This window comes from Cryptomeria japonica, chromosome 9 (assembly GCF_030272615.1).
Source record: "Cryptomeria japonica chromosome 9, Sugi_1.0, whole genome shotgun sequence".
NCBI classification, from domain to species: domain Eukaryota; kingdom Viridiplantae; phylum Streptophyta; class Pinopsida; order Cupressales; family Cupressaceae; genus Cryptomeria; species Cryptomeria japonica.
Window position 1 is genome coordinate 551,475,067 of NC_081413.1, and position 72,089 is coordinate 551,547,155.

Here is a 72,089-nt window from a genome sequence, read left to right on the forward strand (position 1 = left end):
GGAGGAGACATCTCGATTATGGGGAAGCAAGGTCAGTAATTTTGGAGAGACAGTTCAACAGAATGGAGTAAACAAGTGGAGATGGTGGTCTCTTGACAATTTAGATGTGGATCAACAACAAAAAGATACATTAAATAACATTCTAAACAATAGTATGATCATCCCATCTGGGAAGGAAGACATCATTTGATGGTGTGGATCAAAAGATGGAAATTACAAGGTCAGCTTGGGCTATAAGATCAAAGAAGCGGCTAGAATTAACCAATAATAACCGTCAAAACTATTGTGTAACAAGCATTGTTTGCCTAAAGTTGGGGTCTTTGTTGGATGGCATTGCAGAAGAAGATTCTAACTAGCGATAGGCTCATGAAATTTGGAGTTCAAGGTCCCAGTAGATCTATTTTGTGTGGGAAGAATTCAGAACTAACGGATCATTTGTTGATGCTATGTGAATTTTCGAACAAGTGTTGTTGGTATTTCATGAAAAAACTAAATTTTTACTGCCCATTCTCAGCAGGGATCGATGAATGGTTTAGAATGTGGCCACAAAGGACCTTGAAGACAGTGTTTGGGGATATATGACTGATTCTCCCATCCCTCCTGATTTGGGAAATATGGAAGGAGCATAACCAAAGAAGTTTTTAGGATAAACCCATGGATTCGGGAGTCCTTTGTCAAAAGATTGAATCCCAATTAACTGAACTAACAAATGAAGCAGCCAAACGAAAAACTTTGAAAAAAAATACATATACAGGATGAGACTGTAGATTAAAACTCACCTTTCCAAGCCTCTCAGTACCCACTCTCTTTGGAAGTAATTTCAGAAACCTACCACCCAATTCTAGACCCCCAATTCAATGGAATACTCCAGATCCTGGCTGGGTCAAGGTAAATTTTGATGGGGCTTCATTGGGCAACTCGAGCCCTAGTGGCATTGGGTGTGTTATCAGGGATGAATTTTGAAATTCTTTGGAGGAAGTTTCAGAGCATATTGGGCATACCACAAACAATATCGTAGTGTTTTGGGTTGCATTACGTGGCCTCCAGGTGGGGGTTATTAGGGGGACCTAGAAAATATACTTGGAAGGTGATTCCTTAAACGTGGTAAATGAAATTAGAAAGAATGAAACTCCAAAATGGATCCTCAATCAATGGCTTTGACTAGTCAAATTCCTGTTGGATGGATTGGATGATTTTCACATTAGCCACATGTATTGGGAAGGCAATGTGATGGTGGATAACTTAGCAAAAGTGGTGACGCTGTTTATAGATACATAATTCAATGGTACTTTGATCACATCATAATTTCAATTGGGTGTCCGGTCATATTCCCTCATGCCATATCTGTCTTGTTTCTCTCAGACAATGGGATCATTGAACTTCATTACTACCCATCCAAATAGATTTGATTTGACATGTTTTGTATGAAACAAATGCCCAATATCACCACCACTACATTTGGGATGACTTATGAGTTGGTTGACACGAGATATCATTAATGACAGAAGTGCTTGGACATCCCACTACTTTTCAATGATCATGAGATTGTATGGATGGGTCTATTTATAGACCTTCCATTTCTATTTTTACACACTTTTGGTGTAGTTAAGCTAGCTCAGAGTAGTTGGGTTTTGTGTGATAGGAGAGCTAGGGATGGATACGCCTATCATGTTGGAGTCTACCAAGCAACAAATGGCCTTTTTGGGAGAAATCTCTAACAAGCGGCTGTTAGTTGTTATGGCCATGAAGCAACCCCTCATTCTACATGTTGTGAAAAGGATTTTGGGTGGGGATTTCCTCAAAGCTTATCACCACTACTGGGTAAATGCAGACATCCCGGCCATGTTCGTCGCCATGCTAGTTTATATGGGGGTGAGCAAGCAGCGAGTCAAGAAAATGACTCAAATGATATTCAGGCATTGTTTCCTTGATGAGATTGATACAATCTTGGTTAATGTAGATGCCAATTTGTGAACCTTGTTGTTGCAAAACTACTACATGTATCTAGGAATGAGAGTAGAGGTCAAGAAGTCTGTGGTGGTACAAGCCCTAGATTAGGAGAGCCTGATTGTTGAATGGGACAGAAAGGACTGTAATGTTTCCTTCTTGTTGAAGGCTATTGACATTCTGCCTGGCTTTAGCAAGGCATGGATGAGGCATTATGTGTTGGTGAAGGATTTGAGGGAAAGACATGACATAGGAATTCAAGAAAATGGTAAGGAAGACCCTGAAATGACTAGGGGTTCGGTCGCGATGAAAAGTGGATCCCGGATGATGAACGACTTCCAGAAGAAATGGTAGATTCTGAAGCCCATGCAGACTGTGGAATGGAATGCCCAGTGGTGTTGAGAGAGGTCTTGATTCAAAAATCTAAAGAGCTTGAGAATAGCTTGCAAGAGGAGGAGGACAGTGATCCAGAGGCCATCGGTCCTGAGGAGGCAGATATTGGCTCTGCTTGAGCCTTAGGTTCTGGTTTTTTCTCCTGCTTTAATTTCTGGTATAACTATCAGGCATTAGCCCTGAATTTTGTAATTATGTTTGATACAATATAGGGTGGTAGGACTTTCGTTAGATAGCAGGACTTCTCTCCAAGGCAGTTTTGGGGTTTCTTCGGCTGTAATACATGGGCACTTGGCCCATTTTGGTGATAATAGGCATACACAGCAGTAGGAAAGCTAGGCTTATTTAAAAAAACATATATATGTGAAAATATTTTATATTAATACAATGGGTGTTGCCCCTCTGTAGCTATTTACTTATCTAAAAAAAAAATATTAGCTTTTATTATGTCAAAAGAAAAATTAAAAATTAATTATATTTAATAATATATATTATAAAGATCATAATACAGAATACTAAATATAATTAGATATTAATTCTTTTCAATTAGTAATATTTTAAAAAATATAATATATATTAATTATATTTATATTTAATAATATATATTATAGAGATCATAACTTATGATAAAACATTAATTCTATATAAAAATAGATAAATATGAAAAATAAAATATATATTCTATATAAAAAATAAAAATATTGAGTAAAAAGTAAATTATATAAACGATGGACTAATTTCCGTGTTTGAGTACAACCCAGTAAATTATGATTGGTCTATAAAAAATAAATTTGCAAACCTTATCCTTATGCTGATAGTTTTTTTTTTTTTTTTTAATAAATTTATTGAGATGAAAATGTCTAAAATTTAGAATTCATGTTAGATAATGTGTTGTTGAAAGTTTAAAGTTGAGCAAATTTATTTCTTTATTTGGGTTTTACTGCCATCATAACATAGCAGTACTCGAACGATAGACATAAATACACGTGTGGAATAAGTTCAATGAGAGTGGTGGAAATATTTGTCATGTATTAAAAATATTGATGACAATAAAGAATGGTCAAGATAACCTTGATCGTCTTGCATCGCTTTTCTAGAATTTTATGTCATTGATTTGTAAAGTTAGCCTGTCCTCTTTAAATAAGTAACGCTTGCAACGTAAATATCCACCTCATCAAACTAAAAATGGTAAGACCGTAGGGACAAAGCCAGATCCACATCATGAAATATGCAACCCAAAAGAGCAAATGATAGAGGCATTTCATAGTGAGAACATTTTTTTATGATCAAAGATAAAATAAAGGGTTTAAATTTAATTTGTTTAAGATGAATGCCTGAGATTGCATTTACTAAATATTGTCATTTATTGCAACCATACAAGTTAAATTGAAACCTTGGGAGGGAAATGCATCTTGAAATGGTAGAGAAAACACAAAAAAAACTAGATTAAACTATTATTGAAGAGTAATACTTGAAACATAAAATATTTTTTGATCGAAATCATCTTTTCGAATTAATTACATTTCAATACATTTGGCTTTATAAAGCTTTTCATTTCCCCATCCTAACTCCCTTAACTTATTTATGAGAATGAAAATTCCTAACAGTTGACCTAAAAAATATTCATTTATAAACTAACTACCAACATTAAATTTATTACCATCATTTATCTAACCTATATATAGTAATTATGTCTTTTAAAACCAACATCCCTCTTATTACATCATTCTTAACAAAGGATGAAACATTGCAAGGACTAAATACAACAACACTTCTAGAAACTTTGATTAAGCATCTCCATCAATTCTCCTCACTCACTCGAGAAACACCAAATTGAACCCATTAGTGAATCTCCAAACTATCAAACATATAAAATACATGTGAATCAAGACATACTCAATTATTTAGAAGCACATTGTTCTTGTGAATTGAGACAAACTTCATTATCTACAAGAAAAACACCATCCAACTATGAATAGATACTTAGTTATCCATAGTAACATAACTTTTGCTGTGGATCAAAACTAAATTATCCATGAATACCTACAAAACTATGGATTGAGACATACTCAATTATCCATAGGGCTCTATTCACCAAGTCTATGGTTTGAGACACTCAATTATTTGCAAACTAAACAACAACAACTATCATAATCCCCTTGCTCCAGAAAGAGACTCAAGATGAAAAATGGTATTTCTCATGAAAGGTATTATCTTTGAGTGACAAGCTAACTTAAGATGATAATATACCTCCAACCTCTAATGTGTCTAGCCTCTAGTTAAAAGTAGTACCATCTCAATCTTATTTCCTAATTATCCCAATCCATTGGATGCCTAGAGCAGTTGTTATCTCCCAAATAACATTGACGAAAAATGAATGTAGAGAGAACCTATGAATGTACATTATCCAAGTAGCAACCATTGAACATCAACAACAAGAATTTTGTCTAAAAGCTTTGTTGAAAGTGCATTTACAATCACAAGAGGAAGAAAAAACCAAGACATGCAAATACCAATCTTTAACTCCTTTGGTTCATCACAATTATGTGCCAAAACCATCCTCCCCACCATATATCCAAAGGCAAAGATAGTTCCCATTAACAAAAAAATGAGGTTGACTAGCCAACGCATTAGATGGAGATAACATTTCCCTTATAAAAAATTATCCTAAAAGTGTGATTAATGAAAAATCATAGCTTTGTAGCAAGCATTGTTCTCTTTCTTGATTGAATTACTTTGTAGACATCATAGATATTCTATGCAACTGTAGGGGCCAAAGCAATGATCATGAAATACAAAACTAGGTTGTATATTGAAATGTATGGAATAAAAGCTACTCGGTCTAGAATCCCAATCACTTATTTAAAATCCCAAGATCATCATTTTGCACCTATGAAAGAAGTTACATAATGTAGCACATGGATTAGCATCAAATCTTCCACAGGCCCATTCAATTCCAAAAGTATAATGGCGTTGGTAAAAAAGACTTTCCCATTTTGGATAATAAAAAGGGGCGACCTAATAGAATTTCAAACAATATCCCTTGCCTTACACTCATAATTGAATTTCCAAAGGCCATGGATTCAAACTCGCATTAGAATCAACAACACTAACAACAATATTTGTTGGGAAATAGGTGTTGTACACCTTGCACAAATAATGTTATAATTGTAATATTTATTTATTATGTTTCCCATGTTATGTGATGTTGCACATGGATGTGTAACATGTAGAGATTCCTTGGGAATATTCTCGAGACCACTTGATTAGTTGTATTGTAACATTGGAATAATTATAAATATATTTTTTAATATTGGGGAAAGATATTTAAAAAAGAGAAAACTTATTACCCAATATTAAATGTGGGGCCAAGGGGTAGTTAGCACATGGTTTTACTTTACCACTAGTTGTTTTTGTACGAGCTTTTCTCTATATAAGCAAGCACAAGTTTAGTGGTTAAGGTCGGTTGGTGGTTTTGGGCTTTCATTGTATTGATTCCTTTGGAGGTTTGCACTTGTGAAGCATGGCATGGGATGTGTGGATTCATGCTTGGACACATGAGAATGTATTGGAGGGCTTGATGATTCAGAAGAATTCATTATAACTCTATGTTGTTTTATGGTTGATTAATACAAAAGAGCATGGATGCTTTTGGAGGCTGGGTTTTTCCCTCATGAGGGTTTTCCCAGGACATATATTGTGTTATCTTATTGCTTGTCTATTTGATCTTTGCATTATGGTGATTTCGTAGGCTTGCATACATGCTTTTCTCTCATGGGTTATGTAGGAAATGGATTATTAGAATGTGGGTTTAAAGAAATATTTCCTAACAATTTTTTATTGCATTCACTATATCCAAAAGATATTTAACCCACCCAATTTGGAACAGGTGAACATGATAATAAGAACAACAAATGAAATAGGTATCAAAGTGATGGATTGGAGACATTAGCAAAGATAATAAAGCCTTCCTCTTGCACTCAATCTTCATTTTAGCCTTCTTGATCTCTTGGTATACAAATGCACAATCAACTTCACATAGGATACATGAAGAGTAAATTGAAACTTAGATCTATTTTCTCTGAAACAATTTCTCACCTTATACATTGATAACTATACTAAGCCCAATCTGATCTTTGAATCAAAGACTTTATCTCCATAATGTGGGCTCATTCAACCAAGTTTTTGAAGCCAAAATCTCTACTAGAACCTAATTTCCAATCTTAGCTCAATTGCAAGCTTGGAGAAGAATTTTCAACCACTTGATGAAACCCCAATGCCTCAATTTTGATCCTCAAACCCTACACAACATGATGAAACCCCACTAGAACTTGATACCCAACCTCCACACAATCCCAAACTTGGATAAGATTTTGTAACCAAGATAAAGCCCCAATGCCTCAACTTCATTTTCACTAGAACTTGATCACCAATGTCTACGCAATCCTAAGCCCAAAGAAGAATTTTCAACCACGATGATGATGAATAATGATGAACAGATAGTACCAAATCGGTACTGAGAGGGGGGGGGGTGAATCAGTACAGGCAAAAACTTTTCCCTAAACCGGTTTGACTGCACAGACTGCACTTTAACTAGTAAACAGTATCATCGGTCTAAATCAGGACACTACTGGTAAAACACAGTGAGACTGTGAAAGATATAAACTAGTTAATACTTAGATCTTTACCTCGCCTAACATCTCCTTTTCACTTCACTCACATGCATAGACAGGTAATACATCATCAGACATATAAAAATCACTGGACCAACATGCATTACCGCTTAACAAAAAACACTGATCATCACATGAAAAGGCATCACACATGACACACATATTTTTCACGTGGAAACCCAACTGGGAAAAACCACGGTGGGGGTGAATACCCACAAGCCATTCTTTGAACTCTTATGAAGTTCGCTTTGTTAGGAGCCTAGTCCGGTTAAAGACTTTTACAATAGGTTCTGCTAGGACCGATCCTTCTAGGGATCACCCAGTTAAGCGATGACTAAAATACCTGGTTAAAGGTTAGAACCCTGTTAAAGGTTACCTCACAAGAGGATTTCAAGAACTCATTGAATTGAGTCACCCTGTTAAAGGATTTACACAAAAGCCTGTTAAAGCTACCCGGTTAAAGGATTTTCCAACTACTGAAATGGTTAGAAGTCAATAAGTAAATCACTGATCTGATAACAACACACAATGCCAAGACAGATCCTTTTTTTTGCTCCTTTGCTTCTGCAATCACACTCTGTAGGTATATGCACACTTCTTCGGTCTGGCAAGAATCATGTATCTCTTCACTTGGATACACACATATCATTTGCCAACAACTTCGAAATGAAAAACATCATTGACCTCATAGAAAATAGATAGGTCGGTAGCATAAACCCTAAACCCTAAACATTTAGGTTTATCAATTCAGTCGGTTCAATCCTGACCGTTAATCACACTACATTGAGTACAACAGTATTGAACAGATCTCAAGGCATTCTCCAACGTTCATTCTTTGTCGCTTCAGGAAGCTGATGACCCATCGCACGCTCTCCACCGTTTGTAAAGACTTCGCACATTCCCGAGGTAGATAGGATCAATCCTCTCCATGCAAGATCCTTCATGCGCACAAGGTTGATGTGGCAACACGATATGATCTTCATAACAATGCTAACTCATCACAAGATGTTATTGATTGAATCACACAGGCTTGGAATGTATCAACCGGAAACCCCGAAACTGAGACTACCAACCGGTTGTCATGCCAAATGAAACCCTGATACAAAAATTTCCATATACGGGTTCTCATTTCAACATACCACTTCACTTTTTCACATATACCGGTTCACATATCATATCGATTCACTCTTTCACATATATACTGGTTCACTTGCCCTTTTGCTTACATCAATATACCAGTTCATACTTTAGCATATTGACATCAATGACAACATACAATATCATCATGTCATCAAACTCTGCTCATATGCCAACAATCTCCCCCTTTGGCATTGATGGCAATATACAAAGATATCTCTCTACTTCACATCTTCTCCACTTCACATCTTCTCCCCCTTTGACAACAATGCCAAAGTGGAGGCACAAACAACTATGTTCCACTATGTTGCTCCCCCTAAGGAGTAGCATCCTTCAACACACCAATCTTGAAAAATATTTATCAATGCAATACCTGACTGATGTGGAACATACACCTTTAGTTTACCTCTTGAAGGGGTAGCACCCCTAATTCACTGCTTAAATAGGTAAATGTAGCCTTCGGTAAAGGCTTGGTGAATATGTCTGCTAACTACTCCTTATTGGAAACATGTTCCAATACAACATCTTTGTTCTGAACCTTCTCCCTCAAGAAATGATGCTTGAGCTCGAAGTGCTTGGTTCTAGCATGCAAAACCGGATTCTTGGAAATATTAATTGCACCTGTGTTGTCACAGAAGATACTCACCGGTTCAGATACAGGAACTTTGAAACCACTTAATACATGCTTCATCCATATTGTCTGAGTGCAGTTCATAAATGCTGCAACATATTCCGCTTCTGTTGTAGACTGAGAGATACAACTCAACTTCTTACTCATCCATGAGACTAGTCTACCACCAAGAAAGAAAGCACCACTAGTTGTGCTCTTCTGGTCATCCACATTACCAGCCCAATCAGCATCTGTAAACACTTTAAGGTTGAAATAATTACTGTATGGATACCACAATCCATAGTCAATAGTTCCCTTCAGATATCTGAGAATCCGCTTGACTGTTACCAAGTGGGATTCTCTTGGGCTTTTCTGGAACCGTGCAGTAATGCCCACTGCATGTGCAATGTCTGGTCTGTTATGTACTACATAGTGCAACTTACCAATCATTGATCAGTATTCCTTCTCATTCACCAACGCTGAGTCATCCTCTTTTGACAATTTATAATTGGTCACCATCGGTGTACCAACTGGTTCGCTGTCTTCCATGCCAAAGGTCTTCAACACCTCTTTGACATACTTGGACTGAGTGATAAAGATACCATCTTTCATTTGTTGAATCTGTAGTCCAATGAAGAACTTAATCTCCCCTATAAATGACTGTAGTGTCGTAAATTGTACGCACTTGCTAGGGTGGTACAATTTCACACCTAGTTTAGCACCCGCCTTGGCCCATTTTGCATTTTGCATTGCATTTCCCCTTTAGCACTTAATTAATTAAATTAATTAGGTCTAGGGTCTTATTTTATCATCTCCCATATCATAAAGTTGGGTCGTTTTCATTAAAGTGTGCCCCTTTCATTTTATTCTTCCAATACATCATTTAATCAAAAACCCTGATTAGGTCCTATTTTGAACTTGGGGGCTTGATTTCGGGGGTCAAAACATCTCGAAATCAGCTGTAACTTCGAGATTCGCTCTAAAATCATCATATCCGACGGCCCTGAAAATTTGGTAAAAAGTTGTCGGGACCATGGCGCCCGGCGTGCACATGGTCCCGGACATTTTTCCCGAAATTTTAGGAGCACGATCCAATCATAAAATAAAGCTCAACCCCAAGAAATTGGCGGGAGATTCAATCTCTAAGTTGGCCTAAAGTTGAAATTAAGACCTAGGGTTTCATATATAAGAGCTCTCTTTCTTCATTTGAAAGGAGAAGAATTTTGGCTTTCAAGGGCCTTCTATGCAGCGAAAGAGCAGATCTTTGAAGACTTCAACAACATTCAACATCCATCCATCAAGCATCTATCAATTTCATTCATTCATTTAGGGCTTTGAAGACATTGAAAAGCAATAGGGGATTACCGATTGAAGATTGGCTTGTACCCCTCCCTTGGGGTTGGGTATGATTTCATGTTGTTTTCATGTCTTTGCATAAGCTTCATCACATCATTTGTATTCATGCTTTAGATCACTTTGCATCTTGATTGAGAGCATTTACATTATCATTTACAAGCAATTAGGGTTTACTTTCTAGGTTGCTCTAGTTTGCTTACTTGCATTTTAGGATCTTGCACACACACAAGGTCTGCACACACACTGCTTTTACAATACAACTTGGCTATTCGTGGAGGTGGAAATCACCAAAGCGGGGGTTTGACTAAGGCAAAACCCTATATAGCCGCCCAAAACACCTTTTCAGATATAAGTGCAGGTTTCGGGATTCAGACGACGCCGCAAGTTGCAGATCCGGGAGAAGCAGGCCGAGACAGCACTCCACACCAAATTGCAAAGAAAAAGACCAGGACAGGGGTGTGGGGCGCCCTGGTCCCTGGGACAGGGGCGCTGGGCGCCCTGGTCCTTCTGTCAGACAACAACTTTCAGCAACTTTCTGACAGCTTTTCAGGTTGCAAAACAGCAGTTTCAGGTGCAGAATCAGGACAGTGGCGCCCGCGCCCCCGTCCCGAACATTTTCACTCAGATTTTGACTCCGGGTACGCATTTTCATTCTCCTTTTATCCTTGTGTTTATAGCTTTCCATTGTTTAAGTTCAATTCTGCAATCTTGTTATTAGTTCGTACTTGCACTTTGGGGTTAGGAATTGAACTTGCATCATTTTATCTTTCAATTACAACAAAGGAATAGAAATCCTAATAGGTAGCCCGTGGCTCTCTCTTCCACAAAAATAAGTAGCCAATTGTGTGATACCTCTAGGCTCTTTCGTATTCCACAAATATGTGATTGAAAGTGAGATTAGGGCATGTTTGCTTAGTGTCACTTTTTCCCCCACACAATGACATCTCAAATTCCTTCTTCATCTCATCTGCAAGATCATGACTCATCTTGTCATCTCCACCAAAAATTATGTCATCAACAAATACTTCACAGATCAGAATCTGATCTCCTTCTAACTTCAAATAGATATTGATATCTTCACTTGTTCTTTCAAATCCAATCTTCACAAGATGGGAGTGCAAGCGATCATACCATGCTCTAGGTGCCTGCTTCAATCCATACAAGGCTTTATGTAGCCTACACACCATGTCATTGTTCTCTGATAGGGAAAACCCATCTAGTTGCTCTATATACACCTCCTCTTCAAGTATTCCATTCAGGAATGCAGATTTTACATCCATTTGATATACTTTGAATCCCTTGAAGGCTGCATATGCAAGAAGCATACAAACTCCTTCCAATCTAGCTACTGGAGCAAAGGTTTCTCCATAGTCTTCTCCTTCTTCTTGAGCATATCCCTTACACACCAGTCTGGCTTTGTTTCTTATCATTGTGCCATCTTCATTCAACTTATTTCTGAAAACCCATTTGGTGCCAATGACATTTTTATGCTCTGGTCTAGGTACCAAGGACCACGTGCCATTCTTTTCTATTTGGTCAAGTTCCTCTTCCATTGCCTTGATCCAATCTTCATCTTTATGTGCCTCTTTAAATGTTTTAGGCTCAAATTCAGAGATCATGCAAGAGTTTTCTCTGACCTTCCTTCTTGTAAGAATTCCCGCATCCTTGTCTCATATGATCTGGTTTGGATCATGATTTAGCTTTACATATCTAGGTATGATCTTAATAGATTCCTCTTGCTTTTCTTCTTCATCCTCATCTTCATCAGCATCAACATCTACTGGTGTAGAAGCACTGTTACTGGTACTCGCCTGTTTTGCAATCGGTTCATCTACCACTTGATCACTGTCGGTTTCCTCAGGTTTCTCAGAAGTTTCATCAACTCTAACATTGATGCTTTCAACAATTTTCTGAGTCCTATTGTTGAAACACTTGAGAGCTTTGCTCTTAGTGGAATACCCTAGGAATATTCGCTCATCACATTTTGCATCAAACTTGCTTTGGTGTTCACTCCTCTTGATATAACACTTGCTACCAAACACTCTAAAGTAGCTTACTATAGGAGTCTTACCGGTCCAATACTCATAAGGTGTTTTATCCTTACCTTTCTTGATGAGTACCCGGTTCATTGTGTAGACTGCAGTGCTCATCGCTTCTCTCCAAAAAGTGTGAGCAACATTTCCTTGTATCAACATGGTTCTGGCTGCTTCAACTACAGTCCGGTTGTTCCTTTCTGCTAGGCCATTTTGCTGTGGAGTCCGGGGGGCAGACAGTTGCCTCTTGATGCCATTTTCTTCACAGTACTTGTTGAACTCACTAGAAGTGAACTCACCTCCTTGGTCAGTTCTAAGACATTTGATTCTCTTACCACTTTCTTTTTTAACCAGGGCTCTGAAGACTTTGAACTTTCCAAAAGCTTCATACTTGTCTTTTAGGAATGTGACCCACATCATTCTTGAGCAGTCATTAGTGAAAATCATAAAGTACCTATCTCCCTGCACACTCCTAGTTTTCATTGGACCACACATATCAGTATGCACAAGATGAAGTAAATTGTCTGCAGTGAAAGATTTACCTTTGAAGGTTGAGGAAGACATTTTCCCCAGTTGACACTCTCTGCACAAAGGATTCTCCGGTTTGCTCAGCACAGGCAATCCTCTAACTGCCTTGATCTTACTGGCCTTCACAATATTATCAAAGTTTACATGGAAAAGTCTCCTATGCCATATCCAACTATCATCAAACTTAGCCATTAGACATGTACTGATATTTGCATTCAGCTGAAATAAGTTACCTCTGGTCTGCATACCGGTGGCCATCAGTTCACCACTCTTTCCTTTTATTTTGCACACTCCATTTTTGAATTCCAGAGTGAGTCCATTATCATTCAGCTAGGCAACACTCAAAAGGTTGTGCCTAAGACCTTCTACCCAATACACATTATCAACACTGCTTTTTCCATTTAGAGAGATGGATCTTCTGCCTTTTACCATACATGGTGCATCATTACCAAATCAGACCACACCACCATCATACTCTTATAGAGACAGAAACTTACTTCGGTCACCAGTCATGTGGTGAGAACAACAACTGTCAATAATCCACTCATTGGAATTATCAAAGCGGGAGACAAGAGCCTTCTTGTCTGACACATCTTCCTTCACTGATACGAACACAATGTCTTCACTTTCTTCATCTTCTGATTCCTCATTAGTGACACCTTCATCAACTGATACAAAATAGTTTCTCTTGTTTCCTCCTTTGAACTTCTTGAACTTCTTCGGTTTGTCCTTATTATCACCATTAGGACAGTTTACGACAATGTGTCCTATCCTATTGCAAGAGAAGCATTTCAAAGGGAGCTTACCTCTGTATTTACCAATTCCCTTAGGAAGTCTCTTGGCAAGAAGAGCTTCAAATTCCATCAGGATCTCCTCGTCATCCATTTCTCTACTTTGTCTTGGTTCACAACTGGTACTAGCTTCTTTTCCCTTTCTAGATGGTGCAACAGATGCTCTAAAGGCTGATTCGGTCTTCTGAATACTGCCATCATAGTTATTTAGCTCATATGCGGTCAACTTAGCAATGATGGAGTCTAGAGATACCTTTGTCTTGTCTATAGACCTCAGCTCCTGAATAGAAGCAACCCTTATTGCATAGATTGGTAACAAGGATCTCAAGACTTTGCTAACAATGGTGGCATCAACTATTTTACCTCCTACACTCTTGATGTCTCTGACAACGGTCTTTATTCTTATTCCATATTGTTGAATGGTCTCCCCTTCAACCATCCGCATGTCTTCAAACTTTCCCCTAAGGCTCTCTTCCTTAGCTTGTTTCACATGCTCATCACCGCCAGAGATATTCTCCAGAGTATCCCATACTTCTTTGGGATTGTCTTTATCCTAAACATCAATAAACTCAATATCAGATAGACTGCTGATTAGGGCTTCCATGACTTGCCCATTCTCCTGAATTTCTCTTCTTTGATCATCGGTGAGAGTACCGGTCGGGATAACATAAGCATTCTCAACATAGCTCCAGTGTTGAGCACCCATGCTTCTAATGTAGATCTTCATTCTGTCCTTCCATATCTTAAAGTTACCCCCGTTAAACTTTGGACCTTCCCTCTTCATCATTAGAGTAGGATCTTTTCCTCAAGCGATTAAGCTTACAACACAGAGGACCTGGGGGACGCTCTGATAGCAATTGATGAATAATAGTGAACAGATAGTACCAAACCAGTACTGAGAGGGGGGGTGAATCAGTACAGGCAAAAACTTTTCCCTGAACCGGTTTGACTACACAGACTGCACTTTAACTAGTAAACAATATCACTGGTCTAAATCAAGACACTATCGGTAAAACACAGTGAGACTGTGAAAGATATAAACTAGTTAATACTTAGATCTTTACCTCACCTAACATCTCCTTTTCACTTCACTCACATGCATAGACAGGTAATACATCATCAGACATATAAAAATCACCGGACCAACATGCATTACCACTTAACAGAAAACACTAATCATCACATGAAAAGGCATCACACATGACACACATATTTTTCACATGGAAACCCAACTGGGAAAAACCACGGTGGGGATGAATACCCACAAGCTGTTCTTTGAACTCTTCTGAAGTCCGCTCTGTTAGGAGCCTAGTCCGGTTAAAGACTTTTACAATAGGTTCTGCTAGGAACCGATCCTGCTAGGGATCACCCGGTTAAGGGATGACTAAAATACTCGGTTAAAGGTTAGAACCCTGTTAAAGGTTACCTCGCAAGAGGATTTCAAGAACTCATTGAATTGAGTCACCCTATTAAAGGATTTACACAAAAGCCTGTTAAAGCTACCCGGTTAAGGGATTTTCCAACTACTAAAATGGTTAGAAATCAACAGGTAAATCAATGATCTAATAACAGCACACAATGCCAAGACAGATCCTTTTTTTTGCCCCTTTGCTTCTGCAATCACACTCTACAGGTATACACACACTTCTCTGGTCTAGCAAGAATCAGGTATCTCTTTGCTTGGATACACACATAGAATTTGCCAACAACTTCGAAATGAAAAACACCATCGACCTTATAGAAAACAGATAGGTCAGTAGCATAAACCCTAAACCCTAAACATTTAGGTTTATCAATTCAGTCGGTTCAATCCTGACTATTAATCACATTGCATTGAATACAACAGTCTTGAACAGATCTCAAGACGTTCTCCAACGTTCATTCTTTGTTGCTTTAGGAAGCTGATGACCCATCGCGCGCTCTCCACCGTTTACAGAGACTTCGCACATTCCTGAGGTAGATAGGATCAATCCTCTCCATGCAAGATCCTTCATGCGCACAAGGTTGACATGGTAACACGATCTGATCTTCATAACAATGCCAACTCATCACAAGATGTTATTGATTGAATCACACAGGCTTCGAATGTATCAATCGGAAACCCTGAAACTGAGACTACCAACAGATTGTAATGCCAAATGAAACCTTGATACAAAACTTTCCATATACCGGTTCTCATTTCAACATACCGCTTCACTTTTTCACATATACCGGTTCACATATCATATCAGTTCACTCTTTCACATATATACCGGTTCACTTGCCCGTTTGCTTACATCAATATACCAACTCATACTTCAGCATATTGACGTCAATGACAACATACAATATCATCATGTCATCAAACTCCGCTCATATGCCAACAGACGATACCCCAATGCCGTGACTTTGATTCTCAAACCCTACACAACATGAAAGTGCTTCTTCTCACTCTCTTAATTCACATACACACTATTAATTTTCTCTGATACCATATTGAAATGGTAGAGAAAACACAAAGGACACTAGATCAAACCATTTTTTTTGGTTGCCATAGGGTATCTCCATGAGCTAGCTCGACGCCATTTGGGGCAAGCTGAGGCAAGACTAGCCCTTGGGGACATACCAAGCCACTCACAAGCCAATTGCATTAGGTTAATCCATGCCTCAAAGTTGAACCCGAGACTAATGAAGAGCAAACCCATGACCCAATCCAACTCCACTACTAGTGTGGGCTAGATCAAACCATTATTGCACAATAATACCAAAACATAAAATATTATTTGATCGAATTCTAAGTTTTGAATGATTTACATTTACATTTGGCTTTGTAAAGCCTTTCATTTTCCCATCCCGACTCCTAACTTATATATAAGAATGCAACTTTGAAAGAACCAACTAACCTACCAAATATTTATTTATAAACATTAGTGGATGACTTTTTTATCACATACCATCATCCTTATCAATTGTGCTCAACCAATTGAACTATAACCCTTTAGCTTGTCCTTTAATTTCATTTCTAAATACAACAAATACACCTATAAAAATATCCAATTCCACTTATTTATCTTTAACCTAAATTAATTGTTATTATGATTATTCATGTATATGCATCTTATTAAATTTTTAAATTATAGACAAAACCCTAGGAATTGTTTATTTTCTCGTCAAAAATATGAAAACCTTAATAAAACGGATTTATGCGCCAGTGAAAATAAGAATTCAAGATTATGGTGTTCAGACCTATTTAAACCTGGCTTTCTTCTGTGGTTTTGTCTTTTTGAAGGCGGATTGACATTTTTACGGCTCCTTCTTTGAGTATTTGCTGATTTTTGAGGAGTGGAGAACTTTCAATCTTTCAGACGGTACATATTTTTTTCGCCTTCGATAAATTTTATGGTGCAAGGATTTTTTTTTTTTCATTTGTTTTTGGGTTTTACTCAGAACTGAAGATACATTCATTTTCCATTTTGGTTTATTGATCTAGGTTTTATATACTGGCTTAGGTTTTTACTGATTAGGTTTTCCTCATAGCTGAAGACCAATTGATTTTGTCATTTTTGTTTTGAATACTGGCTTAGGATTTGCTAAGGTGAAATAGATTAGATTAGCTTTTTATTTCAACCGCTCCAGATATGGTTGGAACAGTACAGCCACAGTTAAAAGTACCGATTGTTGTGGACAATCCAGATGGCTGGGGGCCTCCGGAAGGTCCTGCATTTCTAGAAAATCAGCTGCAGAATGTGCCCTATGCACCTTTCTCCAAGGGCGAAAAGCTTGGGAGGGTGGCCGATTGGACAAGGAATTATAATGCTAGGCCTAATACAAGGGGTGGGCAGGAGTATTCAGTATTTGATTTTGCATTTGACGAGGCAGACGAAGAGTCATTTCGTCTGGTTGATGGAAAACCCCCTCCAAAGCCCAAGTTTGGCCCCAGGTGGAGGTTTCAGCAGCAGAGGCAACTCCCTCAGAGGAAAGATGAAGAAGTTGAGGCCAAAAAGAGGGAGGCAGAGAAGGAGCGGCAGCGACGAGATCGGTTTTACAACCAGAACAGGAATAACATGCAGCGCAGGGAAGCGGCGGTGTTCAAGAGCTCTGTGGATATCCAGCCTGAATGGACCATGCTTGATCAGATCCCCTTCACTAGTTTCTCCAAATTGACCTACAGTGTTGGCGAGCCAGAGGATCTGGTGCTTTGCGGTGCTCTTGAAAACTATGATAAGATGTATGATCGAGTCACACCAAAGAGTGAGAAGCGCCTGGAGCGTTTCAAAAACAGAAACTTCTTCAAGGTAACTACTACTGATGATCCTGTGATAAGGCGCCTTGCAAGTGAAGACAAGGCTGTTGTTTTTGCCACTGACACAATCCTGGCCACACTGATGTGTGCTCCTCGGTCAGTGTATTCATGGGATATTGTAGTCCAGAGGGTGGGCAACAAGCTTTTCTTTGACAAGAGGGATGGGTCTCAGTTGGATTTGCTCTCTGTAAATGAAACTTCCCAGGAACCTTTGCCAGAAGCAAAGGATGACATAAATTCTGCTCATTCCCTTAGTGTTGAGGCAGCATATATTAACCAGAACTTTTCACAGCAAGTTTTAGTTAGAGATGGCAATAAGGTGGAGTTTGAAGAACCCAATCCATTTGCCTCAGAGGGTGAGGAGGTTGCATCTGTTGCATATCGTTATAGGCGCTGGAAATTGGATGAAGATATATCATTGGTTGCAAGGTGCGAGGTTCACAGTGTTATGGATTTAAGGGGCCAGACACAGTTTCTCACTTTGAATGCTCTGAATGAATTTGATCCTAAGTTTTCTGGAGTTGATTGGCGTCAGAAATTGGAAACCCAACGAGGTGCTGTTTTGGCAACTGAACTCAAGAACAATGGAAATAAGCTCGCAAAATGGACCGCTCAAGCCCTTCTTGGAAGTGCAGATGTTATGAAGCTGGGTTATGTGTCTAGGGTTCACCCTAGGGATCACTTCAACCATGTTATTTTAAGCATTCAGGGGTATAAGCCCAGAGAATTTGCTATGCAAATCAATTTGAACACTTCTAATATGTGGGGTATTGTTAAATCGATTGTTGATCTCTGCCTTAAGCTGAATGAAGGAAAATATGTGTTCGTCAAAGATCCTTCAAAGCCTCAGTTGCGTATATATGAGGTTCCTAATGATGCATTCGAGAATGATTATGTGGAAGAACCTCTTCCTGAGGAAGAACAAGTACCTCCTCCAGCAGAGGAAGAAACTGCAGCTAAACTGAATGAAGAGAAGGATGCTGATGTAGATGTGTAGGAGTGGAAACAGGCATTGGAGATATTTCTCTTTAGACTTTATCGCAGATTTAGTTTTGTAATACTTGCTTTCATTTGGATGAGCACAAGGTAGAGTTTAACTGCTTAATTGTATCATCTTTTTGCGAGTGATTATTCTAAATGCATTGAAATGAAAATGCAAGCCTAAACAGTTAGCCTTATAAACCTTTAATTTGCTGTGAAACTTATGCGATCAATTTATTGGATGCTTTCTAGATGAAAAGGATTGGATTGCTATAATATCGTTATTGCAAATGTTCTTTTCTGTTATGAAAACTTTATTATATGGGTAACTGTTTCGGCTTGTATGCATAACTGCTGTCCAAATTTCTGTGTTACACAATTAAATTTTCTAGGATAGAGTGCATGATTCCTCTTGGGTCATGAAGAAGTTTTAAAGAAAGTCTGTGTTTCCCTGGAGCTTTTATACTTGCTAGTCATTTCAATGCATCGTGAAGAAGTTGAAACTTGATTGCAAATGATTTCCACCTCCTTGTCTTACAAAAAAGCATAGAAGCAGTGAATATTTTAGGCTTGTGATAATATTGATATTTACACCAAAGGCTTTCCTTTGGTAAGAAAGGGCTTCTGAAGTTACAGCTACAGTATCAAATCTATGGATTATTAGACTCGTTAGATGTTGCAAGACTATGACTTTAATTCTGGCCATTGCTATGTTCATGCCAACCAGCATTGTCATACAAAAAGGTGAATATGATTTATGACAACTTTTGAGTATTCCTGCAAATTATGAATGTATGAGATACTTTTTCTCAGAGGCAGTGCTTCCACACAGTTTTCTTGCCTGCCATTAAATCTGTGTGGCCCTTATTACACAGCAGAGTATATTGTGTCTGGATTGTAGGGTGATTATGCCTTTAAAGAAGGGTAGAGATTTTGCGAAGGCCAAATCCACAAAATATGCTAGGATAGCTTCAAGGGTGAGTTTCAGTTTAACCAAAATGCAAAATACATCTGTGCCTAAGTTGCCGATTTGGGTACAGATATGGGATACGGGTTTGGGTACGGCAATTTTTTTTTTCCTTGGATATGGATACAATTTTATCTTTTACTTGGGCGTGGCAGGCGAGTAATAATCCCATTGACTTGCTGCCAAAACTTGCTGAGTTTTCGGCGATTACTCAGCAAGTCTGTTTAATAGAGGCCTAAACACATCAAAAAACTATCAATTTTGTTTTTCAAGTCAGTCTCATTCTCTTCATCAGAATATATATATATATATATATATATATATGAAATATAACATTTAAGTTTCCTTTCTTATACTTTAAGATACTTTAAGTTATATTTCATGTACATATTGGCAGGATGTTTGAGAGTGGTTTCGGATCTCTAGGAGTTATAATGCAAATTCTAGGTTTTAGAAGATCTTTTAGATTTTCAGATTTAGTCAAATTTCAGTAATCGGTAGACTCCTATCAACACACTCTCTCTCTCTCTCTCTCTCTCTCTCTCACACACACACACACACTTTATCTGCCCCAAATTTTAGACCTATCTATCTCCCTATTGTTAATTTTAACACTTTCAGATTAATGTAAACTCAGAAAATCAGAATTTAGTTGCTAACTAAATTGATTAGATGAAAGATTTATAGTTTTCCAGATTTAGAAATAACAAAGAAATGAACAAAATAAGAACAAGACACAGTTACCCTGGGAAAACCTCCTAGGAGGAAAAACCCAGCCAGAAAAGATCCTCAGATTTGATTATGGATTGTATTCATATGAAGATTACAACACTTATCTCAAGTACTTGAAGATGATTGCACTTAGGGCTGATAATGTCTTCTACAAGACTGCACTTTCACAAGCATCAAGTTGTCAAGTCTGCCCACTTTAACACTTCCAACAGCAATCAGGTCCAAACCCTAGGTCTGCATTATATTGCATTTGAAGTCTTCACTTTGCTGGACTGCAACCTTAGCACCTCAGTTCGCTCTCCTTATGAATGGATTTTGCACCTTTAATGACAGATGTACTTCGCTGTAATGGCAGATGTAATTCGCTGTAATATTGCTTCTTCAAATTCGCGTTAGGCAGATATATGTATTTCGCATGGAATAAAAATGATTGAGTGAATGATAATGTGAAGTTGATATTTATTTATATGGGGAGCAATATCTTTAGTCATGTCGGCTTGCTTTATAAATTAATGACCTTTAATTTCTTTAACCGAAATGCCTTATAAGATAGGGTTGGCCCTATACATGTTAGCGTGTTAACTTGCATGTGGCGTGGAGTTGTAGCGTGGGGTGTTTATGAGATGCCGTGAGGTATAGGGCCCAACCCTTCACGTTGGAGAAGGGGCTGGCCCCTTGGGCGGATTCCAATGTTGCCCAAGGCAATTGGAATCCGCCATCCCTAATTACAATCAACACCTATCACTCTTCCTCTATCCCCTCTCTCTACCACTCTCTATCTCACTCTCTCTTCTCTCCCTCAAGATCTAGACCTATCTCTCCACCCCTCACTCTCTCACCCTCAGACCCCTGAGAGGGGTGCTACCCTCAACCTCATTTTGGGGAGGTGGAGGAGCCACATCGGACTCCTAGGACTAGACCCTCTAGTTCTATCTCTTCCCTGGTTTTCACTAAGCTGGGAAGAGGAAGATGTAAAATGTTTTGATATAATATTTACTTTTAGTTTTACAAAAACAATTTGCTATTTCATTTTGTTTTAGTTTGTCAACCATCAACATTCCAAAAGAGGATGCCATTTTTTACCAATTTGCATTTAAATCAATCAAATATATCTAGACTCAGCTTGTTTATTTTGTGTACTCATTTATTGACTCATTGGATGCATCTCCTCATTGATTTTTTTAAAAAAAATGCATTTTTAATCAAATTTGAGCAATTTTTTAAGTTGCTGAGTTTTTTGCCAAGTTTTTTTCGGGCCTTGGCGAGTTTTTGTTTTTGGCGAGTAGTTCAACTATGTGCGCGTGTGTATAACATCAAAATCTATAAGAAGAGTGATACTCGTTAACCCATAATTGCCAATAAATAATTTTTTTAAATATTTCATAATATCATATTCATAATTTGCAAAAATGATTATATTCAAGTCTCCAAATGTCATTACACAATGAAACTGCAAATTACAATCCATATTTATCTTGATTAGAATCATGAAGGTCAACATTTGATTCAACTTCTTTTGAACCACAATCCATTAGATTGCCACTCCCTCTAGCTATGTCTATGTCAAGTGCAAGAGTTGCCTCATCCATAGAGACTTGGGCAAGTTGTGCAACTGTAGCATCTAAATCAACAACCTTCAAAACCAGCTAGGAGAAGAAAAATGGTGAGAATGCAAGTTTTGTGTTGAAAAATGAGGTGAAATGACAAAAAGAAGGAAAGGTAGGGCAAAATTAGGTTTTGTGGGCATTTTTAATTTTTAAATGTTTTTTTTTGACTTGTGGTGCCCTTTTTTGGATGCCCAAAGCACCAGAAACGCCCAGGTTTGCCCAAGGTTCAGCTTGGGTGCTGGGTTCGAACCCAGGGCCAAACCTGGATTGAACCCAAACCCACAATTCCGGTAACTATTAGATCATCTGTGGTGTGGAATTCAAGGTACTACCCCAAGCCAAGTGGGGGTAGTACCATTCTTTTGCTGATGTATGCTCTATTTTTAGTTCCTAGCCTGTTGATGTCTGTAAGTTTAATGTAATCTGTGCCAGAGAATGTAGGGCCATCCGGTCACCGTTATTATAATCGGAAATGACCTTATTGGCAAGGTCCAAGCTACTAAATCCCTCATACTGGACTATAAGATCCATTCTGAAAACAAGTCGCTATATAATACTTCTCCCTGCTTTACATATTGCCCGTGTGGTTTGGTGTTTGAGGATCTGCTTGCGTGGGGGGACTGAATGAAATTGTAAAAACAAATGCCCGTAAGGCCAATTGACGAGAGTAATGGATTCAATGGACACCCTGTGGAGAAGTCTATAAGGTCCATGGTGAATATTGTGTTTACACTTGGGAAGAGTGAACTTGAGAGTGAGTTTATTAAACATTCAATCAGAAAGAACATGGTGCAGCCCAAGGGACACAGATCTGTGGCTGGAGTCGGGGCTTCAATCTGCAATGCATGCCATTGGCAAGAGTAGAGAAACTAAGGCCGTCCAAGCAAAGCATTAATTTATTCCAATGAAGTCTGTTGATCTCTCTTGATGCTTTTGAGAAGTCTAATAAATTTTATTTCTTGACTAGCTACAAGGCTAGATATTGATCTGCTCTTATATAGATTTTCTATGGTGAGTTTTCATTCGAGTAAATTGCAGTTCTTTTTTTATGATCCATGCCATTGAAATTGGTTATAGCTATAATTATAATTCTTGTCACCTTTTGAATGATTTTCATCAGAAAATACTTGTTGATCAGCGTGATTTGGACAGTTTCGAATGAGAATTATTAAAAAGAGTATAATCGAAGTATCTTCATTGAGTTTTTTTGTAATGTGTTATGTGGATTTTCAACAGATGCATCTGAGAATTGTAGTAGAGTTTGCAAATCAAGTCTTTTGAAAATTATTTTGATTCATCAGTCATTTTTATGAATCAAATGTGTTCTTAGCCTGTCTTCTCCTTTTACTTATTTTCTTATTTTGATGTTATAATATTTTTCATTTTTGCCATTTGATCAATTGGGAACACTGAACATGATAAGTCATAGGGTATCACTTTCGCTTCAGGTGACAATTGGTAGGTTATGCCCTGCATTTCCAGATACAGTTTGAGTTCCTCCCCTTATGTACTTCTTGAAGGGATTCATATCACTTGTGCATCAGGTGAAAATTGGTAGGTTATGTGCTGCATTTCTAGATACAGTTTAATCTCTTCCCCTTTTGTATTTCTATAAGGGATTCATATCAGAGATTCACTTATCTATTTCTACTACATGGCCAAAAGCTATGGAAAATGGAAGATATCTAAGGGTGGATGCTGACCATGAGAGAAAACTAACCTTAGTTGATTCCATTTTATGGATTTAAAATATTGTTTCAGCTTAATTATGAATGGCACGTTGAATATAGAGTGCAAAAGCACCTGATGCCAGCCGCTGTTAGCATTTTATGCAACTGATAATTAAGCTTTCTTCTTTTGAATGAAAAGTGTTTTGTAAGACACTAGGATCTGACTAGAACAATCATTCTTTTCCACATCATGATTCTTTATCAACATAAATACTGAAGATAAATGAGGTGAATTATGCTTGCTTACAAGGAAGAAACATATAAAGCATAATCTTTTTCTTTCAACTTACCTTACATTGTCGTTGCCCGAACAGTGTTTTTCAACTTATTTTCATTACGATTTTGAACTAGGGTAAGGACTAGAGCTGTATGTTAGTTGGGTAGGCAACTGGATGAAGACAATCACTAGACTAAACATCAGGTCAAGCAGCCAAAATAGGTATCAATGCTGTGTGAATATCTGGTCATCAACTAATTAGGGAATGGTCTCAAGTATGATGAGAAAGTGCATTGTCACGTTATATATATATATATATGAAATAGAATAGGTCCACAGGAGTCAGGACTATGTTAAATCTCCATACCATATTAGATTTTCAATTTGAAATCTCTGTATTTTCAATCCAGTTTGATCTTTTCGTGTGGATTCAGATCGCAAATTATATCAATTTTAAGTCTTTCAACTGACATTGACCTGCTTGTTATGTATAGCTTATACGATAGAATCGTGTCAAAGCTGACAAACAAAAGTCTCAATGTGAGATGCCAAGTATACATTCAGAAGATAAACTTGGACAGTCTCAAAATACAATTTACGTTGGTAAGCAAGCCAGAACATTTTTTTGCGTTAGAGTTTATTACTTATCTTATGGTCTGCAAGGTTGTAACTGAAGGTTTGAGGACTTCAAAGGAGTCGTAAATTAGGCAAGTCATAAGATCCACGCATAAAAGAGAAACATTTACTCAAGTCTACACGTAGAATTCAAATGTATATGTAACTGTTAAGATTCCATGCTAGGGCTTGAAAAGTATTTCATTGATTTTGGCTGTCCTAAACTTTTTCACAGAACGGAACAAATTTTTGCTCGCATCAAATTAATGTCCACTCTACCATGCTTGTTCCCATGTTCTTATCTGCAACAATTGTCGGACTGGTATCTATCTGCATTAAAATAGCTGTATGAGATTGATGGCTGAAAAAAGTACTTTCTTTTAGGTTGCTAGGCTGTTTGCAGGTGATAGAGAATTTTCATGATGGTAATTTTTTATTTGGGAATCTTGCGTTGACATTGCTTATTAGTAATTCTCGTCAATTGACTGGAATTTGAGTGGAACCCTTTTCTGACAGGGATTTGTGTGTTTGTTGACAGAGATTTGAGTTTTCTTGATTAATGCAATATCTTCCATCTTCAAATGCAATTGGAAAAATTAAGAGGATTTATTTTTATTTTTTATTTTTTAATCTTAAATGAAATTTAATGACATTATTGGGTTCTCATGAATTAAATGTAAGGTTTCCATTTTATAAAAATCTTAAAATAATTCAATTCATTTGATCAAGATTGTTTCACTTAAGGTAAATAAGTCTTTGTTTGAATAAAATTTATTCTTTTTTACCTTAACTCGTCTTTAAACTAGAGAAAACAAAAAAGTGTACATGTGGCAAAAGAAAGTAGGACTCAACATGTCCCCCCCAAGTATTGCTTTGGTCACATAAGTATGATCAAGATCCAATCCATAGGAGAGGAAAAAAGAGATGAATCCCCCCAACAAGAAAGTAGCTCCTGTAGAATATCAAAGATGATCCAAATTTGGCAAACAATGTTCCTCTCCTCAAAAAGAAATAAATCCTATGGAGATGTAGAGAAACTCCCTCAAAAGATATCAGAGAAAATGTCTCATGATGCATGCCTTAAAAAACTGCTCAAATGTCCACATTTATTAATCAAAAGATGTCATGTATTAGAGATGTAGAGAAACTCCCTCAAAAGATATCAGAGAAAAGGTCTCATGATGCATGCCTTAAAAAACTGCTCAAATGTCCACATTTATTAATTAGAAGATGTCATGTATTAGATGAAGCAAATCCAAATGACTACAAAGATCCATGTAGAATAACCTTCAAAGGCAATGATAATGTGATAACAAGTGTGTTATAGCTATCATCAAAGAGGTAGTGAATGTATTCAATCATGTCCCCAATATTTGCAAAGCATGACTCAACAAATAACTTTGCATTATCTAGCAAGAAGTCACCCACAAAGTTGAAAGTGAAAGACAAGTAACATCTTGCTAAATTGTTGATCTTTGAAGATGTAGGAGGTTTAGCCAAAGTCCATGAACCAAGGTGAATGGAAGTATACGTAGGTTCAAGTGACCAAACTTCTCCTTAGTTATCTTATCCACTGTAGATGTATAAGTGTAAATCAGTCAATGGTACTACAAGATCATCTAGAGAAAAATATGAGAAAAATATATATAATCGAGATGCATGATCAACTATCCCAATTGCAATAATCTTATTATGATCAACTATCCAATTGCAATAATCTCTCCTCTCCAAATCTCTATAAACACTAAATTAGGTGTGAACTCAATTGTCTTCACTACCCCAGTATGTGTCATCTAGTAGATGGAAAGGATATTGGTAGATAGTGAAGGAACACAAAGTATATCATGGAATGCGTCATCATCAATATCAATAGATCCTTTCCCACAAACACTCATATAAGTGGTGTTCCCCATCTTTTTGTGTGGTGAAGTGCAAGGCTCAAATGTTGAAAACATTCCTTGAGAGGAAGCCATTGAATGTGAGGCTCCTAAATCAAGTAGCCATTGTCTTGATTGAAAGCTGGTGGATGTAAAGAGTGTATGACCTTTCATCTTGTCTACTCTACTTTCTATGCCACTTTACCATGATTGTGTAGGTGACGTAAAAGAAAAGGATGCATCAACTAACATAGATGAAGACAACTCAATATTATTATACTATAAAGGGTGTTTCAGCTCATCAATCTATTTTGCATAATAGTAATGCTCATCATGTCCAGAGTTTTTATAGTATGCAGATTTCAACCTCTCCTTCTTACTTGATTCACCCTTACAAGAGGGAAATGACTCAGAGATATCCTATGAATTTGATTTATTTGCTTGTTCATTATTATTGGAATCCTTGTGTTTTTCTATTTGAAGCCTTTTGATCTTTGGTGTCTTGTGATGCAATAAGATCTTGTGGTTTGGAAGACTTCAATGTACCCATCTGTACCAACTTTGCTTGTTCCACGGTGAGTGATGTAGCAAAATCATCAAGTGAAGGCATATGAAATGTGGTACCCAGTGCATCTCTAGTAGCATAGCAGGTAGAAACAAACATTGAATGATTATGACCAAGCTTGATAAGGACGAAAAGAATCAACTGAGAGTCTTGTTTCTTAATACAACACCATAAAAAGAAGTCTTGGATGCTTTCAAAATCTATAGTATTCAAACCAATAAGTTCATTTTCCAATTGAAAGCCTCTCAATGTATCTGCTTCCCAAACAAAACTCCATACCATATTGGAATTGATTATTGAGCTCCACAAATTAGAGAAATAACTTGCAACCAAAACTCCTATCATGATAGAGTGGACATATCATAGATTTCTATATGCAACCCAAGAATTATATTGATGTAGTAATCCTATGAAGAATGATTAAAATTACATTGACGAATCTTTGTGAAAAGGAAAAAGCAAAAAACAACTCTAGATGAAACCGTAGGAAAGGATTAATTAAGATTATGACAAATGTCCTCTTCCTACGCTATGAGATAAAAAATTACATAAACTAATAAGCAAAAAAAACTCTTAAGTTTAGTTTAAATGTAATGAAATAAAAGGGGACTTAATAATAAATGATGATTAATCAATTATTATATGATTACCTATTTACTCTAACAAAAATATGCATATGCAAACATCAAGTACACATTTGGAAATGAGAAGTAGAGAGGAACTTGTGGCTGAAATTTGGGACAAATATGTTTGGTGACCTTGTCCCAAAATTGTCGGATGTAGACAATGGAAATAGTTTTGGAATGATGATGTTGCTCTCTGTATCCCCCTAAAATATTGTAAAAAAAGTCAGACAAAGATGCTAGGTGACCTTGTCCTAGTGTTTGTCTCTTCAAAATTTGGTTTTATGCATCTCTACCTCCTCTTTTAAGATCTAGAATCGTTGTCTTCAGATCCTGTCACTTGCAAACATGAGGGAAAAATGTTGTTGGGTTGATAGGGCTTCACTTAGGTCAAACCCTAGGTTTGGAAATAACACTACGATGAATTGAAATGAAATGGAAAGCGTGCCTTGCAAGGGTAGAGGCTAGGTCTGAAATTGAGATGCTAAATTGAAATGTTATACATTTATGATTTTTCTTTCCCTTGAAGTCTTCATGAAAAGGTTGATATAGTCATGTAGAAATTCATGGATGTCTTTACAAGAACTTGATCATGGATATCATCTTGAATGCTTGAAATTAGAATACTTGACCTCTCCTTCATTTAATGATGCTTGATTACTTGTTTTTTACCCCTCTCATGATACACTCATTACTTACCTTTCTTGCATTATATATTTGGTGGTGAAATGAATGCTTAAACATGTGAATACACCAGTTAGATGTTTAGATGGAATTTGCATTGGAATGAATGAATATTCTCTCAAATGATCAAAAGAGTAATTGATTCTTTGATATTTATTTTTTGATATGGTTTTAAGATATGGTCTAACTATAGCGTGTTTTTAAGATGGATGCAGGCATGCACTCCACCCTCAAGAAAAGATGGAGAACATCATTAGAGAGAGGGTCATAGACACGAGAATAGGAAGTTTGCCACTTGATCTTATTTCTCTTAGGTCAAGTTGACTTGGAATGGGTAAGGTTGTATTGATTTTTACTACCTTGTTAAGCCATGGGAACCTAAGTCAGTTTCAGTATTAAAACCTAAGTCTAGGAGTTGGCCAATTTGCACCTCTCCTAGATTGTCAACTTCCTTTTGATTAAGTCAATTATATCGACCTTGATGGTATCCTTTGTTCAATGATTTATTAAAACAATAATGCATTAATACGTGTATATATAAAAGTGTGAAGTTACATACGTTATATGTATGTATGTATAGATACAATATACATATGTATATATAAATACATACATACATGCATGCATACATACATACATATATACACACACATGTGCATGTGTATGGGAAATATATACACATAAGCACATGCATATATATACATATTCATATGTAAGTACATATTAATATGTATACACATATTAGTGAGAATAATAATATCTTGGTGTTGCTTAGAATACACTTGAAATCAAATTAAAGGCAATGAAGCCAAACCATTATTGACTATGAAATTATAGGCTCATAATATCTCGTGTAATATTTCTAATGGATTCAAGTCATTCTGAGTTGATGCAAATTATTTGTAAGATTGTTTCAACCTTGTGCTTAAGCATGTCTAGCATCCTATCTCTATCTTGACAATTAAATTATTCTTATAAAGAAGCTAAGGCTACTTCTTTTAAGTGGATTATTTATCTATAATGAAATCAATGCAAAGGGTATTATTCAATTGACTCTTAATAAACTTGTTATTGAGAGAAGGCTCAACAAATTTGATCAGATCCAAAGCATCTAAAAATAACTGTTTGGACACTTAAAGTATTTAGATACAAATTTGACATTTGTATGTAAAAAAAGAGTCTTTCATTGGCTCGGAAAAAAAATGGTTATAGTTCTTGAAACTACACTAGGAAGTACCTCTTGCTTGCATATCATGGGCTCGAAGCAAAGAAAAGTCTTTTGGGGGGATAGAAGTTAGGTAGAATCTTTTGAATTGAGCTCCTTGTGTAATGCTTGCCAAAGTACCCTAGAGAAATACACTAACTAACATGCAAATAGAGATATTTAAAAAAAAAAACATCTAGCAACGCTACATAAATAACTATCTTCTCATATGAATTAATCATCCAATAACAAAAATTACATCTAATCATCATAACATAATCTCAAGAACACATAATGCAAGCAGAAATAAACACAATGAATCTAAGCATTCCCTAGGGTACTCCAACGTCATTAATTAGTATCAACACACGTAACACATCCACATCAAGAAGCCATTAAAATCTATTACAACAATTACTTTTTCCCAATTAGTTACCATCTTCCTTATCATGAGAATCATTAGCTTTCAATGCATAATCTAACATAACCCATTATCCTTTTGGTTCATTTTAGGGCACCAAACCAAATGTTCCTAATTCCCATTTACTTATTCATTTCTAACATCATAATCCAATTTCAAGATGATCTACCACATTTCCAATATTACATGAAACCAAATGCATAACAATATACCCAATGCCTTTATTGCCATTAATGAATCAATATCTAATATACTCACGATACTTCACTATGTTTACTTATACATCATCTACCATATACATGAATACAATATCCTTTTACAACAAGGAAAATAACTCTCATTCACATTACAATTACACTATGTTTCCAATACATACATATGTCATATGAATCATATACATCAATTTGCTACAAATATCTATCCATAGTTGAGAAGACAAGAGATCCACATCCACGCAAGAGAATCCAACAAAGAAAATCCCAATGGAAGAAGACATCAAACCACCCGACCATGTGGAACCAAAGGAACCACCCTCTGTGCTAGGAGATGACACAAGATCCCACTCACACTCTAGATCTATGCTGACACCTAACAACCAAAGGAAGACCAATACAAAAAAAGTGCAAGAATGCAAATCATAAAATCTCCAACCATAATTCCTCCAGAGGCAACACATCAAATCGAGACTCAAGGCACCAGGACCTACATGTAGGGAAAAGAGTGTCATCACATGTGACAAATGGGAACCTGGGCACCTGTCCTGACCATCCTAGATGCACATGTAGAGCCATCTCAACCTCTATGGAGTAAGAGAGATTAGCTTACATGGGTTAAAAGGCCTTCCCAATCCTATCCCGGATCTCTACCACTGGGCACGACAAAGGGGCCACCAACCATTTCTTATCTTATTAAGATGAACTATTCTACCCAAATTCCAAGAATTATTAATTAGATTATCACTTGATTACAAAGCATAAACTCCCAATGAGATATTTCGGTGATCTAGACTCTGGGTAACCTGGCCGTCTACTCCACGGAATCCCAGTGACTCACTTGGAAGCCCACTCCCCCCTAGCATGCTCCCAGACCTTTAGGGTAACATCACAACAATGCAAAAATGACCATGGGCTTACAACCCAACAAGACCTGGTAAATCAAGGTACAAAACAACCAATAACATCAAAACCACAACAAGAAGGCTCACAAGAGACATACAAAGCAAGAACCTTCACCAAGCATGGAAATCACTAAAGAATAGTGATGAAATCAAGATCAATCCAAGAGAAAATCCAATCCTCAACAGTGAGGAAATAACATCCCACTGGAGTTCTCATAAACATTCCTCAACAACAAGGCATCCTTCCTCTCGTTGGAGCAATCAAACACATAAGCACAATCCTCAACGGTAAGGCACAAAACCTCTTACCGGAGCTCAAAAAACATTATGCAAGATGAAATGACATCATAAACAACTCAGAGAAATTCAATGCAATCCAAAAATGCCTCTGGGAAATGCACAAAATTTGGAAACCAATCATACAAGTCAAATTGGCAATTCTGGCACCCCTGGAGCAGATTAGCGTTCTTGGTTTTTAGATTAGCACCCTTGGTACACAGAATGATGTTTTGGGCAGTTAGAATGGCATTTTGGGTCAATTGGGCAGCGTTTTGGGTTGATAAAATAAGGTGAAACCGGCAAATGAAGAAGGGGCACTTGCTCTGCACAGGAGCTCACAAATGACCCAAGAACACTCCCAGAAGGTTCGAGAGATCAAAAAATCATAAGGGAAACACAAGTATAAGGAATTACATACTCACAACAAGAGTAGTCATCCTTTAACAATCACATACACTCTCCAAAAGTGTTAGGATTGACACCCCATTTGCACATCAATAAGGGAAGACACAGTAACACCATAATAGCTACAAAGAAACATTACTAAGGCTATTCCAAGCCCATACACATCTCTAGACCTTCACAAATGGTTTATGGCCAAAAAGCAAGTCACAGGGAGAAACAAACAACTCCTGACAAGCTACAGGAGACCCCAAAAATCACAAATTCAACACTGTAACAAAGGAGATGCAGAAAGAACAATAAAAGAGAAATCAAAACTTCATTCCAAGGCTTTTAACCCAGACAATTCACAAAGATTTGGAGGTATGAATCGCACAGAGAAAAGACACAAAAAAACCATTCCTGACAAAGCTTCATTTCTAAAATTTGCAATTAATCCAATTCTGATTCCAACTTCCCCAAATCTTTCCCAAATACAAATTTGATCCTTAAATATCAATCCTAATTCCCAAACAATCTTTACCAAAAATGAAATTTGCAGAGATAAAACCATGAACTCCGATTTGGAAACACATCCCAACCAAAAGAAGATTCGATGAAAAGAAATCTATTCCAACAAGCCAAACAATCCCACCTTCAATCCAATCTCCCAAACAAATTCGAAATGCAAATCCAAAATTCTTCCGGATGGTAACCTAACAACATTCCGGAAAGCTCAAATAAATAGAAAATCAAACCTCAAACTATAGATAAATTTCAACCAATCAGAAAATTTGATGAAACAAGATATTATACCTGCCATACCATATACCAATGCAAAAATAATATAAAATAATATTTACCAAACTTACCAAGCTCATAGCCAATGGTAAAATAGGGTAGGAAGAATAAACAATTAATTAAATAACCAAGTGGGTAAAAAGGAATTAAATTGATATAATCAATCAATATAAATAAAACCGTGGGCACAACTAATTATAAAATCCCATTAATTAAATAATCAAAGAAATATAAATAAATACCCACATAATATTAAAACCACAACAAATAATTAAATAAGTAATAATTAATCCTCAATCATAATAATGATATTAAATCATTAATTGAAATATAAAACTGAGAATAATTAATAATAATAATCACCCATTACTTTAAAAATATTTATATTAGCTATTTATTTAATTTATTATTATAAACTATATTAATCCATTAATTTAATTTAACATTATTAAACTATATAAATCAATCTAATTAATTAATTAAATAATTAATAATTAAATCAAACAATAATCACAACACTTCACAACAAGAATAACCCAAGGAATCACTAGATGCTAAACAACAACTCACACCAAGACACTATATCAACATGGGTAATCAACTTAAACCTAGAGTATAGAGTGGGTTTTCATGTCATCTCCTATCAACTTACCATTGGGATAAGACACACTCAAACCTATGAAGCCAGGTGGAGTCGATGTTTGGTACCTGCAAACCTGTCATCACCAACTCAAGTACAACAACATATATAATAACATATATCATAAATAAGCAAGCAAGTGATGAGAATTACAACATCATATCATATTCACAATAAGTGATATGACACCGTCTCTATCATGAATACACTTAGAAGACAGTCACGAAAGTCAAGCACTATCATAATTATCATCATGAAATGGGCTTAGTACATAGTATGATACTATCATATCATCTTAAATTAGACCAAGCTATATCAATATGATCTATTGTTGTACAAAGGAGCAAGATGACTCAGGGAGGGGGCACTACACCTTGGAATTGGATATCTTAGAGTTGAAACTCACTAGAAAAAGTGACAACAATTTCAATTGCCTTACCAACTATCATACATGCATGTGCCTTATTCTATAATAATAATATTATGCATTTTTGCATGAACCAAGAACCTTACTCTTAAAAATGTATGCCTTTCATTTGAGTAAAAGATTTATATGAATCACCAGATGCATTTTGTTCTTTCTAGAAACAAAACAACTTCAGTCTTCCATCTTAAATATTGCTTAGACTTTTAATGAGTTGCACTTGATAGCTATATACATGTGCATTTTGAAGTAAAATGTAGCACAAGTGCCACATTTCTTTAATTATTGTAGTTGCACTTAATCAATGATAAATCTTACTTTGAATTATATAAGATCTTGAGTAAAGTTTTGTTTTTCCCAAAATCATTCTTCAACTTAAGAAGATAAAGGATTTTTTAAAGAGAAGTTCTTGTAATAGAATTCGGTTACATTAAAACTCTAGAAGCTTGGTTAATGAAAAGGTTCACTTGTAGCCTTGAATAAATTCTTTTAACATAAAACAATGATTTTACTATTTGTTGTTCCAAATGAGTCAAAAGTCTTTGAGCTAACAACTGACTTGTATAAAGTTTTTTCTAGAGGAAAGAGTCCATATTAATAAGAGCTATGTATGTTGAATGATCTTTCAGATGTATATATAAATTACAGAACGAAGTACTTTCTTTCTAAAGAAAGAACCTAGTAAGGATCATTCCAATAAGATTCAAACTTAAAAAACAAACTGTTGCTTCTTTAAATGCTCAAAAAATAGGGGAATACAATTTGTAACAAACAATTTACCCCATTAGACTTTATTAAGTCTTGGGCATACTTCAATAAAATACACATGAGGATGTTCCATCTAAGTTGAGTGGCATGAAAAAGGCTTTTTAGAATACTTGTTTTGGCTAAACCTTGTGAAGAATGTAACTCTAATGATTGAGTCCCAACTAGTAGTGGCTATATGGCACACAAATGTAGTCGATGGATTATTTTTTAAAATTTGTAACGACAAGTCAATACACTCAAACACAGGGGAATAAGAGTGATGGTCATGCAATTACAACCAAGGAGCAATAATTCTAATATAAATAAAACCATGGCAATCTTATGAAACATGTTAGGTGTATGTGAAACCTAAACCAATATTGGAATATGGATCACATGGTTAAGGGAGAACAAGTCAACCAAGTTAGCCAAACCCTATGATCCTAATCTATTGATAGACCCAAAATCTAAGTAGAGTAAGGGTGGTAAGCATATGGATGCACTACATAAATAGGCGAGCATTATAAAAATATTTGGCCAAGGTGGTGAAAAGTTTTGCTTGCACTTCACTATCTTGTAGTATGTAGTTACCCAATCTACTTCAAGGTCATGTATAGTTAGTAGGGTTTAGACCATAGTTGGATACAAAGACCAAGCTCAGGTGGAAACTTGACCCATTTCTATGTTTGTGCCTTCATGAAGGTAGGGCCACTTCCTCTAGAAGGTGTGCGGGGGACCACTAGGTTTATGGCTGGAGGAAAATTGCTCGAATGATGCTGTCCCTTCACAGACTCATGCGAAAACTTGAGATTCAAAGAAGACATCTAATTTCGGTAGACTCTTAACTTTATCTCTCTCCTTATATGCTATGCTACTTAATGTTGAAAGAATAGAAGAAGAAATATCTAAAAGCTCTTTGATAATTGTTTAAGGAATGCTTATGTTTTTGTGATTTATAGATGAAATTATGTACATTTTATATAGATGCAATGTTTTTCATATTTAAAAATATTTTTCAAGCAACCTTAGCTAGAATCCTTCTAGAAATTTTATTTAGTTTTACTATTTCATGATTCTTTACTTGTTAGTAGAAAGTACTATCACATATGGTATCAGAGCTACTAGATTCAACATTGGACCTAGGAGCTCACCACTTAAAAACCAGTATAGTAAACTAAAATACAAAATATGTTGGTGTTATAGGATGTGGATATGCAAAACACCTAAGAAAAAGGTCTGAGTTCTACGACCAAACTCCTGACTAAAAAAACAAAACTAAGTTTGACTATTCTTGTTGCACCCTACCTTTAGACACTGAAACTATGACTGATGCAATAAAATGACTCCAAAAGGAGAGGTGGAAACAACTTACAAAGAACAAGAATACATCTGAAGCATTATCTTCTTCTAAGCCAAACATTAACCCTATGAAAATCCAAGAGACTTCATTTAGGGAGATAATATAAGGGAGGGACAAGAGGACTTATGTGTCCCTACATTGGGATTTAAAATTATCCCATCAATTTTTGTTGGGAAAGAAGAACCAATTGAGATGTTTCACACTAACAGAGATAGTAGCTCCTAATCTTTGATCTTGTGAAATTGTAAATAATGATACTTGATGTATATACTCTTTTTGGAGTGAGTAATAAAAAATAAAATTTTGTTGTGTGTAAACACTTTTACTTGTTTAAATTTTAGAATGGAAATGAGATGCCTAATGGTTATAAATTAGTAAGTGCTTCAATGAGTTACAAGAATTGGTAACTTAACGACATGGAAAACACAATAGACAAATTTAGAGGGTCTGAACCCACCAATACCTCAATGGCCAAATTACACTGGTTGTTATCTATGATGAATGACATTTTAGGTTTAGGAACCTCAAGCATTAGGTCTTGAGTTATAATAACACTAGGGGGGATGATAAATAAACTTAAAATAGAGGGGCCTATAACAAGAAAGAGTGTAGTATGTAGAGTGAGCACTGAGAGGAATACTCTAAATCTTGAACACAATTAGAAATGAGAATCAACTGGCCATGACCTTTCTTATGATATGAAGAAAGTCACACCCTTGAATTTGAAGGTTCGATGTCAAGAGATGCCACCGAGGCTTGGTTAACTGAAATAGAAAAGTACTTTGAAATACAAAATTGGTTAGAGAGCACTAAGGCGGTGTGGGGAGCATTCCAGTTGTCTAGATAAGATGCAACTTGGTGGGAGAACAAGAAGGTTGAATTAGGCCTAAAATCTCAAGCACAACTTAAGAGCAATTTGTAGGGTTCTTTAAACAGGAGTGGCTACCTCAATTGCTTTTTAACTAGGAATTAATGGTTTTATATAATTTGAGATAAGGAGACCTTTCAATTAGTGAGTACTGAGAAAAGTTTACTTAGCTACTCAAATATGTACCCCAATATCAGGTCAATGAGAGGTTCAAATCACAAAGTTTAATATGGGTTTGAATAACCACATTGGTGGCGTAGTTGATGTCCTTGGGCGAAGCGCCATGGACAAAGTTTATAGAAAGGCCATCAGATAAGAGAAGAACTCAAAATAGATGCCACAATAAGGGATAAGAGTCATAAGAAATTCAATTGTTCTCAAACCTACCAACATTTAAGAAGAAAGGAGATAAAGGGAAAATAAATGACAAATGGTACAAAGGAAACAAATAGGAGTCGAAGGGGGATAGGAAGAATTTCAACAACTCCAGGAAGGAGGGGGATACATCCAATAAGGTTCCAAAGAAAAGATGACCACCAGGGGGATATTTCACCTGTGGAGGTGAACATTACACAAATTGGTTCCCTAACAAGTATCAAGGAGCATCATATTAGCGGAATCCTTTACCCTCTCAACAGACAACCTTTCAACAACAAATCCATGCAACACTAGATAATAGACAAGCAAAATTCCATATCACATCGTTGAGTCTACAAGTATGCTTTACAAAAACCTTATTTTTTCCCTTATAGATATAGGTGTAATCGAAAGCTTAATTGAAACCAAATTATTGAGTATCTTTCCTAAGAGAGTGAGCTTTATGGAAAATACATGGTTTTTAGAATATGAAAATCAGACCAAAACTCACATAGTGTAATTCTTATTTGAAGCCAGGGTTGGGCTTCTAAGGTTTTCTATAGAGGTAAATTTGTATGTAGCCCCTTAGGATCCTATGACGTAATTCTAGGAATGAATTGGCTTTGGAGGCATAGTGATAGGGTTGATTTTTATTCTAATATTATCGAGTGCTTCGATAACCTTGGAAACAAGGTGTTTCTAGAAGGCACCCAACAGGAAGTCAAAGTTTGATAAATTTTTGCTATGTAGTTTAAACAGGTTAAGAAAAAGGGATGTTAATTATTTGTGGTCAAGGTGGAAGAGATAGACGAACCCAAGATAATTTCCTTTCAAGATGATATGATGTTTTATGAATCATCAAAACTCTATGATTTAGGGTCAAAGGAACCTAGTAAGCAAGAATAAAACTTTGTAGGAAAACATCCTGATCTTTGAGATTATCAAGATGTTTTCCCTGAGGAGTTACCAATATTACCTCCTAAAAGTGTATTTGATTTCTGAATCGACTTGGTACCAGGAGCCGAACTAGTGTCTAAGGTTACCTATCGCATAACAACAACAAATATTATAAATCTTCAAGCACACCTTCAAGAGTTGTTAAACAAGGGATTGATATGAACAAGTGTGTCACCATGGGGAGTTCCAATGATATTTGTGAAAAAGGATGGAACCCCGTGGTTGTGTATAGACTATTGTATGCTTAATAAGGCTACGATAAAGAATACGTATCCTCTTTCTTATATCAATGTTCTGTTTGATTAGATGTGTGGAGCTGCAATGTTTTCCAAAATTGACTTTGGTCAAGCTACCACCAATTAAGACTTAAGGATGAAGATATTCACAAGACAAATTTTAGAACTAGGTACAAACACTATGAGTTTACTATCCTACCTTTTGGTCTTACCAACACCCTAGTGACATTCATGAACCTCACGAATAATGTATTCAAATATTGTTTAGACAAGTTCATACTAATATTCTTGGATGATATCCTTATTTATTCCAAGAATAAGGAAGTGTATTATCATTATTTGCAGATAGTTCTTCAATGGTTGCATGAGCACAAATTATATGGTAAACTATCCAAGTGCACTTCCTTTTAGAAAGAGGTTTAGTATTTAGGGTACATCATTTGCATAGAAGGTATAACAGTGGACCTTGGAAAAATCAAGGCTATACTAGAATGGTTAACCCCCAAGAATGTATAGGAAGAGTAAAGTTTTTGAAGGTGGTAGATCTAGAGGGTCAGTTTGTAGTGGTCACAAATGCCTCAGGTAAAGGTTTGGGAGGGTTTATTATGCAAGAGGGGTGAGTATTTGACTAATAGTCAAGTAAACTAAAATCCTATGAACAAAACTATGCTCCATACTTTCCTATCTCTCTCTACTATCCTGCGTATGGACCACAAAATGTGATTTGAAACATTGATGTAAAAACTAACACAAAATCTAATCCAAAAGCTCAACACTAGGAATATTATGAATTTTGGAAATTTGGTATCATTAAAACTAGGCCCCTCATGATCTCGAGCTTGCAACAATTGTGCACCTCCTCATATGTGGAGACACTATGTATTGGGAAAACCTTTCAAACTTAGATCATACCACTAAGGTCTGAAATAAATATTTTCTCAACCAAGAATAAACGCTCACCAGAAAAGGTGGTTGGAATTAATTTTTGACTATGATTTTGAAATAAATTATATCTAGGGAAAGAAAAATTGAGTAGTAGATGCCCAAATCAAAGGAGCCATATTTCATCCATGGGACCTCCATTTAGACTAACTTTAGGATGCAAGTTTTACGATGATCAGAAGAAGGCGAATATCATAAGTAGGTTAGTGAATCCCTTTAGACTAAACCACAAGATTTGAGATCTAATAAGATTCATTTTCGAACTAGATGGTCTTTTGAGATATAGAGGTTGTATGCGGGTGTTGAATCAATGGAATTAAGGAAGTTAGTTTGGAAAGAGGTGGATTGAGTGCCATATTCGAGAATTCCAAGTGTTACAAAATTATTAGCATATGTCAAACCCCTCTATTTTTGGAAGGGAATGAAGAAAGATCTTGCAAGATGTATGGCAAGTTGTTTTGAATGTCAAAGGGTGAAGGCAAAACACCAAGACCCAGCAAGACTTCAACAATCTCATGCCTTTCTAGATAAGAAATGTTAGATTATTAGTATGGATTTTGTTCAAGGCTTACCCATGTCTAGAAATAGGCACAATGTCATTTTAGTGTTCGTAGACAAGCTTACTAAGGTAGCTCACTTCATACCTAAAAATTTGACAAATGGATCACCCATCATGGCCCAAAAATTTGTACAAGAGATATTTTGGTTACATAGGGTGTCAAAAAAGATTATTTCAGACAAAGATGCTAGAATGACATCAAGGTTTTGGAAAACCTTGTTTGTGGCCTTAGGTATTTAATTGACAATTAGTTTGGCATATCACCCAAAGACAAATGACCAAACATAGAGAGTTAATCACACACTAGAAGATATTTTGAGAATTTATTGCATAGACCAACAATAAAAAAGGGAAGATTAATTACCATTGGGGCAAAATCATGGAGCTGTGTCACACTTTAGGTTAATTGGGGGTAGTCCAGCTGGACTACTCCTGAGTCGCGTGGTGCCTGCGTGGTGTCGGTAGTCCGGTCGAACTATTGGTTATATAAACCAATTTTCTGGAGACCGACCCTCATTTGTAGCCTAAGGAGCTTTGGGAGTTCAGTCAAACTGCAAAAGGAGCTTAGTGCCAACCCTTGTTTTTCCAGGTATGTACATTTTTTTCCCTTTTTTTGTTTCATTTTTGTCGTTGAAAAAATAAATAAATTTATTGTTATATATATATTTTTTTATTCTTAGTTTATCAATTTTTTGAATTTTTTAAAAATGAAAACATTAGAAATATGTTAAAAATAAATTAAACCTAGCAAATTTTGAAAACCCACACTATGAAACCATTAGAAAAATATGCCCAAATCACTATTAAATGATGACAAAAAAAAATTATTTCCTCATTACCTTTACTATTAAACCATAAAAAATTCTAATCAATACACTACACATAGCAAAGAAAATATTTGTACTCATACAAAGACATAAATACATATACCCATACCCACACTCAGACTCACACATACACATGTACATCTGGACATGAACATGCACATACATACACACACATACACATGCACACACATACTCACACGTACAAATACACCTGCACTTGCACCTGCATATGCACATGCACCTGCATATGCGCATGCACATGCACATATAGATACACATACACACACAAATACACATGTATATATAGATGTACATGTGTGTGCATGTGTATGTGTGTGTATGTATGCGTGTGTACATACACATTATGTATGTATGTATGGACGTGTGTATGTATGCAAGTGTACATGTAGGTATATATGTATGCATGTACGTGTGTATGTATGTGAGTACATATAAGTGTGTGTATGTGTGTATATGTGTGTATGCATGTGTATGTGCACGCATGTATGTGTATGTGTATATCTGTATGCATGCATGTCTGTATGTATGTATGTATGTGGGTGTATGTGTATGTATCTGGGTGTATGTGTGTGTGCATGTATGTATGTATGTGTATGTGTATGTGTATGTGTGTGTGTGTGTGTGTGTGTGTGTGTGTGTGTGTGTGTGTGTGTGTGTGTGTGTGTGTGTGTGTGTGTGTGTGTGTGTGTGTGTGTGTGTGCATGTATGTGTATGTGTATGTATGTGTATGTGTATGTGTATGTATGTATATGTGTACATATATGTATGTATGTATATGTATGTGTATGTACGTGTGTATGTATGTGTATGTGTATATGTATGGATGTGTGTATGTATGTAAGTGCACATGTAGGTATATATGTATGCATGTATGTGTGTATGTATGTGAGTACATATAAGTGTGTGTATGTGTGTATATGTGTGTATGCATGTGTATGTGCACGTATGTATGTGTATGTGTATATCTGTATGCATGCATGTCTGTATGTATGTATGTATGTGGGTGTATGTGTATGTATGCATGTGTGTATCTGGGTGTATGTGTGTGTGCATGTATGTATGTGTATGTATGTGTATGTATGTGTGTATGTGTATGTGTATGTGTATGTGTATGTGTATGTGTATGTGTATGTATGTGTGTGTGTGTGTGCATGTATGTGTATGTGTATGCATGTGTATGTGTATGTATGTATATGTGTACATATATCTATGTATGTATATGTATGTGTATGTACGTGTGTATGTATTTGTATGTGTATGTACATGTATATGTGTATGTATGTATGTATGTGTTTGTATATGTATGTGTATGTGTATGTATATGTGTGTATGTGTATGTGTATATGCGTATGTATGTATGTATGTATGTGTGTATGTGTATGTATGTGTCTATGTTTATGTGTATATGTATGTATGTATGGGTAAGTCCACAAAGATGGTGTGTAGAAAAGTGGACACACACCTAAAAAACTTGAAAAGATAGGCACAACGATCGTGGTACTAAAAATTCAAATCACCTCGTATGTGCTAAGGTTCGTTGTCCTCAAGCCTAAAGGGACAAAGGCGTGTACATGGTTCCTTTACAAAAATGACTGTGTACGCATTGCTTTAGGACTTAGCACCCTGTACGCAGTTTTAAGTCTAAAGCAGCACGTACGATTTACCTGTCAATAATTTTTTTTTGGCCCATCGTGTCTTATTTTTCAAGTGGTTGCGAGTTGATAATTGGGGTTTTTTCTCGCTAAATCGTGCACGGGATCCCTCTTTTCTCACCCAAACACCATGGATCAAGGTTGGTTTTGCTTGATTTTTGTTTTTCTTTCGCATTTGTTCAATTTTTTTAATGTTTTGAATTTAAATTCATTTATTTTGATTATGTTTTTTTATTTTTTGTTACACAAACCAGATTCTGAAAATCCACAACAACAACAAGAAGATGCACCTCCTCAAAACCTTGAACAAAACCCACATAATACACCTCCATCTCCTCCTTTTGATCGTACACCTGATACACAAGAGCATTTGCTTAATCAATTAGGGCAAAACACTGCTAAAATAAATAGACTGATTAATAAATTGAAAATATCTGAGCTTGAGCATCATAAATCCCTTGCCACTAGCCTAGAAACATTAGCTAGTGGTGCCACTGTAGTTTCCACTCAAATTACAAAATGGGGAAACTATAGGGATAGGTGTCGTCAATTTTATGCTAGTGGGTTATCATATGAGGGAGTGAAAAATAGAAACATTAGTAAACAACAAATATGTGCCCTTTTTGTTGATCCTAGAACTGGTCAGTCATTACCTCTTAATACAAAGAGGTTTCCCATACATTGGTGTACCAATGTGCAGATGAAGAATCTTTTTTGGTAGAGGTGGTGGATGGTCTTTGACGAACCACCCTGTAATAATTTTGAGGTGCCATTGTATTTTTTGAGGAAAGTATATTGTGAGTTTTTCCTCAATGTATTGCTTAATTATTTTGACATGAGAGAGTTCCATGGTAGAGGTGGCGGCTCTACCCAAGATAGACCTGGAGCCCATAGGCGAATAGCCCAGGAGAGTTGTTGCCCCCTAGCACCCAAACGCAAGGTGTATTCGATTGTCCCAGTATACCTAAAAGAGTCGATGGAGCTACAGACTCTTCAGGAAGCCACATCATTGACTGATACAATCATCCAACATGGGACACAGTTAGCACACCCTCTTGTACCGGATGATGAGCCATTAGTTGCTGCAGGTGGCGCTAGTGAGCCCATTCAGCATGTGTGTGCCACTTGCTTAGGGATATGTATAGGGACAGATGACGAGGCGATTGCAGATGGATCCACATCCCATTTGTGCATGATTTGCGAGAGCAGATGTCAGACCCGCACGACTAAGGATGTGGCATTGACAGATGAGTTGATTGACATGTTGTTTGGTAGTCATCCATAGACACAGGTGTGTTGATTTGAATTCTTAGCATTTTATTTATCAGTCACTTAAAGTTTGTAATTGCAAATGAATTTTCATTTATAGATCAATTTTAATTGATACAAATAATATGCATTTCAGGATGCAGTAGCGGTATCTGATGTTTTCCTCCCGCAGTTACTACAACGACAACTTCAACGTCTGAGGTATACATTTTGTAACATGTTAAAATAGAATAGTACACTTTGAATTCAAAAAAATTACAAGATATACTAGCTCTCTTTAATGCTTGACAATTTTTTGTATGTAGGAGTTGTCAGAGGACCAAATGTCCCAGATTGATGATGTCACGCTCTCAGCGATCAATTTTGGCTTACAAGGCTATACAGTATCATATTTTGTACACCTTATTTTATGTAATCTTTTGATGGAATATGCAAGTCATTTCATTTTAGATTTGTTCAATTATGTTTAATATTATCTGTACTAATATCTCATGTTACTTTGGTTTTTTTAGGGTACCCCCTCCGTGTCTAGGCCTCGTCCTCAGCAAAAGATATACTCGAGGACGCCAAAACATGGGAAGAAGGTAATTGAACACATTTTTAGTTATACAATTGTTTGAAAATGTTGAAATTTTCTTAGTTGGAATTTGTAGATTGATTAGTGTTTTTTATTTTGTTTTATATGTAAAGTGGCCATTGAGCTATGTAGATATGTTGAATGCACTTGATAGGCTCAAGGATTGAGAGAGGGCAGAGGTATGTATCTCTACTTTATTTTCTTGATTTGATGATTATACGCATGTATACATGTGAACTTGTGATAAATTATAATCTTATCATTTTTTTATACAGGAAATATCCATAGCTACTTCATCAATGGCGAGCCCTCCTCCGTGTACTGGAGATGCATCTTAGGCTCCAGTACACTTTTGTTTGATATATTACATTAATTATTTTTAACCTACAATACTTATCATTATATTAATTGTATTTAATCTTTGATCATTTTTTCATACAGGTAATAGCGACATCTTCTCCATCAATGGTGATCCCTCCTCAGTCTATTGGAGAAGCATCTCAGGCTCCGATACACTTTTGTTCTCTATCTTACAGATTTTTAGTGTTTTTGATGTATATATGTTAGTACATTGTATTAATTGTATTTACTCGACAATAGCCCCCCCTTCGCGGTTTGGCCATAACTTGGAGCCTTTGAAGAAGGTATTCAAGAGAACTCCTAAGTCTGACAAGGAGAAGATAGTAGATCCTAGAACAACAGATGAGGTAATCCACATTTCTATTGCAAATAAATTATAGTTAAATGCATAGTTATGTTGATAATTGTGAACTATTTTCTACAAAAGGATTCTAACTTGGCATTTGAATTATGGTTTTGCAACCATCTACAGAGCCGTCTTTGATGATCCACCACAAGTATAGGATCATATAGTGTTAGTTGTGGTCATTGAATGACCAATGCATGTAGATATATTTTACAATTTTATTGTATATTGATTTGGACATGGCATATGCCACATTTTTGTAATACTTGTATTGACTTGGCATACATGCCTTTTTTGATATATATAAATGTTAATATTTGATCCAATAAATATGTATTGAGTTCATTATTGTGTATTCATTGTATTTGGTGGCTTCCCTTTTATAAAGTTAAATTATTATTTGCCTATGTAATAAACAATATGAATATAAACAACAAAAATATATGATATAAAACATTGCAATCATGGAATATGATTTGATAAACTTTATAAAATGTTGAATTAACCCTACAAAACTCATTGTATTGAGTTCATTATTGTGTATTCGTTGTATTTGGTGGTTGCCCTTTTATAAAGTTAAATGAATATTTGCCTATGCAATCAACAATATGAATATAAACAACAAAAATCTATGATATAAAACATTGCAATTGTGGAATATGATTTGATAAACTTTCTAAAATGTAAATGTTGAATTAACCCTACAAAACTATTTGTTTCAATGAAAATAAAATTCAATGGTAATGATGAGATTTGATTCATGGTAATGATCGGTGGATACTTTTGATTCCTTCCATTTATATTTGTCAATGTGTGTGGTGCAAGAGCACCCTCATGCTCGCAATGGTCAAATTTTGGTTCTCATCTTGTTTTACCATTGTTTTATCTAAATAAGGTAATTTGGGACCATTAATGATCATTTGAAGCCATTTGTGAAAGTTTGGGGTCATTTGGATAAAATATGTAAAAGTTGCTCAATTATTGTCAAAATTGCTCAGTTGTTGTCAAAGTTGTCAAAGTTTGGGCTCATTTGGATAAAAGATGTAAAATTTGTTTAGTTATTGTCAAAGTTGTTCACTTGTTGTCAAAGTTTCTCAGTTGTTGTCAAAGTTGTCAGAGTTGTCAAAGTTGTCAAAGTTACAAGATAAGTTAGAATTGATTCTGTTTGTCATGTGCACAAACCAACGTCATGAGTGTCTTCGGGTGGGCAATTTTATGCTAGGCATGCTCTTGTTGTGCCTCCCAAAGCGCTGGAACATCGAGAGCCATACCCTACCCACGCGATCTCTCAAGTTCCCTAAGTCCAAAAAATTGTCAAACTTTGACAGACTATTTCTCCCAATCGAGGACGCATATGATCGATCCGTTTGAACCTATAGGGTCACATGAGGCTCCTCTACAATGACCTATCTTGGTTTTTGATGACTTGTAGCCATTTTCAAATGGTAGCATTTTTCACTTACTGCAAAAATTGTCAGTGGCATGCAATGCAAAGTTGCAAGATAGATTAGATTTGATTCCATTCATCATGGGCATAAACCAACATCATGAGAGCATCTGGGTGGGTAGGTTTACGCTAGGCATTCTTCTATTGTGCCTCCCAATGCACCGAAACTTCGACAACCATACCCTACCGATGCGATCTCTCAAGTGCCTCGAGTCCAAAAAATTGTCAAACTTTGACAGACTATTTCTCGCAATCCAAGATGCATATGATCGATTTGTTTGAACCTATAGGGTCACGTGAGACTTATCTACAATGATGGGGTTCACCTAGTTTCCTCGACACTTCACCTGGTTGCAGTTGCTCAATTCCACCAACTCTCCTGGCCTAGTTGCACTCTAGACCTCCAATTCATTCTCAATATATTCTAGGGCTTGATTCTTAACCACTTCAAGGTGTTTGCTTCAAGTGTTTTGGCTAGGAACCCTACTAATTCTCAGTGCTTCTCATGTGCTCAATTATGGCTTTCTTGGCTTCAACTTGTCAAATTGACCTCCTACCATTGTGAGATATTGCAGAGGCATGGAGGTGGCTACTAACATGTTTTTAATTCATCTTGGGTCCAATTAAGGTTTGCAACCATTTCCTTCCTTAACGATTTCACCATTTTGCCTAGAAAAGGGCTACAAGGAATGAGCTCCAATGAGGCCTCCAAAATCCGGTTTTTTAGGGCTTGAGTGAAAACGGTCCAAAAGACCCCCTAACAAGTCTATATTTCCTTCAATGGTTCATCTAACCTTAATTGATTTTTGTGGTTTTGGATCCTTACTCCACCGTACAATATGCTAACCCCAAAATGAGGGGTTTGAAGGGTTTGAAGGGTTTTTAGGCCTTCTAACTGACAATGACTGGTCAAGTTGGGGTTTGGGAAATAAATGACTTAGTAAAGGCTCCTCCTTGCATTGGAAACTCTATCCCAACTCCATGGACCCCTCTAAAATCTTAGATGGTGGTTTGGCATTCACTCCTGCACTTAGCACTTCAATTTCACGTCATTTCCTCTAGCCGGGTTGCTCCTAGACTCGCCTAGAACAAGGTGACAGTCACATTGAAACTCCTCTCCATAACTTGCCCCTACATATGTACACTATACAAGTGGTTTAACTTGATTTCCCAACAAGCGGTGATGGTAGCATGTGTGGAATCCATGGGGCAACTATATTACATAAACTGCTATATACAAGCCAAAATTGGATGTTTGCAAACCAAAACAAGAAAACACAAATGAAAACTATCTACAAAGCTTGAAAATGGAACTAAAAAATTTGTAACACACTAAAGATACTTAATCCATTGTTGGATAAGTGGATTCAATCCATTTACATTTACAAAATGAGTAAAAACAAGCCAAAATGCTGTCAACTAGTCGGAAAATGAGTGGTTTCAGATTGTTGAACTTATAAAACACATTCTCCAACCTTGGTAACCATGTAAGAGAGGGTTATTATATAATTTAACATGCATGGAGTCTTTCTAGGGTGTTGGACAATCCCTAACTCCATCGCTAACCAATTCAGGACAAAATTTGTCATGACAACTTTCAAAAGTTGTCATGACGACTTTTTGCAACTTTGCACTTTTTCACTTTTTTGGTCTTCTCAACCTATAAGACCTATTCTAAGTCACCACATATGACTTTTAAAACATTTATAAGACTAATTTAACCCCCCCTAATTCCTATACCAAGTTTTGACACTTTTGACCATCAAGAAGGTCAACTACCTACTCAAACCACTATTTATGCACACAATGCAAACCTAAGAAGAATGAACTCAACCTAGGCCTACATTGACTCAAACCACTAAATATTGGACCCTCTTGGAGTCATTATTCACTACTGACTTGGCTAGGGTCAGTACAAGCCAAAATTGAGAAAACTAAAAAGTCTAAGTCCTAGGTGCTCCTGCCCCATTCTCCCAAACAAAAGAAAATCATGTCACCTCCTTGGGAATTAGATTTTGATCAATTCCAAGCTTCTTAAAATTTGTCTCAAGCACCCATGTAGCTTCAACATCATCCATAACCTTCCATTTTATTAGGTGCTCCCAATAGGCTTGATGCCTTGTCTTCTTAGCGATCCTTGAACTCAACACCTTCTCGGCCTTTGGATTTGGTTTGGCTAGTAACTAAAGGTTGTTCACATCATCTGATACCTCTGAGTGACTACAATCTGAACCTTGAATTGGTCCCTTGTATGCAACTAAGTCTGCTATGTTGAAAACCGGTGACAATCCTATGTCACTAGGTAGATCCACCTTGTATGCATTTTCTCCATACTTGGCTAGAATGGCACATGGACCTATCCTTCTCATTTGCAATTTGTTGGGAACTCCTTGCTGTAGCCTTGCTTTGTTTAGGTGCACCATGACAAGATCTCCCACTTGAAATTGTAGGTTTGTCCTCTTTACTTTTTGTTTGAGTTTGCTTGTGTTTTCCATCAAGGCTTGCTTGACTGATTCATGTACCTCCTTCATGGATTGAGAAAAGTCTTCTGCATATCCACTTCTTTCTGCTGCACTACCTAAGTTCTCAACTCCAAAATACCTCTTGGGTGCACACCATAGACCACTTCAAAAGGGCTCTTTCTGGTAGTCCTATTTATGGTGTCATTATCTGCATATTCAGCTTGTGAGAGTAATTGATCTCATGTCTAACCATATTCCTTAGTAAGGCACCTTAATAAATTTCCCAAGCTTCTATTCACCACTTCGGTCTGCCCATCTATTTTAGGATGGTAGGTTGATCCAAAAGAGAGGTTGGTGCCAAGATTTTGCCAAAGTGTCTTCCAAAAATGACTCATGAACTTTGAGTCCCTATCTGAAACAATGCTCATGGGTAAACCATGTATCCTCACTATCTCTTTGAAGAAAAAATGAGCTATTTGGCATGCATCATGAGTAGTCTTGCAAGGCACAAAGTGAGCCATTTTGCTAAATCTGTCCACAATGACATAAATGCTGTCATACCCCTATTTTCTCCTTGGTAAACCTACTGCAAAGTCCATACTAATGCATTCCCAAAGTCTATTTGGTATGGGAAGAGGTTGGTATAAACCGGCATTTGTAGAAGTACCCTTGGCCTTTTGGCAAACTATGCAAGTTTCCACATACTTTTTCACATCTTGATTCATCCTTGGCTAATAGTAATACCTCTGAACCAACTCTTGAGTCTTATTGACTCCAAAATGTCCACTAAGGCTGCCATTATACTTCTCTTGTATGAGATTTTCTCTCATTGAGCCTCTAGGCACACAAAGTTGCCCACCTTTAAACAATAGTCCATTTTGCAAAGTAAAACTGAAATACTCACTATGGAAGTGATTTTGATACTCCTTACACACCTTGTAGGAATTTGAGAAGTCTTCATCCTCCAGGTATAAGCCTCTAAAAGTGTCAACACTTATGCCTCTCAATTGAATTTCTTGGACTGTCAAAAGTCTTCTACTTAATGCATTCGCTACTCAGTTTGACTACCCTTTCTTGTGCTTAATGGTGAATGTATAGGCCTACATGTACTCCACCCCTTTCATGTGTTTATGACTGAGTTTTTCTTGTGAGTTTAGAAAGCTCAATGCTTGGTTGTCCGTATAGACTAAAAATTCCTTAGGGAGGAGATAGTGTCTCCACTTCCTCAAAGCCTGCACTAAAGCATATAACTCAAGATCATAAGAGGAGTATTTCTTCTTGGAATCACTTAGCTTCTCACTATGGAAGACTACTGGTCTTTCTTCTTGGCTTAGGACAACACCTACTGCAACATTGCTTGCATCACATTCCACTATGAAAAGTTTCTCAAAACTAGGCAACACTAGCACTGATTGAGTAGCTATCTTCTTCTTCAAAGTTTCAAAACCTTTATTTGATTCTTCATTCCACTAAAATTTTGCCTTCATTCCACCTCTAATGGTGTCTAACATTGGTGCACATATAGCACTGAATTGCCTAATGAACTTCCTGTAGTACTGAGCTAGTCCATGGAAGCTTCTCACCTCTGTTGCTGACTTAGGAGTAGTTCAATTTACTATGGCTTCAACCTTGCTGGGATCCATCTTGAGGTTTCCTTGAGACAACACAAACCCAAGGTAAACCAACTCCTGCTTAAAAAATTCACACTTGTCCAAGTTCATGGTTAGCTTTTCATCATACAATCTTTGTAAACATCTTGCAAATGATTAATATAATCTTCCCTATCCTTACTGAAAATGAGAATATCATCTAGATATACCACCACAAATTTACCTATGAAGTCCTTCATCACCTCATTCATGATTCTCATGAAGGTTCTTGGAGCATTGGATAAGCCAAATGGCATGACAAGCCACTCATAAAGACCCTCTGTTGTCTTGAATGTTGTTTTCCACTCATCACCCTCCTTAATCCTAATTTGGTGATATCCACTTTTAAGGTCAATCTTGGCAAAGTACTTGGCTTCCCCTAAACAATCCATTAGGTCTTCTATTCTAGGAATAGGGAACCTATATCTAATGGTGATCCTATTTATATCTCTAGAATCAGTACACAATCTCCAAGTACCACCTTTCTTTGGGGCTCACACGGTACGGATAACACAAGGGTTAATGCTTTTCCTAATTAGGCCTTGGTCTAAGAGCTCTTGGATTTGCTTGGCAATCTCAACATTTTGTTGGGGAGTCATTTTATAAGCATCCTTGTTAGGTAAGGATGCTCCGGGAATGAAGTCTATTTGATGGCTTATGGTTCTTTTAGGAGGTAAGGTGGCTGGCTGTCCATCACTTACTATGCCTTTGAATTTCTTCAACAAATCTTGCACCTCTATTGGAAAATATGGCTTCTCTTTCTTGTCTTCCACTTTAGGATTCATTACTAGTGCAAACCCTATACCTTCACCTTCCTCAAGTGTCTTCAAGAACTGTTTTTCACTCACCAAAAGAACATTAGGACTTGCTGCCCTTTTTTTACCTTCCTCAAGAATAGACTGAATCTTGAATGTGACTCCATCTTTCTTGAATGAGTATGCATTCTTGGCTCCATAATGGATAGATTGTCTATCAAATTGCCATGGTCTTCCTAATAGGAGATGGCATGCATCCATGGGTAGGACATCACATAACACTTTGTCCTTATACCTCCCAATGGTAAAATCCACCCATGCTTGCTCATTGACTAGGACATGTTGGCCTTTGTTTAACCAAGTGTCTCTATAAGGGTTGTTGTGAGGTATCCTTTGCAATTTGAGCTTACTCACTACCTCTTATGACACAATATTGTCTGTAGACCCTGAATCAATGATCACTTTGCAAACTTTGTCCATAATCTTGCATTTGATCCTAAATAAGGACCTTCTTTGGCTTGGCTCTTCTCTGATCGGTTCTTTGATCAAAGTTCTCCTTATCACCAAGTTGTCACCTACCGCTGACTCTAAGGCAACCTCTGAAGTCTTTCTGCTTGAAGACTCTTCTTGAAGATAGTTCACTCTTCTTTCACTACCATGTGATGTTGATCCTTTCTCTGAACACCTATATGCTGGATGACCAAGCTTGTTGCAATGGTAACACTTCATTGTTGCAAAATATGAGGAACCTCTACCTTGTCCACTAGATCTTCCTCTAAAACTACTATTTGATCCCCTTCCTTTATTGAATCCTCCTTTATTAGTACCACTATCTTGCTGCTCAGTGAGTTTAGACTCACCTTGTGTTCTTTGTTCAGAACTTCTTCCTCCAAAGCCTCCTCTATTGCCTCTATTGTCTTTTCCTCTACCCCTACCCCTATTGCTACTTGAGTCATGTCTTCTTTTTAGTTTTTCCTCCACTTTAAGGGCAAGTTGATAGGTTTGATGCACTATTTTTGGGCTCATTAAACTAATTTCTTCTTGGATATTCCATTGTAGACCATTTAGGTACCTAGCAACCTTGAGACTCTCTTCTTCCACCACATGAGATCTAAGGCTAAGTTTGTGAAACTAATCCGTATAGCTATTGACATCAAGGTCTTTTTGTCTTAAGTTTTGTCTCTTCCTATGAATTTGCACTTCATAGTCATCAGGGAGATAGACTTCTTTGATTTTGACTAACATCCCTTTCCAAGAAGAGATGGGTGCTTTGCCCATTTTATTCCTCTCATCTTGTACAAATTGCCACCATGTGAGTGCACCTCCTCTCATCCTAGACTTGGCTACCTTGACTCTCTGAGCTTCAGTTATACCTTCACATTTAAAATGGTTCTCCATGCCTTCTATCCATTCTAGGACCACTTCTGTTTCCATCTTACCAGTGAACAATGGCAACCCTTCTAGTGATTTACCACTCAAGGCTTTCGACGCCTTCAGGAAAGGTTCTTTCTCTAGGATAGGATTAGGTTTAGACACTTTGTCTATCTCTAACACTTCTTTACCCTTCCCTTTTGCTCCTTCAACCTTGACCAATACTTCATCTGCCTTGGTTTTAATTGTAGCAAGCTTACTCTCCAATTCAATCAACTTTTCTTTTAGGAGTCTATTCTCTTCCTCCTGATCATCCACTTTCTTTGCCAACTCTACATTGGTCACCATGCTATTGTCTCCTATAGATTCCATTGAGGACATCAACTCTTCTAGCCCAAATCTTATAGGCTCTGATACCAATTTGATGGGGTTCACCTAGTTTGCTTAGCACTTCACCTGGTTGGAGTTGCTCAATTCCACAAAATCTCCTAGCCTAGTTGCACTTTAGACCTCCAAGTCCTTCTCAATATCTTCTAGGTCTTTCCTCTTAACCACTTCAATGTGTCTTCTTCAAGTGTTTTGGCTAGGAACCCTACCAATTGTCAGTGCTTCTCATGTGCTCAATTATGGCTTTCTTGGCTTCAACTTGTCAAATTGAACTCCTACCATTGTGAGATGTTGCAAAGGCATGGAGGTGGCTACTAACATGTTTTTAATGCATTTTGGGTCCAATTGAGGTTTTCAACCATTTCCTTCCTTACCAATTTCACCATTTTGCCTAGAAAAGGGCTATAAGGAATGAGCCCCAATTAGGCCTCCAAAATCCAGTTTTTTAGGGCTTGAGTAAAAACGGTCCAAAAGACCCCCTAACAAGTTTGGATTTCCTTCAATGGTTCATCTAACCTCAAGTGATTTTGGCTCCTTACTCCACCGTACAATATGCTAACCCCAAAATGAGGGTTTTGAAGGGTTTTTAAGCCTTCTAATCGGCAGTGACTGGTCAAGTTGGAGTTTGGGAAATAAATGACTTAGTCAAGGCTCCTCCTTGCATTGGAAACTCTGTCCCAACTGCATGGACCCCTCCAAAAGGTTAGATGGTGGTTTGGCATTCACCCTTTCACTTAGCACTTCAATTTCACCTTATTTCCTCTAGTTGGGTTGCTCCTGGACTCACCTAGAACAAGACGACAGTCACATTGAAACTCCTCTCCAGCACTTGCCCCTACATATGTACACTATACAGGTGGTTTCTCTTCATGTCCCAATAGGCCATGATGGTAGCACATGTGGAATTCATGGGCAACCATTTTACATAAAATTGCTATATACAAGCCAAAACTGGCTGTTTGCGAACCAAAACAAGAAAAAAATAATGAAAACTATCTACAAAGCTTGAAAATAGAAATAAAAACTCTATAACACACTAAAGAATAATGAAAACTATCTACAAAGCTTGAAAATAGAAATAAAAACTCTGTAACACACTAAAGAAACTCAATCCATTGTTGGATAAGTGGAGTCAATCCATTTGCATTTACAAAATGAGTAAAAACAAGCCAAAATGCTGTCAACTAGTTTGAAAATGAGTGGTTTCAGATTGTTGAACTTACAAAACACATTCTCCAACCTTGGTAACCATGCAAGAGAGGGTTCTTATAGTATTTACCACATGTGGAGTATTTCTAGGGCATTCAACAATCCCTAACTCCATCGCTAACCAATTCAGGACAAAAGTTGTCATGACAACTTTTTGCAACTTTATACTTTTTCACTTTTTGGTCTTCTCAACCTATAAGACCTATTATAAGTCATCACATATGGCTTTTCAAACATTCCTAAGACTAATTTAACCCTCCCTAATACCTATACCAAGTTTTGACACTTTTGACCATCAAGAAGGTCAACTACCTACTGAAACCATTATTTATGCACAAAATGCAAACCTAAGAAGAATGAACTCAACCTAGGCCTACATTGACTCAAACCACTAACTCTTGGACCCTCCTGGAGTCCTTATTGACTACTGACTTGGATAGGGTCTGTACAAGCCAAAATTGAGAAAACTAAAAATTCTAAGTCCTAGGTGCTCCTGCACCATACAATGACCTATCTCAGTTTCTGATGAATCGGAGCCATTTTCAAATGGTAGCCTTTTTTCACTTGTTGCAAACATAGTTAGTAGTATGCAATGCAAAGTTGCAAGATAGGCTATAATTTATTCCATTCATTGTGTGCACAAACCAATGTCACGAACGCGTCCGGGTGGGTAGGTTTATACTAGGAATGCTCTTGTTGTGCCTCCCAAAGCGCCGGAACGTCAAGAGCCATACCTTACCAGCGCGATCTCTCAAGTGCCCCGAGTCCAAAAAAATGTCAAAATTTGACGAACTACTTCTCCAATCCAGGACACATATGATTGATCCATTTGAGCCTATAGGGTCATGTGAGGCTCATCTACAATGACCTATCTCAATTTCTGATGACTCAGAGCCGTTTTCAAATGGTAGCGTTTTGTCACCCGCTGTAAAAACCGTCAGTGGCATGTAATGCAAAGTTGCAAGATAGGATAGATTTGATTCCATTCATCATAGGCACAAAAAAAAATCACAAGCACATCCAGGTGGGAAGTTTTACATTAGGCATGCTCATGTTGTGCTTCCCAAAGCACCAGAATTTCGAGAGCCATACCCTACCGACGTGATCTCTCAAGTGTCTTGAGTCCAGAAACTTGTCAAACTTTGACGGACTATTTCTTGCAATCCAAGATGCATATGATCAATCCACTTGAACCTATAGGTTCACATGAAGCTTGTCTACAATGACCTATCTCGGTTTTTGATGACTCAGAGCCATTTTCAAATGGTAGCATTTTTTCACCTACTGCAAAAACCGTCAGTGACATGCAACACAAAGTTGCAAGATAGGATAGCTTTGATCTCGTTCATCATGGACACAAACCAATATCACAAATGCATCCAGGTGGGTAGCTTTATGCTAGGAATTCTCATGTTGTGACTCTCAATGCATCAAAACATTGAGAGCCATACCCTACCAATGTGATGTACAAGTTGCTTGACAACTTTTTTGACAATAATGACAATTTTTGCTCAAATTATATCTAGACTCAATCTATGACACCCATGACCCAATAATGACTCAAATAATTCTTGATGATTATACAAGAATAAAGAATGCTCATGATTGACCTTATCAATAATGGTCATGATTGACCTTATCACATCAGATAAACTCAAAACATAGTCACAAAACAGTCACAAAAAATAGTCACAAAACATAGTCACAAAAAATAGTCACAAAACTGTCACATATTATTAAAAAATTACCTCTAAATATGGACAATTCAGCTCTTGGCTATTTAAATATACAAAAAAATATGTTACGAATCATCTCATGGGATTTTATACAAAATTTGGCATTTAAGTATGTGCGATTCAGCTCATCGCTATTTTAATATACAAAATTTGGCATCTAAATATGTACAAATCAGCTCATGGCCATTTAAATATATAAAATTATACCCCTAAACATGTACACATCAACTCATGTGCATTTATATATACAAGAAATGAATATAGAACAATTCACCGACGATATCTAAAAAATTCTCAAAATCATTCTACTCTGAACCGTAGAATCAATCAAGTGAGCCTTCAGGATCGGCTCTAACCCGTATTGTGTCAAGTATTGCCTCATGGTCAGATTCATGAACTTTCCATAAAATCTTGTTATGAGGTCTACCATGATACTTCATCAAATGAATATTTGTTGCAACAACAAGGTTAGAGAAATGAAGAATATGTCTGTGTGTTTCAAAGTCCTCGAACAACCAAACATCAAAATTCTTGATAGGGTATCTCCTAAGCCATGCTCCTGTCAGGACAATAGATCCTATTGGGTACTCAATACCCTCGCTCTTAGTGATTGTGAGAGAAATGAAGAATATGTCTGTGTGTTTCAAAGTCCTCGAACAACCAAACATCAAAATTCTTGATAGGGTATCTCCTAAGCCATGCTCCTGTCAGGACAATAGATCCTATTGGGTACTCAATACCCTCTCTCTTAGTGATTGTGGTTGTCAATTTTCTTTTAGGCTCAACACAATGACACAAAAAGTAATCCGTTCCTTCTTCATTGTTCTCATCTACAACAATTGTATATACATGACCTGCATTTTATAAAGTGATAAGTAATACCAAAAATAAAGTGTGATGTACAACAAAATGAACCAAAAAGAATACTTGCAAAAAAATTAACTCAAAAAATCACCTGAATCCACTAGGTTGGATACATCTTGAAAATCCACTGATGTCTCCATTTGGCTCAATTGTAGTGCTTTGGGAATTTGATATGTATCATTGGGAACCAACGGTCTACAAGACCATTTGTCAACCCACTCTTGTGATTCACATTCTTCCCACAAAAAATACATGCATGAAGAGCAAAAACATACCATCTGTCTCATATAAATTACTAGTGAACTTGCATTTGAACTCATAAATGAGTGCATGTCACTCGATCCTACAACTGTACAATAATCTAGATAGTTTTCAATGTTAGATTCAATGATCAACCAAAAATATCTATGAACCATTTGTTGGAATCCAAGAACACTGAGAGGAGGGGGGGGGTGGTGAATCAGTGTTTTGTCGGTTAGAGTATTTTTATCCTTATTAATTGATCCACTTATTAACCAGTATACATAAAAGAAAGTAACAACAAGTATTAACAATGCAACCAAAAGAGTCAACAACATAACATAGAGATTTATACGTGGAAAAACTCAAAGAGGAAAAACCACGGTGGGATTGGTGACCCACAATATCTATCCACTGGCCAAATGAATAAATATTACATGAGGGCCCTGCACATACAGGAAGGCATACTGCCTAGAGCACACTACTCATCACAAAAGGAGCCTCATTGACTACAAACACCAAATATGGAGTTACAAACAAAATTTTGAACTCAGAAAATGCATCTGCTATGCTAGATCAATTTCAATTTAAGCACCGTCTATACTGGTTTACACTGTTCCCTTCTTTACCGATAACCTTATTCGCTACTCAATCTCCTTAACCACCAACCAAGACCGATTACAGATTATTATATTTGCAATTTGTTGATCAAGATTGCTCGCATGATATTACACATCTATATATAAAAAATGACCTAACTGGACAACTATATACCCTTTACAAACATAAACATAAATGCCTTATGTTGGCTTACAATGATATTTACAAAGTGATTACATGCCGGCCTATACAAAATATAAACATTAATGTATGTGATCATTGCTGCCTCCACGTTATGAGTGTTGGATCAGTGTCTTGTGTCGGCCTTTGTGTACCGATTCCTAGTTTGCCGGTTACCCTGAATGTCAATTATTGAACCAAGAATACCGGTGAGTACCGATTAAGTATCCAACAAAAAAATGATGTGTGTTGCCGTCAATGACAACACCATTAACCCGGATGAGTGTCAATTGCCAACAATCTCCTCCTTTGGCATTGATGACAACACTCATGTGAAAAATGGATCAATGAAGTGCTGTTCCGGTTCCTTGCCAAAATTGACTTCCAAAACTGATGCTGCTTCCCCTGAGCTATACATTACTGCTTAAGTCCCTTATCATTTTTCACATCAACCTCTCACCCTTTGACAATAATTCCAAAGCCAAGGTAAATGAATGAATGAAAGAATTAAGTCAAAATTTGTGTTTACCGAAGCTTAATGTGCTTGAAAATGTCCGAATAAGCACCCTTCAAAAATGTCAAGTAAGTATCCCAACTCAATTTTAAGGTTCTCAAAATTGATACCAGACCATTTAGAATGTAACCATGAATTTCTACCTCTATTAGATCTGCCAGTGTGGTCTTACCCATATGTTCTATACACTCTCTCTTATGAAGCAACAAAGTATTAAGCCGAGGACTAACTAATCCTCTTAACTCTCGTGCCCGCTGGATCACCCTGTCCTTATCCTTCTCCAAGGCTGAAATCTCAGATTCAAGAAGCAAAATTTGACCATCTATGAAGCCGATCAATGATTCTGTACCATGAAAACTGACTAGAAGCTATTCAATTCTATCCTTATCCCCCTTTATCTTATTATCCAGGTCTGTGGTTAATTTTGTTGTGTTAGTGCAAGACTAGTATACATGACTGCATTGATGAAGAGCTTCATCAATCCTTATTATTTCCTTTGTCAAATTAGTCTTTTCAGATGCAATCATATTGTTACAGGTGACCAATCTACCCGCATTGTACCTTTCAACTAGCTACCGGTTTTGATACTTGATGCAAAGTTTTATACTCTTTGGTAATATGTTCTATCAAACCTCTCAACTTACTGGATGGACTTCCAATTTGATCTATCTTACATTCCGGTGCAAGTTGCTGCAAAACTGGGATTGCTTGCTCAATGACTTGTTTATCTTTGGGCCATTCCTTCATTAATTTATGAGTTGCAACAAACATGAGTTCAAAACTGCTCAGTTGTTCAATGTTATTCTTCTCAAAATATGCTTGATCAGATGATTCAAGTGCCAATAATGAATGACTGTCCAAAATTTTCTCAGAGGATTCAACCTTATGAATTGCACTGGTGGCTTTGCCACTTGGTACAATAACTTGCTCAACCTTGACCTCTTTCATATGCACATTTGTTACCGAAGGTTTAATATCCTCAACTTGTTTATTAATGACCTCAACATCAATGACCTCTACATCCGGAGTGATCTATTTTGGTGTGACTCGATTAGCCTATTCAACATCAATTGCCAGTAAACGAGCCTCAACATCATGTACAAGTGGTTCAACCAGAGGAATATCCTCAATTATTTTCTATTCCAAAGCCGGTTGATCCATACCTAATATACCCTTTCCCTTGCCATCAATTGATGTGTCTTGAATACCAGACTTAGGAGGGAATACTAGTGGAGTAAAGAAATCAGGTTTATCTACAAAGAATTTTACCCTTGCCTTGTGGGTCTCCTTAACTATTTCATTTACTCTACCTACCATGAGACTCACATGTTGGTGTCTGCTCTGAAAAATTGTTTTATTTGCATATTCCAGACACTGTTGCATCTCATCATCTATGATAGCTCCACAAACAGTTAACAATTCCTATATCTTTATATGTTTATCCTCTTCAACTGCAGATAACCTCCTAGCATCCAATTTATTATATAATTCTACTGACATTTGTTTTTCTATCTCTATAAGTGCTTTCTTATATATGTCTAAGTATAAAAAAATTGATTCCTGAATATCCATTTGTTCCTTATCATCCATATGTACATAATAATGCTGTATATTTCTCAAAATTCCATCTTTGGTTATTTGATCAATCAATTCAACACCTAAGAGAGGAGGAATGAATTCAATACTCTTACTGGATTTGAGAGCTACATCTATATCTAATTTCTTCTTCTTGCTAGGAGTAGAAGTAGACTCCTTAACCGGTTTCCTCTTCTCTAAGGGTTTCCTCTCCCTCAAAATTTTCTTTGGGGTTGCCGGAGGGGTGATCTTTACTTTCTATTTCTTTCCTTCCTTAGACTTCATCCTCTGAATCCATATGTAAGTCTTGGGGATGTTTGGGGGCTCATCTTCAGTATCAGAACCAGATGCAACAAGGGAAATATAAGTCTCTGATTTCTTCCTCTTCACTACACCCTTGCTGGTTGTTGTTGCCGGTGAGGCCTGAATTGCTGTTGGAGAAGATCCTTCTACTAAACCAATGATCTTCTTGATTTCAGAAGACATCTCTTGTACAACTTCCCCAACCTTCTTGATTTGTCCTTCCCTCTTCTTCTTGATGAAACCTATCTGAACTTCAGATTCCTTTTGCTTTGCTGTCCCAAAGGTTTTCTTCTTCTTATCTATTGGGGCATCAATAAGCATCTTGGCATTTAATTCCAATATCTGTTCATCAACTTCATACCCTAGTTTAGTTACCCAGATAGTTCTGGGCTGCACTACCTCCATCAAAGTTTCATCCCTTTTCACCATAAAACAGATCTCAGTAGAATATTTATCAATAATATGTTTAGGGATTCTTACTCTCTCCTTCATTTTATTTTGAAATGATTTAAAATAACCCCACATAATGGAGTCTCTGTTCTAACCTAAATTCCTCAAACCATCCTTAATTTGCTTGCCTACCGGTATATCAAAGACCCATTGTCTCTTACCAGATCTCGATAACTCATTCAAAAAGAAAAGAATTAAACATAAAATAAGTTTTTCATACCAGAATGTACCTTTCTTTTCTCCCTTAATCTTTCCCAAATTAAAAATTAACTCATTGCGCATCCACTGATAGAGATCATATTTCTCACTCTCCTTGACCATTTTGTATGCACAATAGATACAAGAAATAGCAATAGAGTTTAATCGGTTGGCTTGGTGACGTAGTCAAGGGAGGGAGATCCAATGAAGGACAACCCAACCTTGCAGCTAAACACATAAACCATGCAAAACATTCTGGTAACTGGTAACAAGGTGCCAAAAACAACAGGCAGAACAACTGATAACAACACAAAGCACATAAGCGGTAAACAACATGAATGAATCTTATTACAATTTGAAGAATCATACATGCCACATGCTGGATCGCAGTCCAGGATACAAACAATTCTTACAATGCAATTACAAGATCCATAGATCATCCTTAGATCAAATTGGCTTTTGGTAATAGTCTACCGGTTCTACCCTAACCCAAACCTCAACCTTTCGGCCTCAGTCCTACTGGATCAGAATCTCGCCAGTTCTACATCTTCGCTCAATAGCCTAACTCTATCTTCAATCTTCTGACTTTCTATATCTCAAATGATTCACAAGCTTCCATTTATACCATCTGCAAATAATTACAGCTCAATCAAGTTGTCCCAAAGACCAACTGGTTCATGAAACGTGTAATGGTAACATGTCGGCTCAAGAACAAATCCAAAACATAAAACAATGCACCGACTTCTAGGAATACCGACCAAGACCCCAAAGCAACACCTCAATCGATTTGCAAGTCACAAAGATCAACTGCAACCCAAAATCATCTTCACTCAACACACTGCAAGCTAACTGGTAAGAACACACCAACCAGGATGATACCAAAATTTGCACTACTGAAAACAAATCCAAAAGATATGAAACTCAAACACCACAAAGATCATGAACATAAGGGAATAAACCCAAAACCACAATGCTAAACACTCAAACATGAAGAAATGCCATGCTCACAAGCAACTCCACTGAAAACTGCCCAATAGGTAAGAACTAGATCGGTGCTCTTGCATCAGACTCTCGGGGTTAATTGAAAAGTGAGTCCCATCACTTGCTCTGGTTCGGTGATCGGTCAATAGGTAGTTGCAACTGCCTCAGGGGGATTCAACGATCTAACCACAACTTTCGGTTGCCTCTCCACGATGATCTACTGGTCCAAACTACAGCTTGCCTCATTTTGGCAATCTGTTCAAGTCTCCACCCACTAACTGCCTTAAGATCAAGCTCTAGGATCGACAGTCTACCTGCACACCTTGCTTTGCGTCATATTGGATGATCTGAACAAGTCCACAAGTTGCCTCAAATCTTCTCTCCAACCAACCGGTGCACAAACAACACTCTGTCCAACAACAGGTTCACGAACCAACTCTGATACCATTCGACACAGTCAAGGAAGGGAGATGCTAAGTTCTAATACTAAATGTAAAGTACAGATGCCAAGCTAACAAGATGAGAGGGGGGGGGTGAATCATACAAACTTAAACTTCCATAAAAACCAACAGATTCAACCTCGGTAGCCTTGACAGATATATGTAACCAAAACTGTAAAACATGCAAACTCATAAACATATAACATCACAACACATATAACACAAGATTTAACGTGGAAACCCAATTAGGGAAAAACCACTGTGGGATTTCGAACCCACTAAGAAATATACTCTTCTAGAGTATGCTCGGGTAAAAGCAAATCTTGTTAAAGATTACAAACACATTGCTAGATGTGACCCGGTTAAGAGATTTCCCTCAGATCTGTTAGGATCTTCACTTTGTTAGAAGTGACCTTGTCAAAGGATTTCAAACACTCAACTAGAATGTTACCTTGCTAGAGGGTTTTACAAATAAGACTGTTAAGTCCACTCGGTTAAGAGATTTTCTGTCACTTTACAAAATAATAGTAATAAGAATATATCTACAACTTTACATCTAAAATGCTAAAGCAGATTCTTATTTGCTCAATACTTCCTAGTCATAGGACTTATCTTGTCCTCTGTTGGGCTCTTTACTCTATTATCCAAAACAGGTCTTCAAGCTTATGTGCTCGGTAATCACTATGTAGCATCCCTGTGCTTACACTTGCCCGCATACATTGTTTATCAACAATTCCTTATTTATAAACAATTTGCTAACCGCTGAATCTCCTTGATCCCATTTCCCATGATCAAACATAGCCATCAGATCTTCAAACTTGACCAAGTTCAATGTATCCTTTGATCTGAAAATGTTTTACCTCACCTAGGAACTTGCATACATTTCTTGGAACTTGTGCTAGGGTATTGCGGTTCAATATGAGCTGTAGATCTTCCTGCCGATCTTTCATTGCCATAGATTCTTTAACAAAATTCATGCATGACATAACAATCATTTAATCAACTCCAGCTCATCAGCTTCCTTCATTAAATAATGCTTTTATTCATCCAATGCATCCTGTTACTGCTCGGTTGTAACTCGGTAAATACTAAACTTCACTCGGTAGACATTCCGCCTTCATTAACCAATTGCGATAACCTTAGGGTTTACCAACTAGGTTCTTTGCTCGGTGACATGGTATAGTATTAACCTTACAATCAACAACATATGTAGGATATCAAAACAATCTAAACATCATGATATCATCATTGTCTAACTCGGTAATAGTTGCCCATTGAATAACTTATTTCTCCCTTTATTCATCACATTCTTTCTGTGTCTTTTACCGACATCTTTATACTCATCAAATCATACTTCTCAAGATATGGCAACATCATACAGAATCAGAAAATCAATTTCTTGACATCAATGACAAAATAATGTTATTAAGATAGTAAACATCCTTAATCAGTTATATCCATAATCATCAACAACCTTCTCAATATCCTTATTCAAATGCCAACAATCTCTTATTGTAATTGGAATGCCAACAATCTCCCCCTTTGGCATTGATGGCAAAACCAATTGATTTAACATAATTGATTCAGATTCAGATTACTGTGAGATTCTGAAATGCTCTCCCCCTATCATTAGTCTTCTCCCCCATACATTAGTCTTCTCCCCCTTTGACACAATGACAAAAAGTAAAAGAACTAAAACATGATTTCTTCCTCTGAGAAGTGAATTCCTTGCTATTATGTATCAACTCAGTCTCGGTCAGAGCATTTTGCCTCCAATTTCGGTACCCTGTATATGTTTTCTACACACCTTTAGAGAACCTCCTAAAGTGTGTAAATAAACATCAATCCACACATACTATTTTGTAGATTCATCGAATTGATGCTTTCACCGAACTCTGTCAGTGAGTAGAAGATAGGGGTAGGACCCCTAACTTGCTTCTGAGATACTCAAAAGTGTCCCTTGGTAGTGGCTTGGTGAAGATATATGCTATTTGTTCCTTTGTGCTAACATACTCCAACACCACTTTCTTCTCTTGAACTTCTTCTCTAAGATAATGATACTTGATAGAGATGTGCTTTGTCTTAGAGTGCATTACATGATTCTTTGAAATGTTGATGGCACTAGTATTATCAAAGAATATAGTTATTGGCTCGGTAACTTTCTCATTTATGCCGTCCACCAGTTGTTTGATCCATGCTATGTTGGTACAATTTAATGCTCCAGCAACATATTCAGCTTCTGCTGTTGACTGTGAAACACATCCTTGTTTCTTGCTAAGCCAACTCACCAGTCTTTCTCCTAAAAAGAAAGCTCCTCCACTTGTGCTTTTCCTGTCATCAATATTGCCTGCCCAATCAACATCAGTATACACTTTTAAATCAAAATCATTTCTCTTTTCATATACTAAGCCATAATCTTTAGTGCCTTTTAGGTATCTGAAAATTCTTTTGATTGCTGTCATATGTGTTTCTTTGGGATCTGCAGATAATCTTGCAACTATACCTACTGCATGTGCTATATCTGGTTTGCTGTGAACAACATGATGTAACTTTCCAATCATGGATCGGTAAAGTGTCTCATCAACAGATGCAGATTCATCATTCTTTGATAATTTACAGTTGGTAGTCATAGGAGTACTTACTGGTTTTGAGTCCTCCATTCCAAATTTCTTCAAGATTTCCTTTATGTACTTGGATTGAGTAATGAAAATCTCATCTTTCATTTGCAGTATCTGTAAACCTATAAAATACTTTATCTCATAGATTAGTGACATCTCAAATTCTTTGCACATTTCTTTACCAAAGTTTTTGCATAGAGAATCATTTCCACAAAATATAATGTCATCAACAAATATGGCTAAGATCAGTATTCCATTGTCTTCATCATTCTTCATGTACATATTGCTGTTTTCACTTGTTCTTATAAAACCAATCTTGATAAAATAAGAGTGCAATCTCTCATACCATGCTCTAGGTGCTTGTTTCAAACCATATAAAGCTTTGTTCAATTTACATACCTGATCTTTATTCTTGTCTTCAACAAATCCTTTAGGTTGTTCAATATAAACTTCTTCTTCTAATATACCATTCAAAAATGCAGATTTGACATCCATTTGATATACCTTGAAATTTTTGAAAGCAACATATGCCAACAATGTTCTAACTCCTTCAAGTCTTGCCACTGGTGCAAAAGTCTCGCCATAATCTATTCCTTCTTCTTGAGCATATCCTTTGCAAACTAGTCTTGATTTATTTTGAATGACCTCACCTTTTTCATTTAGCTTGTTTCTGAAAATCCACTTTGTACCGATTACATTTTTGTCCTTCGGTCTTGGGACCAATGTCCATGTGTCATTCTTCTTGATTTGATCAATCTCTTCTGTCATAGCATTTACCCAATCTTCACTGTTAAATGCCTCTTTTACTATTCTTGGTTCAAATTCAGATATCAGACATGTGTTCTGTCTCAGTTTATTTCTTGTCATCACTGGATCATCTTTATCTCCTATAATTTGGCTTGATGCATGATTCCTTCTGACATATTTGGCTAATACAGGCTCGGTAGGCTCGGTATGATCTTCTTCATCACTCGGCAACTAGATATCCTCTTTATTTTCTTCAGTAACTCTCTCGGTAGGACTTGTCGGTTGAACATAGACAAATTCTTCATAATCTTCTGGTTCCTTGGAATTTCCTTCATCGTTTCTTTCTGCAAATTCATCAACTTTCACATTTGCACTTTCTACTATTTTGTTAGATGATTTGATCAGATATTTAAATGCTTTGCTTCTAGAAGAATAACCAAGAAATGTTCCTTCTTCACTTTTCTGATCAAACTTTCAATTTCTATCATCTTTGTGAACATAGCATCGACTTCCAAAGATTTTGAAGTAACTTACATTAGGTTTCTTGTCATACCAGATTTCATATGGTGTCTTCAAAGTTCCTTTCTTCAGTTGTACTCGGTTCAGGGTGTAAACAACTGTGCTTATTGCTTCTCTCCAAAATTTTTGTGGCACTTTCTTTTCAATGATTAGGGTTCTGGCACAATCCACAATAGATCTGTTTCTTCTCTTAGCTATCCCATTTTGCCATGGAGTTCTCGGTGCAGAGACTTGTCTTTTTATACCATGATCATTGCAGAATAAGTTGAACTCAGTAGAGGTGAACTCTCCTCCTCTATCAGATCTAAGACATTTCAGTTGTCTACCTGTTTCATTTTCAACTCTTGCCTTGTACCATTTAAACATTTGAAAAGCTTCTCATTTTTCTTTTAAAAACATAACTGACATCATCCTTGAATAATAATCCACAAATAATATGAAATATTTGTCACCATAATAACTTTGAACTTTCATAGGACCACAAAGATCAGTATGCACAAGATCTAAAATTCCCTTAGAAGTGTAGGACTTACTTGTAAAGCTTGATCTTGTCATCTTACCCATTTGGCATCCTCTACACATAGCATTCTCAGGTTTTTCCAAACTTGGTAGACCTCTTACTCGGTGCTTCTGCTTCTTACTTATTTTGATCAGATTATCAAAATTTGCATGACAAAACCTTTTATGCCATAACCAGGTATCATCTATCTTTGCATAAAGACAATTATTCCGAGTTGAGTCAAGGTGAAATGTGTTACCTTTTGTTTGAGTCCCGGTAGCTACTAACTTTCCATGCTTGTCATGAACTTTGACAATCCCTTTCTGAAATTCTATTCGGTAACCTATGTTGTTTAGCTGTGCTACACTCAACAAATTATATTTCAGACCTTCAACCCAATAAACATAATTGAATTTAGCATTGTCAAGAAGTGTTATGGATCCTTTACCTTTTATTGGACATGGTGCATTATTACCAAATCTTACATAACCTCCATCATAATCTTCTAATTTAACAAACTTGAGTTTATCACCTATCATGTGATGTGAGCATCCACTATCTATGATCCAAGAATCATTAGTATTTATGTGAGATATTAAATCTTTTTCTTCATACCTTTCTTCATCTGATCCATCTTTGATAGCCACATAAACAACTTCCTCTGGATCAGTTTCATCAGATTTATCATCATTGGATTCCTCATCGGCAATTAGGCATGACTTTCTATCTCTTCTTCTGAAGTCTCGGTGTCCTCTGTAATGATTATCTTTTTGTCTGTCATCTCGATAATCTCTCTTTTCAGTAGAATCTTTGTCAGGACAGTTAGAAGCCATATGTCCCATCTTATCACAATTGAAACATTTCAAAGGTAGTTTTCCTTTATACTTACCTTTGCCTCTCGGTAACCTTTTGGCCAATAGTGCTTCAAACTCTTCTTGCTTTCTGATTTTCTCATATAGTTTGTGTACTTCTTCCATGTTCTTACGAAATCTTTCACTTGCTCCACTATGATTCCCTTCAGAATACTTACTCATTCTATCATTGTAATCATTAGATTCACCAAGATGAAAAGAACTGAATGCAGATTCAACTTTATTTACCGAAGACCCACTGTTATCAAAATTACTTAACTCAAATGCATGTAGCTTACCAATGGTAGCATCTAAAGAATCTGGCATGTTAGGTACAAACCTCAATTCATTGATTGCTGAGACTCGGATTGCATAAGCAGGTAGAAGGGTTCTCAATAACTTACTTGTGACATCCTTTTCTTCAATAGTTCCTCCTGCTCCTTTGATTTGATTGACAATTTCCTTTAGTCTTGTACTTTACTGGGTTATGTTCTCACCTTCATTCATCCTCATAGATTCAAGTTGTCCTCTTAGACTATCCACTTTTTCTCTCTGAACATGTTCATCTCTGCCATACACAGATATGAGTTTGTCCCACATTGCTTTTGCATCACTACAGCCTTCTAGGTCATTAAACTCTGAGTCGGTCAATGCTGATGATATTTCAATCATTGCTTGAGTGTGTTCTTGCTTTACCTTTATCTCTTCCATTGTCAATGGATAGGTGCTCGGTGTAATGAAATCATTCTCTAGATAATATGTTGCATATTCTCCAACTCCTGATAAGTGCATCTTCATCCTTTTTTGCCATGTAGAGAAACTAGAATTGTTCAACTTCGGTGCATCCCTCTTATACACCTTTGGATCTTTGCCTCAAGTACCTTTCAACTTTTCCTCCTGAGTTCAAAGCTCTGATACCATTTGTTAAGTTCTGATACTAAATGTAAATTACAGATGCCAAGCTAACAAGATGAGAGGGGGGGGTGAATCATACAAACTTAAACCTCCATAAAAACCAACAGATTCAACCTCGGTAGCCTTGACAGATATATGTAACCAAAATTATAAAACATGCAAACTCATAAACATATAACATCACAACACATATAACACTAGATTTAACATGGAAACCCAATTAGGGAAAAACCACTATGGGATTTCGGACCCACTAAGAAATATACTCTTCTAGAGTATGCTCGGTTAAAAGCAAATCCTGTTAAAGATTACAAACACATTGCTAGATGTGACCCGGTTAAGGGATTTCCCTCAGATCTGTTAGGATCTTCACTTTGTTAGAAGTGACCTTGTCAAAGGATTTCAAACACTCAACTAGAATGTTACCTTGCTAGAGGGTTTTACAAATAAGACTGTTAAGTCCACTCGGTTAAGAGATTTTCTGTCACTTTACAAAATAACAGTAATACGAATATTTCTGCAACTTTACATCTAAAATGCTAAAGCAGATTCTTATTTGCTCAATACTTCCTAGTCATAGGACTTATCTTGTCCCTCTGCTGGGCTCTTTACTCTGTTATCCAAAATAGGTCTTCAAGCTTCTGTGCTCGGTAATCACTATGTAGCATCCCTGTGCTTACACTTGCCCGCATACATTGTTTATCAACAATTCCTTATTTATAAACAATTTGCTAACCGCTGAATCTCCTTGATCACATTTCCCATGATCAAACATAGCCATCAGATCTTCAAACTTGACTAGGTTCAATCTATCCTTCGATCTGAAAATGTTTTACCTCGCATAGGAACTTGCATACATTTCTTGGAACTTGTGCTAGGGTATTGCGGTTCAATCTGAGCTGTAGATCTTCCTGCCGATCTTTCATTGCCATAGATTCTTTAACAAACTTCATGCATGACATAACAATCATTTAATCAACTCCAGCTCATCAGCTTCCTTCATTAAATAACACTTTTATTCATCCAATGCATTCTGTTACTGCTCGGTTGTAACTTGGTAAATACTAAACTTCACTCGGTAGACATTCCGCCTTCATTAACCGATAGCGATAACCTTAGGGTTTACCAACTAGGTTCTTTGCTCGGTGACATGGTATAGTATTAACCTTATAATCAACAACATATGTAGGATATCAAAACAATCTAAACATCATGATCTCATCATTGTCTAACTCGGTAATATTTGCCCATTGAATAACTTATTTCTCCCTTTATTCATCACATTCTTTCTATGTCTTTTACCGACATCTTTATACTCATCAAATCATACTTCTCAAGATATGGCAACATCATACAAAATCAGAAAATCAATTTCTTGACATCAATGACAAAATAATGTTATTAAGACAGTAAACATCCTTAATCAGTAATATCAAGAAATACCGGTGACTGGTAACAAGGTGCTAGAAACAACAGGCAGGACAACTAGTAACAACACGGAACACATAATCGGTAAACAACATGAATGAATCTTATTACAATTTGAAGAATCATACAAGCCACATGCTGGATCACAGTCTAGGATACAAACAATGCTTACAGTGCAATTACAAGATCCGCAGATCATCCACAGATGAAATCGGCTTCCGGTAAGAGTCTATCGGTTCTACCCTAACCCGTACCTCAACCTTCCAGCCTTAGTCCTACCAGATCAAAATCTCGCCAGTTCTACATCTTCACTCAATTTCCTAACTTTGTCTTCAATCTTCCTCAAATGACTTACAAGATTCCATTTATACCATCCGCAAATAATTACAACTCAATCAAGTCGGCCCAAAGACCAATCGGTTAACGAAACGTGTAATGGTAACATGTCGGCTCAAGAACAAATCCATAACATAAAATGATACACTAAATTTTGGGAATATTGACCAAGACCCCAAAGCAACAACTCAATTGATCTGCAAGTCATGGAGATTAACTGCAACCCGAAATCATCTTCACTCAACACACTGCAAGCTAACCGGTAAGAACACACCAACCGGGACAATATCAGAATCTGCATACTACCGGAAACAAAGCCAAAAGATATGAAACTCAAACACCATAAAGACCATGAACACAAGGGAATAAACCCAAAACCACAATACTAAACACTCAAACATGAAGAAATTCCATGCTCACAAGCGACTCCACTGAAAACTGCCCAACCGGTAAGAACTAGATCGGTGCTCCTACATCAATTGGGTTACCTTGTAATCGATGATCATAATGGAAAATTGAACATCTTTGTCCCTAATAATGCTAATCCGCATTGAACATCTTTGTCCCTAATAGTGCTAATCTGCATTGAACGATTATCAAAGGTGGCACCGATTATCTTGTTCACCTCATTTTTGGAAATCTTCTTCTTTCTCAATGTCTGACCTACTTGGGGAAAACCGGTGATCGCATGAATAGTCTCCTTGGTGATTTTGTGGGGTTGGTCTAGCCATATGAATTCTCCATGGACTCGACTTAACACATACCAGATCATCTCATCTTCAAACTCAGGCATCTCTAGAATATCAGTGAAACCCTGATTCTCCAAAATTATGGTTTCATCAACCCATTCTTGTTCAATAGGGTAGTCGTGTATATTGTCTTGATCTCCGCCAAACCTAGATCCTCCAATGTGCAATGAATATAAGCTCTTACATCCTCCACATAAAGAACCCCATCTGGAACCCTAGAAACCATGTCGATTGAGTCATTGACCTTTGCAATATGAGGGCATTTATTTAATTCCACATGTGGATGATCCTTAATGTCCACCACAAAAAGAGTAGCTACATCATCCAGAGTGGGAGCAGATCTAGATGCCATTATGATTGCAGAAAGATAGCTTAAAAACAAAGAAATTACCTTGCAACCTTCGTCGGTGAAAACCCTAGAAAAACCTGCTTTGAGATCACTAAACATTGCTCAGAAAAAGATTTTAATTGCCTTGATCACCTTAGACTTGCTTTGGTTTGCTCTGAATGCAACAATTTTACCTTATATTCTGTGGAACCCTAATTTTTCATTGACATTAATGCATGCTGACATATCATACCAGATCCAAAATTCATTCTCTTAGTATCGGTAAACCTTCAAATTCACTTCACCAAAGTCTGAAACATGTTTTCTGACCACTACCGGGGGAAATGCAAGATCTGTCAATAATTTGCTTCCCCCTAAGGCTAATGCCTTAGTTACCAGATGAGTTTCCTGCCGGTGCAGGGATGTTCTGCTCTGCCGATTGATTAACTAGGTTGTTTGTCTCTGCTGATTGATCTTCAGATTTCCTAACCCTTTTCCTCTCAAGCTCCTTTTGGATATCATCAATCTTTTGCTTTCCCTTTTCATCATTTCCTACCAGATTGTTCTTGCTTCTACAAAATTTAGCAATGTGTCCTATTTTGTTGCATGCATAGCAAGTTACATGTTCTTTTGTATTGTCTTTCTATATCCTTGATTATTCCTTGACCTACATTGATTAGCCATATGTCCAAAATTTCCACATGCATGACATTTCACATTCATTCTACAATCTTCTATCCTATGACCATACTTTTTACAATTGGAACATTGATCGGGAACTGCATTATTATCCTAATTTTCTCTATTGCTTCATTGACTTTCCCTATGACCAAATTTATTGCAAACAAAATATCTACCATTGAATTTATGTGCATTGGGTTGCCTTACCGCTGTTTTCTGATTCTGGTTGATAGGTGGATTTTCTTGATTATTATTTTGACTGGTTGCTTCCTCTTCATTTGCAGTACCGAAGCTTTCTCCATGCTCAAATCCAAGACCCCTAGTGTCTCCCTTGCACCTTTGATCCTTCAATAGCTCATTGAGA

At 36.8% G+C, this 72,089-nt stretch overlaps 1 protein-coding gene and 1 pseudogene across 1 annotated transcript; both read left to right on the forward strand.

The window, feature by feature from the left end:
- Window positions 1-16,626: 16,626 nt before the first annotated feature.
- Window positions 16,627-18,990, forward strand: LOC131060966 (eukaryotic translation initiation factor 3 subunit D). Its single transcript, XM_057994452.2, has 2 exons — window positions 16,627-16,815; window positions 17,032-18,990. The coding sequence occupies exon 2, from the start codon at window positions 17,086-17,088 to the stop codon at window positions 18,745-18,747; it is 1,662 nt and encodes a 553-aa protein (XP_057850435.1). The 5' UTR covers window positions 16,627-16,815; window positions 17,032-17,085; the 3' UTR covers window positions 18,748-18,990.
- A 649-nt stretch (window positions 18,991-19,639) lies between these two features.
- LOC131061027 (phosphoserine aminotransferase 1, chloroplastic-like) lies at window positions 19,640-22,945 on the forward strand (annotated as a pseudogene).
- Window positions 22,946-72,089: the final 49,144 nt, after the last annotated feature.

Coding starts and splice junctions, on each gene's coding strand:
- LOC131060966 (XM_057994452.2), top strand. CDS start 17,086: ATGGTTGGAACAGTACAGCCACAGTTAAAAGTACCGATTGTTGTGGAC.